General features: G+C 43.8%; 1 protein-coding gene, 1 long non-coding RNA gene and 1 other non-coding gene across 3 annotated transcripts; 2 read left to right on the plus strand and 1 right to left on the minus strand.

Moving 5' to 3' along the window:
- Window positions 1-16,912: 16,912 nt before the first annotated feature.
- On the minus strand, window positions 16,913-24,380 carry LOC117074054. Its single transcript, XR_004433509.1, has 3 exons — window positions 24,283-24,380; window positions 23,719-23,831; window positions 16,913-16,951 (listed from the first exon to the last, which is right to left on the minus strand). It is a non-coding gene; the product is annotated as an uncharacterized LOC117074054 (long non-coding RNA).
- LOC117076961 lies at window positions 22,258-22,364 on the plus strand. The gene has a single exon (XR_004434570.1). It is a non-coding gene; the product is annotated as a U6 spliceosomal RNA (small nuclear RNA).
- A 4,779-nt stretch (window positions 24,381-29,159) lies between the features above and the next one.
- LOC117074057 (eukaryotic translation initiation factor 1-like) lies at window positions 29,160-31,786 on the plus strand. Its single transcript, XM_033195301.1, has 2 exons — window positions 29,160-29,329; window positions 31,171-31,786. Exons 1-2 carry the CDS (start codon window positions 29,160-29,162, stop codon window positions 31,580-31,582), a joined length of 582 nt encoding a protein of 193 aa, XP_033051192.1. The 3' UTR covers window positions 31,583-31,786.
- The last annotated feature ends 40,062 nt before the right edge of the window (window positions 31,787-71,848 follow it).

Genomic DNA, 71,848 nt, shown 5'->3' on the forward strand with positions numbered 1-71,848 from the left:
GATAACTTTTGCATTCACCTGGCAGGGCCCTCTGGAAGCGGCAATAAGTTGACATCTGTTCTTAGCTACTAATGCCAAATAGATTACTTGACAGTAGTTTAATATGCACAACTAGGAACTCTGTGTGTGTGTGTGTGTGTGTGTGTGTGTGTGTGTTGGTGGAGGGAGGGTGGGTGGGTGGAAGGGGAGGGAGAGGGAAGATCTTTTGAGAGGGTAGGAGGACTATCTGCATTCCTCCAAATTTCTGGAGAAAGAACTTGATAACAAATTCAGAAAAGTATATTAAGTCCTGGGGGATTCTGAGCCAATCTTTCCACAGCTGGATATGTCAACATCTGTCCTTCGGTCCTCCTTGTCCTCAATTTCTTTTCTTTGGAAAATTGACCCTGCTTTGATAAGAATGTCTGTGTTTTTGAAAAACATAACCCATCACGTATGATCTCCATGGCAATGATATTTTGCTATAAGAGACAGTAGTAGGATGTGGTGGTAAGAACATGTACCTCAGAACCAGACATCTGGGTAAAAGTCTGACACTGACAGTTACAAGCTGGGTGAGCAGTTTGATCACTTGCAAAGTTGGCTGACACTAGTTCCTTCCTCACACAGTTGTAAGAAATGAATGACAGGTTCTGAGAACACGCAGTAGAATAAAAAAAAAGAAAGAAAGAAATGAGTGGGCATATGCACCGTGCTGAAGCACAGAGCCTGGCATGTGGTCAGCACTTAGCAGGCCAGGGCTGCTGTGATCACTGCATAAGATCAGTACCCTCCGTATGACCCCACCCCAAATCCAGCCACTCCAGGTATGTAGCGATGAACTAAGCATTAGAGCACGGGGCCTAACGATGGCATGGTTGCAGGCCAAATCCTGCCTGCTGCCCACTTAGCCCAAGAGTTAACATTTTTCTACATTTTTTAATCACTGGGGTACAAAAAGTCAAAAACAAGAATAATATTTCATGCCACATGAAAAACATGAAATTCAGACTTCAGTGTCCATAAATGAGTTTTCTGAAGCACAACCACATTCATTTGTTTATGTATCTTCTCTAAGACTGCTTTTCCGCTGCAACGACAGAGCTGAGCAGGTACAACACAGATGTATGACCCACAAAGTGTAGAATATCTACCATCTGGCCTTTTACAAAAAAAGTTTGATCAGCCTTGCATTAGAGGATCAGCAGTCCAATTCCAGCCCTGCTTCCCACCTTCCAAATAGAGATAACACTTTCTCTTCTGTCACTGAAAAACCCTCACCAGCATGCACGTGCACACGTGCGCACATACACACACACACACAAACACACCCCACATGCCATTTGGCTCATTCACCATGATGCTGTTAACACCAGCTGGCCTCCACTTTGGAAAGTGTAAGACTAGATTAGGCTATAAAGCATTACTGTTATTTTCTAAGCAAGCACTTGGGGGTGGTGCAATCCCAGTCAACACTACTGAAACAACTCAATGTGCTCTTTGTTCTCCAAGCCCTTGATCTTTCATTCTTATTACTACTTCTCAGGGCCTGCTGTGTCCATTTGAACTGGCTGAGCTGGAAAAAATATGAGTTGGGTTTTGTTTACACCTTAATCAGCTGACTAGAAAGGGGTTAGAAAGAAGAGAGTGAGGAAGCATTAAAATACATACGAGTGTTCGCTATATGCCAGGCACTCTGGAATTACAGTAATGTATTAATAAGGAAAGGTCCTTGAGAGAGGGAGAGACAAACAAAAAGGCAAGTAGTTATAAAATAACGGAATAATTCCTATATAGAGACATAAACAAAGCGCTGAGGGAATAAAAACTAATTCTACTAGGTTTTGAAGAGGAGCATCAGGAAAAGTCACAGGGGGGTGACAGCTTTGGCCTAGGAGGCTTTGAAGAGTAGGGAAAGTTGGTTAGGTGAGAAGAGAGGGTTTATCCTTGGTGAACAGGAAAACAGCAGCAGCAAAAGCAAAGAGCAAAGAGGGAGGAGGGCATGTATGGCACGTTCAATCAGCAGAGGGTGCAGGAGGAGATTCTGGGAGACAGGCTAGGGCTGGACTGTGGGAGCCTCTGTACCACCCTCAGGGGATGGTACTTTATCCTGGAGGTGATGGAGAGTCTGCAGATTTTTAAAAGAGGGGAGAGAGAAAATCAGATGTGTGCTTTGAAGATGATCATTATCAGAAGCAATGTGGAGGGATGTGCTGACACAAAGAAAACCCCAGGGCATACCAGCATCTAATTGGATGCAAGGCAAGAGAAGCCACCTAAAGATGGGAAAAAGAAGAACCCAGAATGAAAAGTATTGCCAAAGCTTTGAAGAAGGAAGTTTCAGAAGTTTCTCTGCCTCTGGAGAGGGTCAAGAGAATTAAAAACAAAAACAAACAAACAAAACCCCACAAAGCACAAACTCTCTCAAATAATGGATTCCCATAAAGCTCACTTGGAATTCTGTGAAAGGGTAACACCTTGGAGAGTTATAAAAATCAATTGTCCTGCTTCCAGAACTCAGTGCCTAGGGTTAATAAACTGGAAAGCAAAGGTGTTTTCCAAGACAGACAATTGGTTTTGATGGGCACCAAAAAGAAGCTATTGGGTTTGCAAAAAGGGGTCACTGGTGACTCAGCCAGGAAACATTTCAGTAGAGTAATAGGAGCAGAGACAAATTTACGTGGTTTCAGAAGTCAGTGAATTTGAAGAAATAGAAACAAGGAGTAAAGCATGCACTTTCAAAAGTGGCATTTCTACAACTATTTTATGCTTTCCTAGTTTCTTTTTCTCTCTCTCTCTTAAACACCAATTGTCTGTCCTGGAAAACACTTCTGCTTTCAATTCACTGGGTGATGTGTTCCAAAAATAGACCAATCCATTTTCAAAACTCTCCAAGGTCACATTTACCCTTTCACAGAATTCCAAGAGGGTCTTACAGGAATCCATGATTTGTAGGGTTTTTGTTCTTGCCAAAAAAGTGTTTCTAGAGAAAATCAATGAAAAGATTGAAAAGTCCCTGGGGAAGTGGGGGTAGAGCCCACAGGATGGGTTCCCCTGTAAAGGGGTCTGCCATGGTTCTGCGTAGGGAGTCAGTCTTCCTCTCTCTCCAGTGAGCGGCACAGTGCCACTGAAGGAAAAGGGGGTGGCTGCACTCTCAAGCTTCTCTTCTAACACCAAGCTTTCTTTCCTACTTTAGCTTGAGACCAACAAAAAGTGGAGAACTTAGGGGTAGTATGGGACCAGGGAGCTGGGTTCTAGTTCCAACTCTACTTCTTATCCCCAGGTTCTACCAAAGGAGAGAGAGTTTTCCTACTTTAGTTTGATTTTCTTAAAATGCAAATATGATTAATATATTTGCTTAAAACCTTCAGTGATTTCACCTTGCCCTAGAATTAAGCTTAGTATCCTTGGTAGGAACAAACAGCACCTTCCACATCTAATAGCTGCTAGATCTCTCCTCCAATTCTCTTGTCCAAACAAGTGGATTTTTTTTCTTCCAAAGCAACATGCTGTTCTCTATCCTTGTAGCTTTGAAATGTACTAATCCTCTCCCTAGATGCCTCCATTTTCACACTATCTGGCAACCTTGAACTCCTCTCAGTTTTGATGCCAGCTTCTTCAGGGAACTCTTTTCAATTCCCTAGGCTTGGTTAGACTCCTAGATCAGATTATATATTTATTTCCTAGCACTCAAATGCCTTGTGTCAGTTCTTTAAGGTCAGTCTCTCCTACTAGATTAAGCATCCATCAGGGCAGGTAGCTGATCTGCCTTTTTACTACTAAGACCCTAGCACCAAGCATCAAAAAATGAATAACATGTTCTCTTGTTGATTCATTCATTCATTCAATATGTTGTAAGTAGCTGATCATACAACATATGAAAAATCTCTTCAAAAAATATAAGATCCAAATATTTGGAACATTTTCTGAAGAAAAATGCAGTCAATGTAAATCTAGTCAACAGTCCTGGAGCCAAAACTCAAAATGTGCCTTTATAATAAAGAATGATACTATTATGATTACTATCCAGGACTTCAAACTGGTTTTTATATCTCATTACTTTTATAATCAAATTATTATATTAATATGTCACAAATAATATATATTTGATCTCAGACAGGTCATTATATCTTAGTACCAGAAGGGATCTTAGAGAGTTCCTAACTCTACTCCTTGGATTTTTGGGGACTATATCAAATTTAAATATCCTAGATCCCATAAATCATTGACATTTCACAGAAATTCTAATATTCCTACAAATAATATCTGAAAGAGTTAAGTTAGCAAACATCACAATGACTTAGTAAACTGAGTTCATCAAACACGCAAATATGAGTAAAATACTCTACCTACTTCTATTGTAAATAAATGGTGAGAATTACAATTCTCACCATTTTGTTCACTAAAATTTTTTCCCTGAACTTTTTTATTAAATTGCCCAAATCTTTGAATGATACTTGATATATTTTTACAAATATATACAACCATAAAGCTGCCATTCAGATCAATATATACATTATCCATACCTCATACACTGCCCTCTGCCCCATTCTGATCAACCTCTGGCCAATGTGCCCAGTGAATTAAACCTTCTTTAATATAAAACATTACAAACACTGAAGTATTTTTGACTACACTTGTTTCTTTTGTCTATCTTTAATAAAGATAATTCATTCATGCAATTTCAGTGTTTTATATCTTTGTACCACTTCCTATATAAATAAAATCACAAATCAGGATAAAAACAATTCTTTTGAGCCATAGTTTGTCCTCTTTGGAGTTTGGAAAATATACCCACAACAATTACTTCATCTAGTCTAGCTCCCCATTTGCCTGAGCCTTTATCTGACAAAAGAACTCTCTGTTCTCAGGATTTCCAAATGTTCTAATAAAAACATGGAGAGGAATGATTCCCCCCTCTGTCTTCAAGGATAAGGCAGATATTCTTGTTCAGATAAAGCCTCCCAGCCTCCAGGCACCTAGGCAAAATTTTAAAAAACTCATCTTTCTTCATCTCTTCTGGGACTGTCTCAGAAAGTTGGATTTTTTCCCCCATGCAAATTCCTCCTCCCCCACACTACCACATTCTTTGAAAATCAAAAAGTCCAAGAGTAGAGTTAGGCATGGGTGGCACACACTTGTAATCCCAGCTACTTGGAGGCTGAGGAGGGAGGATTACTTAATTAAGAAAAAGCAAAACAAAAAAAGAGTTGAGTTATAGTTTCACCAAGTCTTTGTGAATACAAAATACTTAAAATGGCAAAGCCAGCATGGAAAACATGGGGGAGACATAGACCCAGGTATCTCCTGAATGCTTACCAGATGTCAGGCAGTATACTAGTATACCAGATGTCAGGCAGTAGATTAGATAAATATGTCACTATTCTCAAGGGGCTTACAGTTCAGTATAAATGATCAATAATAACAGCCAGAATAAAATCTTCATTTATGTAGTGCTTACACTGTGCAAGGCATTGTGCAAAGCATTTGAATATATATTTTTAATATATAATATATACACAATATATATGGCTTTAACACATTTTCTTGTATTTTTAATAACTTTAATCTTCACAGCACATTTAGGAAGAAGATAATTGTTTTTAATCCCCTTTTTGAACAGTATATTGAGAGGTTAAGTAACTTGACCAAGGTCAAGTGGTAAGAATTCAGACTAAGAGCTGAAACTAACACAATTAGAAGTGAGTAATAACAACTGCATAGATTAGGTAGCCAGAATGTATATAAAAGCGTGCTAGGAACACAAAAGAGGGACGACCTTTAGCCCAGCCTGGACAAGTCCAAAGCTTCCTGGAGGAGGTGATATTTGAGCCACACTGAATGGTGGGTGGATTAGGAAGTCAGGCAAGCGGAAGGGCATTCCAGGCAGGAATTTCAGCACCCTGGGAGAGGCAGAGGTGTGAGACAACAAACCAGTGTGGCCATGGATACATGTGGGAGACAAAAGCAGAGGGCGACACCACAAAGGGCTTCATAGGCTGGCAAAGGAGTGTGAAGATTTGGGCCTTATCCCGAAGGCAACAAGAGTCCCCAGGAGGATTTTAAGTAGGGAACTGCCAAGGTCAGATTTGGATGATGCTAGAGATGATTTGCAAAGTGGGAGGTGGTGAGGAAGCAGGGTAGGAAGCCTGGAAGCCAGGGGAAAGAACTATTATGGAACTAAAAATGTCTCTACTTACCTCAGAACCATACCCCACCACCATCTGTGGCCAAGGCAGCCTCACCCTAGTTTCTGACCTCACAAACAGCAGAGGCCATTTCCCCTCCCCTCCCAACTCATGGCATGCAGTCTTCTTCACCCTGCACTAAATACTTTTTCCTCCACGGGACTGTTAACTTTAGCCTTTTTAAAAACAGCTTTATTGAAATACGATTCACATGCCATACAATTCACCATTTGAAGTATCAAATTCAATAGCTTTTAGTATATTCACAGAGTTGTGTATCCAGCACCACGACCACTTTTAGAATATTTTCATTATCTCCAAAATAAACTTGTCACCCTTTAGCCACCATCCTCCAACTCCCCCATTCCCTTCAGCCCTAGGCAGCCACTACTTTACTTTCTGCCTCTACAGATTTGTCTATTCCAGACATTTTATATAAATGTAGCTATACAATATGAGGTCCTTAGTGACTGGCTTCTGTCACTTTGCATAATGTTTCCAAGGTTCATCCATGTTATTGCTTGTATCAGTATTTTATTCCTTTTTCTTGTTGAATAATATTCCACTGTATGAATATATCACATTTTATATATCTTTTAATCAGTTGCTAGACTAAGCCTTGGTTTTTAAACCAACCACTGTCAAAAAGGATGGGTATGTCATCGTTGGCTTATTGTAATCCTCCTCCATCCTTATAGCTTCAGTGCCAGTTCCTCCAACTGAAGTAGAGACTCATACAAAAGGATAGACAAGTGGATGCTAATGTTTCCTGTGCTAGATTATAAACTCCATGAGGGAAGGACATTTGAGCGTCACGCAAGTGAGGTGTGGGAGACAGCAAAGAGCCTAGGCTTTGGCTGTGTGTGTATATATGTATATATATATATACACACACACAAAACACACATACATATACATATACACACACATACGTATATGTATATGTATATGTGTGTGTGTATATATACATATATATAGAGAGAGAGAGAGAGAAAGAGGGAGAGAGTCTCACTCTGTCACCCAGGCTGGAGTGCAATGGCACCATCATAGCTCACTGCAGCATTGAACTCCTGAGTTCAAGGGAACCTTCCACCTCAGCCTCCTGAGTAGCTGGGACTACATGTGTGTGCCACAACACTTAGCTAATTTGTTTGTATTGTTTTGTAGAGATGAGGTCTCACTATGTTGCCCAGGCTGGTCTCAAATCCTGAGCTCAAGTGATCCTCCTTCCTTGGCCTCCCAAAGTGCTAGGATTATAAGCATAAGCCAAAGCTCTTGGCCAGAGCCTACAATTTGGAATCAAAGAATCCTGGATGTGGATTTCAACTAAACAACTGTATGGGATATACAGCCTCTTAGGTCCCTTGCTGTAAAGTGTGAATAATAATACAGGGTGATTGAGCACTAGTGGTTCTGTATGTAAAGTGTACTTTGTAAATTTTACCTATTACTATTATTATTTTTCATTTATTTATTTATTTTTTGAGATGGAGTCTCACTCTGTTGCCGGGGTTAGAGTGCAGTGGTGCAATCTCAGCTCACTGTAACCTCCGCCTCCTGGGCTCAAGCAATTTTCCTGCCTCAGTCTCCCAAGTAGCCAGGATTACAGGCAAGAACCACCATGCCTGGCTAATTTTTGTATTTTTAGTAGAGACGGGGTTTTACCATGTTGGCCAGGCTGGTCTCAAACTCCTGGCCTCAAGTGATCTGCCCGCCTCAGCCTCCCAAAGTGCTGGGATTACAGACATGAGCCACTGAGCCCAGCCAATTGTAGCTATTATTGCTCTTATTATTATATAGACCCCTTATGATTTGGCCCCTACCTACTACTTCTGGCTCACCTCCTGTCAAATCTCCCCTTGCCTTAAACTTTATACTCCATCAATATCAAACCACTCATATTTGTTTAGTTAAATGTTATTTGGTTTCACGCACCCATACGTTTTACATGAAGTCTGAAATGCCTAAATTACCGCACCTCCCCCGCTTGTCATGGGAATTCCATTCTCTTTGTTTTGTTTGTTTGTTTTTTATGAGATGGTGTCTTGCTATGTTGCCCACCCTGGAGTACAATGGCCATTTGCGGGCACCATCGTTGCACATTACATGCTCTAACTCTTGGGCTCAAGCAGCCCTCCTACCTCAGCCTCCCAAATAGCTGGGACTATAGGCATGCACCTCTGCACCTGGTCCCATCTGTGTTTCACAACCCATCCTAGGCATCAGCTCCTCAAAGAAGCCTTTTTTCCTATTCCATCTCCTAGTCAGTCCTTCTGCTGTGCTTTCTCTATGTCTTACATCTAGTACGTGCTTCTGTTCATGGACTTATCCCTCTGATTACATCATACAGTGTGTTTCTCTGATTGTTTACCTGTCTCCTGAATTATGAGTCTCTTTGGGGCAGAGGCTGTACCTACAGCACATGGTCCAGTGCCCAGAATATACTAAAAGATCAATATATTTCCACTGAATAAATGATATAACAGAGAGCAGTAGTCTAAATAGCCCTAGGTTTTTGGTAGTACCAGTCTCTAAGACTGGAACAACAGGAAAACTGGTTTAGGAATTAAATTCACCCAATGAAAGTCTAGAAGGCAGTTTAATACATGTGTCTGAAAATCAGATGACAGATAAAGACCTCATACACACTTTGGAGATCTGATCCCACCATTTTGAAATCCATGTCTACACGGATTTCATGTAGAGAGAGACAGATTTTGGTTATCAGTGCCCCAAAACTGTGAATAGAGTGAGCAGAGGAGAAAACTAAGGACTTCCAGGAATACCCATTTTAAAGGGCAGCCAAAGGAGGTGAAGATTAAAAGATAATCAGCCAGAAACACAGGACAAGAACCAAGGAAGAAAGGTGTCCCCAAAAGCCAAAGGAAAACAGAATTTCAAGAGATGTGGATGCTCCATAGTTACAAGTGGATTTGGAGGTCATCAGGAATTTAGTGGAAGCGATTTCAGCAAAATATCAGGGGATTGGGGTGGTTGGGATTGCAAATTGCTATGGAAAAGAGGAAAAAGGGGGAAGAGGAGGATTCACCTACCTGATCACTCTGAAAAAGCCTCTCTCGCTTCCCTGCTAACAGATTTTAAGGCTGTATTTGTAGCTTCCCAAAGGACAGTCAGCTCCTCCAGAAGTCCATGGCAAGAACAACTTCATGGTGGGCTTTTTGCTTCCAGGAGATCAAATAATTTTCCAGGAGAAGAGGATAGATACCTCTCCTCACTTCAACTCAGAAGAATAGTCTTTAGTTTATGTAAACTGAATCCCACAGATGGAGTGGCATCTTCAAAGCATGTAACAGATGGATGGTATCTGAACCCTAATTCCAGACCCTCTCAGAGGTCCCTGAAAAAAAAAAAAAAAAAAAAGGCGATGTGCACATATTTTGCCATAAACTAGATGAAATCCAAAAATGGTTAATGGGGAAGAGCTAAGCCTAATGGATCTTAAAAGCCTCAGTGATCTCTGGGGTAAACAAGTGTCAAAGTGAGAACATAGGAATCACCACAGGTGCTGGTTTCTACAATCTTAATATTTCATACATGTAAGCCTTTTCTCTACAGTTAGGCTATGAGAGCCTTGGAGAGAATGGGCATCCCCAAAGTACCAGACATGCAGTAGGAACTTGTTAGACAATAGAATATTTAGACAAAGGAATGATGTTAGAGACCATCTGGCTCAGCTATGCCAAATTATCCTTCGTAAGTGTTTTCTTGTTGACTTGTCAGGCTTTGCCACTCAATTATAAATTCTTCTAGGGCAGATCCCTGACTTATCTATCTTTTCTTTGGCCGTGCCCAGCAAGCAAAGGGTTTGGCCGTAAAAGGTGCTCACTAGATTTTGTTTTTTAATTATTTCATCTGTATGCTACCACTAGATATTTGATGAATGGAGAAATGCACTCATAAAATCTCCAAAGCATGAAAAGAAGCAATGAGGAAGCCTTCCTTCCAGATACTGGACTTAATGTCACTTTCTGCAAGAGGTCTTTACTCAGTGGGTATGCCCTTTAATTGTTCCACAGAACTTCTCAGTTTACCTGTGCTTCACTTGTTTTGTTTTATTTATTGATCGATTGATTGATTGATTGATTGTAGAGACTGAGTCTCGCTGTGTTGCCCAAGCTGGTCTTAAACTCCTGGGTTCAAGTGATCCTCCCACCTCAGCCTCCCAAGTAGCTGTGACTACAGGCACCCACCACCATGCCTGGCTCTTACTTTTCAAATGTCTGCCCTTCTACTAGAATGTAAATTTCCAGAAGTTGGGGATCTTGCATATCTTATTTAACACTGTAGTAAATTTACAGCCCTAGCAAGCCTAGGGCATAGTAGGAACCTAACATTTGTGGAATGAATGCATGGCTGAATGAATAAGTGGAGCTGAAAGCAGGTTAGAATGGAAGACTCAGATCAGTGAAGGGAGCAAAGCCAGCTCCTCCTGCCTAGGGCTCTTTTGTCCCCAGAACTAGTCAGCTCCAAGCCTTATCTCCTTCTCCCCCCACCCACTCTCCTATCCCATAGCAATGGGGGCAGGGCCTCTGGCTTCAGAACTCATTAAAGTCTCCAGAGGTAAGTAAATTCTGTTGCGTTGAATTGTGCCCCAGGCTACCAAGATTAATTAGGTGAGCCCAGCTAATGAGTTAACTGAGTTTTTACTTTTCCCTAATTTGAAGTTTAATCCCCTTCTTTCTCCAGAAGCCCTTAAAATCATTAGGGTGTTTCAAGTCCCCACAGTGATTTCCCTTCCACCACCATGCTTTGACTACAAGTTCTGCAACTCCTCCACCACACAAGCAGAAAGGTTTGTTTTTAGGCGGACTGGTGGATGAGAAGACTTCCCCTCCAGCTTCCTGGTCCATGTGATGCCAGACAGTCGCATCAGGACTAGGTGAGACCAGGTTCTGGCGACCTTCTGCCTTGTTTACTTAATTTACTGCTTGTGTCAAGACGGTTCTGGGAAAGTTGCTTATGTCACCTCCTAAGACTAAGGGAAAATCTTTGGCTGCTGAAGCTGCTTATCCCTCCTGTGGCCGCTCCGCTCCGGGTTACCCACTTGTTCCCAAATCCCAGCTTGCCTTCCTTGGCTAACTGCTAGGGGCTACATGGCTCAAGGGATTTCTTTTGTTGATATTGCTGTTGGTGAGATTGCATTTTGCTTTGTCTTTCTCCTAACTCAGAACAGATGGAACAGGGAAGTAAAGAATGGTTGCTAATCCTAGTCACTTATCTTTGGTAAATTTCAAAGGGTAAGTGGGGGCAAATAAACAATCATTCAGTAAACAAATACAGTTGTTTTTTTTTTTTTTGAGACAGAGTTTGGCTCTGTCACCCACACTGGAGTGCAGTGGTGCCATCTCGGTTCACTGCAACCTCCACCTCCCAGGCTCAAAACATCCTCCCAAGTAGGTGGGACTACAGGTGCACGCCACCATGCCTGGCTTTTTTTTTTTTTTGGTAGATACTGGGTTTCACCATGTTGCCTAGGCTGGTCTCAAACTCCTGGCTCAAGCAATCTGCCTCGACCTCCCAAAGTGCTGGGATTACAGGTATGAACCACCATGCCTGAACACAAGTACAGTATTTAATGCACATTGAGGAGGGCTTAAAATGATCCATATTAGGCTGGGCATAGTAGCTCATGCCTGTAATCCCAGAAGTTTGGGAGGCCCAGGCAGGTGGATTGCTTGAACTTAGGAGTTCAAAACCAGCCTGGGTGACATGGTGAAACCCTGTCTCTAGAAAAAATTTTAAAATTAGCCGGGTGTGGTGGTACGCACCTGTGGTCCCAGCTACTCAGGAGGCTGAGGTGGCAGGATCTCTTGAGCCTGGGAGGTTGAGGCTGCAATGAGCTGTGATCAGGACACTATACTGCACTCCAGCCTAGGCAACAAAGTGACTCCCTGTTTAAAAAAAAAGGAAGAAGAAGAGGAAGAAAAGGAAGAAGAGGAAGAAGAAGGAAGAAGAGGAAGAGGAGGAAGAGGAGGAGGAGGAGGAGGAGGAGGAGGAGGAGGAGGAGGAGGAGGAGGAGAAATAATACAGAAAACCATAGAAAACCAAAATGCTTGGCCAGGAATAGAGTGCAGGCCGTGTGACTGGAGCACCATGGCTGTGGGAGAGAGGAACGAGAAGACTTAGAAGAGGTGAGCAGCAGCCAGAACACTGGGGACTCTGTAGGCCATGGTAGGTGGCTTGATGGAACTCCAGGAACAAAGGAGAGTAGCCCAAGGGATGCCAGCAGGAAAGCCTTGTGATCTAATTTGCAATTGCAAAAGATTTCCCTGTCTTCTGCATGGAGAATGAATTAGAATGCAGCAAGAGAAGATACACAGAAACTAGTCAGAGGAGGTATTTCGGTTGACCAGGTGAGAGATGGCAGAGGCTTAGCTAGGTGGTGATAGTGAAGAAGATGTGAATGACATCAAGGACATGATTTGAAGGTGGGACTGGCAGGACCTGCTAACAGATTGATTATGAAGGATAAGAAGGAGAGAGAAATCAAGGGTGCTGTCTTTGATTCTGTCCTAAACACATGGATTTCTACTCCATTCTCTATCCCTAGCCCCTTCCTCTGTCATCCACATCCCAAGAGTTTCCAGTCTCCCTGAGTCTTTGGTCAGAAAACCAGTTTTCCTGGGCACTGGACAAGAATTTGTCTCCAGTATTTCAAACCAGCAGATGTTTTCTCCTTCTGCCTGAGACTGTGGACTCCTGAAATCTGTAAGTATTTTACAAGTTCCCTTACCAGGACCACATTCTTGAGAAGGGTGTTCCTGTGACTCTGGGCCAAAGAAGTGCTGAGAAGGTGGTCCTCTTCAAATCACTCACAGCACTGAACAGGTGAATCAGCCTCGACTGGCATGTGAATTTGTCCCACTGATGGAAACAGTAGAAATTTATGCTAGTGGTGGGTGCCAACCAACAGTAGATTCAACATAAGAATTCAGAAAGGCAAACCTACGTGCATGTCATTATAAAAACAACTGTGACAACAAAAGGCACCAGTCCAATTTAAGACATAAGATCCTAAGGAACGAATTTCCTAGCAAGACTTCCTTGTTTGCTCTAGACAAATGTTGAGCCTTATTGCACACTTGACATAAAGATTAGACTGTATGTGAAAATTCACACAAACATTTCAATTGTGTAGTGGCTTGAGAACTAAAGGAGAGGTCTAGTGTGTATGTGTGGGGCGAAGGTGTGGCAGTGAACTGGGGCAACAGGTAGAATGTACAAAAAAGAAGGTGGATTTAATGGTGGTAAATGCCTGATCCTAACCCTTTCTCCCTGCCCCCAGAGTGAAGGGTAATATGAGCCTTGCCATACAGCAACTACACTAGAATAGAATTAATAGCACTTTTGCTGCCCAGAAATCCATTCTCCTAACAGATGGCATTTCCCAGAAGAACTAAAGCCTAACAAGCCTAAGCTTAAATCCTGGAATTGGCTGGCTCACAATAACTATGAAGGAAGAAAAGTCCCCTGTTTGGTTTGGCTTTCAGTTTCTCCTAGGCCAGGAACCAACGCTTCATGAACTGAGGAGATGGAAAGATAGAGCCTCTAATGTATACCAGATTGGACCACAAAACCTTCTCAGCAATGGGCATACATTCTAAGCCTGGCTCTCTATAAATATCCGATGGCTCCTTGGGAAAGAAGCTGGACTGTCTCTCCAGTTGAGGCCCATTTCATTTTCTGACACTTTCCCCTGCCTTCACTGGGGGGCTGTCGTGCAGCCTAAATGCTGGAATACCATGACCTGAAGCCTGTCTCCAAAGAGACTCTCAGAGGAAGGGAATTCATCTCCTCACCAAATCCAATATATTAAGGAATGGGAGGGAGAAACTAAGTGAAGATGGATGTAGGAAGAAAGGCTATGAAAAAGAGAAGTCAACAGTTGAGTTCAAACCAATTCAGACCCTCTTTGGACAGCCAATGGGACTTCAGACACTCACCTGGGAATCTGATGGTATCTCATTGTTAACCTTACATGACTCAGTTTCCAAGTGATGTCCATGGCCTTCACCAACATCTTTTTTTTTTTTTTAAGTGTAATTTACTTGTATTTTTGGTCCAAAGTGTTACAACTACATCTTCGTATTTAATTGAAAAGGTTTATTTTTTTCTAAATCAGAACTGGCCTTTCAGTCGATGGTATGACACTTTCCCTACAACTAGTCAGGACAAGAAAAAAAATTTTTTTAAGAGACAGGGTTGACAGAGAGACTCTGTCTCAAAAGAAAACAACAATAAACCAAAGACACAGGATCTCACTCTGTCGCCCAGGCTAGAGTAAAGTGGCGTGATCACAACTCACTGTAGCCTCGAACTCCCAGACTCAAGCGATCCTCCCTCCCTCCTCAGCCTCTTAAGTAGCTGGGACTACAGGTACACATTCCCATGCCCAGCAAATATTTTATTTTTGGTGGGGAGAGATGGGGTCTCACTATGCTGCCCAGGCTTGTCTGGTACTCCTGGGCTCAAGCAATCCTCCCACTGTGGCCTCCCAAAGTGCTGGGATTACAAGCGTGAGCAACCACAGCACCAGGCAGAAAATTCGTTTTTTAAATTTAATTTTTTTTTTTTTTTTAGAGACTGGGTCCCATTCTGTCACCCTAACTGGAGTATAGTGGCACTGTCATACAGTTCACTGCACCCTGGATGGCCTAGGCTCGAGATCCTCCCACCTCAGCCTCAAAAATGCTCAGGGGCGTGAGTCTCCACTCCCAGCTAAAACAGGAAATTCTAACAGGCTGGAGCCCCACAGCATTCTGATAATATTGTATGCACATAACAGGTGTAATCGGAGTCAGGCTGTCGGATCTAATCTCGTGCCTGGAGAGCAGAGATCTAGAAATCATATGTCTTAGATTTGAATTTCACCTTTGCCTTTGAGTTGTAGGACTTTATTTTTTGTTTTCTTTGAGTTGTAAGACTTTCGACAGGTCACCCCTTCTTTTTATTGCCCACTCACATAGATGAATTTAGAACAACCAGTTCAAAAATAGGTATGATGGCCAGGTGCAGTTTCTCACACCTGTAATCCCAACACTTTGGGAGGCTGAGGCAAATGGATCACTTGAGGTCATGAGTTCGAGACCAGCCTGCCAACATGGTGAAACACCATCTCTACTAAAAATACAAAAATTAGCCAGGCGTGGTGGTGTGCGCCTGTAGTTCCAGCTACTCGGGAGGCTGAGGCAGGAGAACTGCTAGCACCTGGGTGGCAGGGGCTGCAGTGAGCCGAGATTGCACCACTGCACTCCAACCTGGTGACAGAGACTCCATCTCAAAAAAAAACCATAAAAAACAGGTATGGCGGGGAGGCAACAACAACAACAAAATAGATACAATTCTAGTTACCTAACACTGCATCATTCTGTGTCTTAAGGATTGCAGATGGGCGTTTGTGTAAGTCACTTGCATTTGAATAAAACAGATATGCACATATGAAAAATTCACTTAGCAATAAGCAAAGATTTAATCTGATACAATTTTGAACAATATCCTGATGGTTCACAAATCTTAAAAATTCACTGGTACATCTTGGTGGTCTGTTTTTGTGAGTCTTTCAGATCATTCAATCTTGCACAAGCAGCAGCTGCAATCTACAGGGAGGTTCTGCAATGGGAAACCACATTGCTCATGCTGGGCAAACAGACCTGTCATTTCTAGAGACCTGGAATGATCCTGCCTGCCTGTGAGGCAGGGAGGAAAGCAGCATTCATCTATTCAATAGCCTGGTGGATAAAACCACCCCACTGCCAGGTGTGGTGGCTCACGCCTGTCATCCCAGCACTTTGGGAGGCCGAGGTGGGCAGATCACCTGAGGTCAGGAGTTCAAGACCAGCCTGGCCAACATGGTGAACCCCACGTCTCTACTAAAAATATAATTAGCTGGGCATGGTGGTGGGTGCCTGTAATCCCAGCTACTCGGGAGGCTGAGGCAGGAGAATTGCTTGAACCCAGGAGATGGAGGTTGCAGTGAGCCGACACAGTGCCACTGTACTCCAGCCTGGGCAACAGAATGAGACTCTGTCTCAGAACAAACAAACAAAACCACTGAAGTGGAGGTTTGGAGGACTTAGAGATGTAACTATCCTTTAAATTACAACTGAGAAGTTAAATTGGGTGTGTTTTTAGAGAAATTTGAATTTCTCAGAAGGAAAGTGAAAATATAAAATCCAGAGAGAAATACAAAGTATAGTCAGATCAGTAATTCTTAGCTTTTTTTTTTTTGCAGTCTGTCCTAAGGTGACATTTTGTGTGTTATTTGTTTATTGTTTGTCATTCAGTTCTCTCACTAGAATGAAAGTGCTACAAGGGTAGGAACATGTGTATTTTATTTCCATATTTCCATTAACATTCTCTGGCCCTAGTAGAGTGCCTTACATAAAATAAGCATTCAAAAAAAAATTGTTGAATGAATGAATAATGAATGAATGATTCAGACTTTTTCAAGCCCTAGACCCCTTTTTAAAAAAATCAGTGGAAGTGGCTGGACACAGTGGCTCACGCCTGTTATCCCAACACTTTGGGAGGCTGAGGCGGGTGGATTACCTGAGGTCAGCAGTTCAAGGCCCGCCTGACCAACATGGTGAAACCCTGTCTCTATTAAAAATACAAAAATTAGCTGAGTGTGGTGGCGGGCGCCTGTAATTCCAGCTACTTGAGAGGCTGAGGCAGGAGAATCGCTTGAACCCGGGAGGTGGAGGTTGCAGTCAGCTGAGATTGTGCCACTGTACTCCAACCTGAGTGACAGAGGGAGACTCCATCTTGAAAACAAAAACAAAAACAAAAAAAAATGGTGGAAGTTATGATTCTTACCTTACCCCCAAAATACATATATTCAAAAATAAAATGTGTTATATTACATAACTTATACATATATAATATATAATTATATTTTTATATCTGTCTATCTATCTATCTATCTATCTATCTCTAATTGAATCTTCTCATGCAAAGGCCCCAGTTTGCAAAAGACATTCCTGCTTCACCAATGGTATCTGGTATCCCTAAAAAGCACATAAATAAAAGCTCTGTTGTCATTCTCCTGCATTCTCCTTGGGAGAAATCCTTTTTTTTTTTCTTTTTTTGTTTTGGTAGAGACTGGGTTTCCCTCTGTTGCCCAGGCTTGTCTCGAACTTCTGGCTTCAAGCAATCCTCCAGCCTTGACTTAACCAAAATAGGATTACAGGCATGAGCCACCATGCCCAGCCCAGAGGAGCAATTCTGAAGAGGCTTAAGACTGGGACTCCTGGATCTTCCGACTCCCAGGATAAAACATCTGACATTGGCTCTTAGAGATGTATGAAAGGGCCTGGGTCACTTCCAGACATGTGACCAGTAAAAGGAGCCCTTCAGTGAAAGGGAAGAGAAAAAAACTCTAGATTTGGGACTCAGAAAACTTGAGTTCTAACTCAGCTCTTGTGCCTTACTGGCTGTAGAATCACAGCTAGGTAATGGACTTCTCTGAGCCTCAGTTTCCTCATGTGAATGAAGAGGTCTGGCTTAGGCCCAGCATTCCATAATACAGTATCATAACTTGTAAACCAGGCAAATGAAGGAGCAACAGAGCTTCAGATGAAACAGGATGTTGCTATGTAGTTAAAATGTCCATTTTATAGCAGTACTCCCTTGCTATGAGAAGAGAGCATGACTTATGCTGAAGTACAAGAAACTTTAAGTAAGATAACAGAAAGGACTCTCAGTAATATAAGGACTGTGAGACAAAGTCAGACATGCGGGTACTTGCAGAATATCCCTCAGAAGGTGTAGTGGGATGATGGTCAATATTCATCTCTCAGATGATCTTTTCTAGTATTTGCTGGAAAAAGATCCTCAAGTCCAGTTGCCTCCAGAATCCACCCACTCTTTGGGTCAGGCATAGTGGCTCACGCCTGTAATCCCAGCACTTTGGGAGGCCAAAGTGGGAGAATCACCTGAGGCCAGGAGTTTGAGACCAGCCTGGGCAACATAGTGAGATTCTCTCTATATAAAATATTAAAGCTTTTTAAAAAAAAAAAAAATTTTAATCTATCCACTCTCTGACCCTAAGAATATCCCTAGGCTTACATTTTCCACAAAAAAGATTTTATTTTATTGTATTTTTATTATTTGAGATGGAGTCACACTCTGTTGCCCAGGCTAGAGTGCAGTGGTGCAATCTTGGCTCATGGCAACGTCTGCCTCTCGGGTTCAAGTGATTCCTCTGCCTCTGCATCCTCAGTAGCTGGGATTATAGGTGTGCATCACCACACCTGGCTAATTCTTGTATTTTTGGTAGACACGGGTTGCACCATGTTGGCCAGGCTAGTCTTGAACTCATGACCTCAAGTGATCTGCCCACATCAGCCTCCCAAAGTGCTGGGATTACAGGCATGAGCCATTGCGCCTGGCCACCACAAAGAAGATTTTAAGTGCAAATTTTCTAAATTTATTCTAATACTTTGGGAAAAAGTATCGATTGCTTTGGGGTATTTTCTTCTAGTCAGTTCCTTCACACAAAGAAATCTAGACAAAAGTGACATTTATTGGGCACCTCCCTGGCAGTTCTTTCCATGGGCCATCCTGTTTAATCCTAGAGCAACCCTGAAGGGCACTTATTTCCTACCAATTTTACAGATAAGAAAACTAAGACTCAGACAAGGAAAGTCACTTTCTGTGGAGAAGCTAGGAAGTGGGGCCAGAATTTAACTCCAGGTCTTTCTGGTGTGGAAGCTCTTTCCACACACCTGGTTGCTACCAAGGAGGAGCTCAGTGGTGTTTAGGCAGCCAGGGGTTTCTGGGCCTCAAGTGGTGCTGTGGACCATGCACAGTTCACTCACTCTGCTCCGTGCAGGCCAGTGTGCACTTCAGATGCTGGGTCTGGAGCCTTCTCCACTCCTTTCCTGAGTTACTGTCTCCGAGAGTTTGCCTTACAATGAACTTTTAGACCCCAGCACATAATTAGAATTAAAACAGAAGTCAAGACGGGGCACAGTGGCTCATGCCTGTAATCCTAGCACTTTGGGAGGCTAAGGTGGGCAGATCACCTGAGGTCAGGAGTTCAAGACCAGCCTGGCCAACACAGGAAAACCCCAACTCTACTAAAACTACAAAAATTAGCCAGGCGTGGTGGCATACGCCTGTAGTCCCAGCTACTCAGGAGGCTGAGGCAGAATCGCTTGAACCCAAGAGGTGGAGGCTGGAGTGAGCCAAGGTCACGTCACTGTACTCCAGCCAGGGTGACACAGCAAGACTCAGTTTAAAAAAAGAAAGAAAGAAAGAAATTAGTAATAAATAAAATAAAATAGAGGTCAAGAAATAAATGACTTTCTGGAGATAGGTAAGAATTATAGATAATGGGAGAACTCCAAGGCTTTCTATCCAGGGAAAAGATTGGGAAAAGTCCCAGGGAGAAGGCAAAGGGGAAAAGCTGAGGAACAGGGAAGCAGTCTATGCTGAGATTCAGAGATACTCATTGGTTCTGTATTTTTTTTTTCTTTTTTTTCGAGACCGAGTTTCGCTCTCATTGCCCAGGCTGGAGTGCAGTGGTACTATCTTGGCCCACTGCAACCTCTGCCTCTCAGGTTCAAGTGATTCTCCTGCGTTAGCCTCCTGAATAGCTGGGATTACAGGCGCCCATCACCACGCCTGGCTTATTTTTGTATTTTTAGTAGAAACAGGGTTTCACCATGTTGGCCAGGCTGATCTCGAACTCATGACCTTGGGTCATCTGCCCACCTCAGTCTCTCAAAGCGCTGGGATTACAGGCATGAGCCGCTGCGTCCGGCCACTACTCTTTGGTTCTTAGAGTGGCATGGGTTCTCCACCACCCCCAGCCACATCACTATGGACTTTCTTTGCCTGACTTAAATCTCCTCATTCTTCAAGAGTCATTCATCTCAAAAGGCATCTTTTCCAGACATCGTCCTGTTAGGACCAGGGCCCTTCTCTGGGATCCTACAGGAGACAGTGCACATCTTAACATTTACCAGATTATAATAAAATCATGTTAATGAATCTTTCTGCCTCAGTGACCATCCTGAGGATAACTCTCTTTTATCCATGTCTGCACCCCTGGCACCTGGTACAGTACCTGACAAATAGAGGGGTTCAAGCAATGTTTATTGAATATTCAGACCCCAAGATACAGAAGTTCTGAGAGAAATGGGGACCTCAGGACAATGGGAGAATGGAGACCTGGAAATGAGATCTGTGGAGAGTGGGTACTACTCTATCAGGACCTGTTCCAGTGATTGGTGCATGTCACACAGTACAGCTGGATGGTGCAAAGCTTCTAGCACTGCTGGGAATGGTTCCACTTCAAACAATTCTAGTTTAGAAAGTTTCTTCTGGAGTTGGGCCAAAATGTAAGCCCCCCTAACTTTTACATGTAGACTCTCACCTAGGGTCCCTTTTGGTTATAGAGACTACAGGTCCTGTATAGAAATGTCCTAGCTGGAAAGCTGTGCCCTATTTCTAGGCATCTGGTTTAGCACCTTGTGATGCTGAAGTGGCAGAATGAGGTCAAGTTTGTGTTAGAGGCTTTCTGAGCTGTCATTACAGAGCTGCACATAGTCCCAGCCTGCATCCTGCTCTGTGTGACCTCCAGCACACCAGGTCACCCTAAGCCATAGCTTCTTCCTCTGCAAATAGTGATGATGACATTTTCTTCCTGACCATGCCGTGTGAGGATGAAAAGTGAGGATGTGAGTAAAGATTCACCTGGCCTTGGTCAAATCTCAGTGAAAGGTATCTATTGAATTATTATTGAAATATTATTATTGATATGGTTTGAATCTGTGTTCCCACCCAAATCTCATGTTCAATTGTAATCCCCAGTGTTGGAGACGGGGCCTGGTGGGAGGTGACTGGGACATGGAGGCAGTTTTCATGAATGGTTTAGCACCATCTCCTTGGAGCTGTTCTCATGAGTGAGTGAGTTATTCCACAATTCTGGTTGTTTAGAGGTGTGTGGCATCTCCGGCCTACTCTCTCTTCCTCCTGCTCTGGCTATGTAAGACATGGCTGCTTTCCCTTTGCCTTCCGCCATGATTGTAAGTTCCCTGAAGCAGCCCCTATACTTCCTGTACAGCAAGCAGAACCCTGAGCCAACTAAACCTCTTTTCTTTATAAATTACCCAGTCTCAGTTTTTTGTTTTTTGTGAGTTTCTTTTTTTTTTTTTTTTGGCACCAAGTATTGCTCTGTCACCCACGCTGGAGTGCAATGGCATGATCTTGGCTCACTGCAACCTCTGTCTCGCAGGATCAAACAATTCTCCTGCCTCAGCCTCCCGAGTAGTTGGGATTACAGGCGCCTGCCACCATGCCTGGCTAACTTTGTATTTTTAGTAGAGATGGGGTTTTGCCATGTTGGTGAGGCTGGTCTCGAACTCCTGACCTCAGGTGATCCACCCACCTTGGCCTCCCAAAGTGCTGGGATTACAGGTGTGAGCCACCACATCCGGCCCAGTCTCAGGTATTTCTTTATAGCATTCAAGAACTGACTAATACTATTATTATTCCAATAACGAGACTCAGCAACTCATTTAGTAAATTCAACAGTTACTTGAGATAAAATTCCTCATTAGCAGAAATCTTCCTTTGCTTAAGCCCCTACTTAACTGATATTAACAGATTTTTGCCAGATGGTGCCCAGGATTAAGAACATAGTTCAGGCCAGGTACAGTGGCTTACACCTGTAATACCAGCACTTTTGCAGGTTTGAGCACCTGAGGCCAGGAGCTCAAGACCAGCCTGGTCAACATGGTGAAACTCCATCTCTGCTAAAAAAACAAAAATTAGCCAGGTGTGGTGGTGCATGCCTGTAATCCTAGCTACTCTGAAGGCTGAGGCACAAGAATCACTTGAACCTGGGAGGCAGAGGTTTCAGTGAGCCAAGATTGCACCACTGCACTCCAGCCTGGGTGACAGAACAAGATTCCATCTCAAAAAAAAAAAGAACACAGTTCAACAATTATTTAGCCCACTCTCAGAGACAAATCCTATATGCTAGACTCTAGTAATATAGAGATAAAAGTAGCTCATAGTCCAGCAGTGGGAACAGTCACAGAAATACTAAACTTGTTGATTAGCACTCACTTCGGCAGCACATATACTAAAATTGGAACTATGCAGAGAAGATCAGCATGGCCCCTTCACCAGGATGGCACACTAATTCATGAAGAGTTATTTTTCTTTTTTTTTTTTTAAAGAGACGGTCTCGCTCTGTTGTTCAGGCCGGAGTGCAGTGTCACAATCATAGTTCACTGTAAGCTCAGCATTCCATAATTTTAAAGATTTTTTTTAAAATTGTTGATCATCAAGGAAAGATGGATCACTCATAAATAGTGCTGGGACAATGGAGGACCGAACAGCATACTGCACACAAGCAGAAATACTGGCAGATTACACCTAAATATGGCCAGGCGCGGTGGCTCACGCCTGTAATTCCAGCACTTTGGGTGGCGGAGGTGGGTGGATCACCTGAGGTCAGGAATTCGAAACCAGCCCCGCCAACATGGTGAAACCCCGCCTTCACTAAAAATACAAAAAAATCAGCTGAGTGTGATGGTGGGTACCTGTAATCCCAGCTACCCAGGAGGGAATCACTTGAACCTGGGAGGCAGAGGTTGCAATGAGCCAAGATCATGCCACTGCACTCCAGCCTGGACGATAGAGTAAGACTCTGTCTCAAAAAAAAAAAAAAAAAAAAAAAACAAGACTTAAATACAAAAAGTAGAACAAAACAAAATCATAATGAAATAAGAGAACACGTCTATATTCACAGAGTAGGGAAGATTTTTTTTTTTTTTTTTGAGATAGGGTCTCACTCTGTCACCCAGGCTGCAGTGCAGTGGCGTGATCTTGGCTCACTATCGCTTCTGCCTCCCAGATGCAATCGATTATCATGCCTCAGCCTCCCGAGTAGCTGGGATTACAGGCGTGTGCCACCAGGCCCAGCTAATTTTTTTGTGTTTTTAGTAGAGACAGGGTTTCACTATGTTGGCCAGGCTGGTCTTTAACTCTTGGCCTCAAGTGATCTGCCCACCTCGGCCTCCCAAAGTGCTGGGATTACAGGGCATGAGCCACCATGCCCTGCCAAATTTCTTAAATAAGACACAAAAGTACTAACTATGAAGGAAAACATTTGCTTGAGGCCACGAGTTCAAGACAAACCTGGGCAATGTAGGAAGACCCCGTATCTACAAAACACACAAAAATGAGCGGGGTGTGGTGATGCGTACCTATGGTCCCAGATACTCAGAAGGCTGAGGTGGAAGGATTGTTTGAACCTGGGAGGTGGAGGCTGGAGTGAGCTGACATCGTGCCCCTGGATTCCAGGCTGGGCAACAGAGCCAGAGCCTGTCTCAAAATAAATCAATAGATAATAAAGGAAAACACTGATAAAATGTGTTTATCAAAGATCCCGTAAAGAAAGTGAAATGGCTCCTTCCCGGCCTGGTGGAGCAGGAGGCGCCATCGTGGGAGTCGACATCCACCACAGCAAGGACAGAAAGGCTGGGCGCAGGGAGCCCAAGCGCTGGACATCTACCTACGGCTGTTGGTCAAGCTGTCCACCTTCAGCCAGGTTATACTGAAGAGGCTTTTTGTGAATCGCACCAACCGGCCACCTCTGATCCTGATCGGAAGATGAAGCTTCCAGGCCTGGAAAACAAAATGGTTAATGGTTTCAGGCCCACAGCTGCGGTTGTGCGGGTTCAGGAGGTGCCCAGAGTAAAGATTCGCACTGTGTGTGAGCGGCCAGGGCCCAGCCGCATCCCCAAGGCTGGGGCAAGATCCGCACCTTTGAGCAGCTGGCCTGGATTCCCCCAAGGGCTGTGGCACCATCCTGCTTTCTGGTTCTCAAAAGGGCCCATAGCCACACTGGCATTTCCCCTGGCAACCCCGCACAGCCACACCAAACCCTATGTGTTCCAAGGGCCGAAATTTTCAGTGTGCCAGGGCCCCATGCGCCAGCCGAGCTAGAAAAACGAACCCTGATCCTATTCTCTTATTAAAAACATTTTGGGTGCTGTATTAGTCCGTTTTCACCCTGCTAATAAAGACATACCCAGGACTGGGCAATTTACTAAAGAAAGAGGTTTATTGGACTTACAGTTCCACATGGCTGGGGAAGCCTCACAATCATGGTAGAAGGTGGAAGACATATCTCCCACGGCGGTAGACAAGAGAAGCACGCTTGTGCACCTACACTCCCCATCTTAAAACCATCAGATCTCGTGAGATTTATTCACTATCACGAGAACAGCACGGGAAAGACCCGCCCCCATGATTCAATTATCTACCACCGGGTCGCTCCCTCAACACGTGGGAATTCAAGATTAGAGTTAGGTGAGGACACAGCCAAACCATATCAGAGGCTGAATGAAACGAAACGAAATAGGAGGCGAGGGGAGGCGAGGCGAAGCGAGGGGAGGGGAGGCGAGGCGAGGGGAGGGGAGGCGAGGCAAGGGGAGGGGAGAAGGCTAGACACACACTGGGAGAAGATGCTTGCCACACACATAGCCAGTGAAGTAGTAGAATCTGGAATACACAAAGGGCTCAGAACAAAAAAAAAAGAAAAAAAAAAAAGACACAAGGGATGGGACTGAAGGGTTTACAGAAGGCCGTAGATGAAGAGGTTCCCACTAGAGAATCATCAGCCATGGAACAGAGCAACAACACTGTGGCCTACAAAGGGACTAAATTTAGCAACTTGGTCTCATTCATTGTGAATACAGATAAGATACAGGATGACCAGGAAATTTGAATATCAAACAAATAATTTTTGTTTTAGTTTTAAGTATGTCCCATGTAATATTTTGGACATAGTTAGGCTAAAAATATTTAAAACACACAAACTAAAAAATTATTTGTTGTCTGTCTGAAATTTGACTGTACTGGGTACCCTGTATTTTTATTTGCTAAGCCCGGCAACCCTAATTATGAACTTCTTGTTATTTTCAAAGAAAATGTCTTTTGGCTTGTAAGTCAAAACCAATTATACAGCACATAAAAAGAACCATTTTATATAGTAAGGCTTTCTTGCAAATGGCAGGGCATAAAAATACCAGAAAAGTTAGAGATACAGGAGCTTGGAATGGTGGTGTGCACCTATAGTTCCAGCTACTGGGGAGGCTGAGGCAGGAGGACCACTTGAACCCAGGAGTTCAAGACCAGCCAGGGCAATATAAAGAGACTCCCATCTCAAAAAAAAAGGTTGAGGTGTGAAATCAGTCAAACTTTAGTTTGAACCCCAGCTCTGCCACTTGCTAAATCTAGAGTAACTTACCTTTTTCTGTGTTGCTCTCTTTATAAATGAAGGGCCTACCCTCACGGAGCTGTTGTAGTAAATGAGGTAAGATGTGTTGTAAGTGCTTGGCATGGTGCCAGGCACAACATGTTGTGCTCCTGATAATATCAATCACTCTTATCCTTGCTCTGGGGTTTCTTAAAACTAAAAACTAGAATAAGATAGATAGCATTTTGGTGACCAAGAATGCATCCTCATTTCTGGGATATTTGAGGCAAAGTCAGAGGCAGAGGCTCCCCGCCTCTGTCCCCTCCCATCCCTCACTGCTCCAGATTCCCTTATTGCTCAAGAGCTAGAAGGCATAAAAGGGACAAGATAACCTCCAAGATCCTCCCAACCCTAGGATTTGATGGTCCTTGTTTTCTGAGTAACATTAGGTTCCCGATGGCGGTAGCTCTTAGTGGCTGTGACTGAGGGAGGTGTCAAATTACATTCTACAGTGTGAGTTCAGTTATGGGGATTCACTATGAGGCTGTAAAACATGTATTTATATTTCTACTCTGGAAAATACAGTGTCCTATTCTTTCTAACTCTTATTCATAGCTCAGATTGTCACTGAGGATCCAGAGAAAACAACACACATAATTAGTTGCGGGCCTGGCCAAGATCTCAGAGACTCCAAGAGCAACATATTGTTTAGCATACAGAACTCTTTCTCTCTATCCTTTTCCTTTTTTCTTCCCGCCCTCCCTATCACTCTAACCCCATATGCTACATGAAAGATATTTTTGTTAATGTAGTCACAGGTCCAACTAACAGGCAATTACTGTCAACACATTAATTTTAAGAATGTGAGGCCAGGTGTGGTGGCTCACACCTCTAATCCCAGCACTTTGGAAAGCCAAGGGGTGCAGATCACTTGAGCCCAGGAGTTCAAGACCAGCCTCGGCATCATGGCTAAACTCCACTCTACAAAAAATTATCTGGGTATGGTGGCACAAACCTGTAGTCCCAGCTACTCGGGAGGCTGAGGCACAAGAATCACTTGAGCCTGGGAGGCAAAGGTTGCAGTGCAGAGAACACATCACTGCACTCTAGCCTGGGCAACAGAGCGAGACTCTGTCTCAAAAACAAAAACAAACAAAAAGAATGTGATTGACAAATATTGATGATATTGCCAATCAGGGGGGAAAAAAGGTTTACATAAAAAAAAAAAAAAAACCTGTCACCAGAATAAGAAATAAAGTATCCAGAACAGACATTATCATACTCTGCATCAGTGGCTCTATAGCACCAAATGATCTGAAACTCCTTGAAGGAGGAACTAGATGGGTAGGTGTTGGTGCAACCACAGGCCTGACTTACATGGTGGCCATCCTTTAGAAGACAATTTTTCACAGCAAGGCAGAGAGACCCAGAATTTAAACTCAGCCGTCACTCAGGAGGAGTAAAGAAGTGACAGAATTGAGAGCTGGAGCTACACAGGGGCTTCCAGTGATGTCAGCATCTGGTGGGTTTTCACCAGGGGGTTTATGGCACTCCTTGCTCAGTTTCACTCTTTCTCCATTATGGAAGCCTCAGACATTTCCAAACTAATTCGGTTGAGTGCTCAGAAAAACATCAAGCCAGCTGGGCGCCGTGGCACACGCCTGTAATCCCAGCACTCTGGGAGGCCAAGGTGGGTGGATCACCTGAGGTCAGCCTGGCCAACATGGTGAAACCCCATCTCTACTAAAAATACAAAAGAATTAGCCAGGCGTGGTGGCGCGTGCCTGTAATCCCAGCTACTCCGGAGGCAAGGGCAGGAGAATCGCTGGAACCCGGGAGGCAGAGGTTACAGTCAGCCGAGATCGCGCCATTGCACTCCAGCCTGGGCAATAAGGGCAAAACTCCTTCTCAAAGTAAAAATAAAAAAGAAAAGCATCAAGCCTGTTTTAGAATAGATAAGCAGCCTTTCTTTGCAGGCTGAAGTCATCTCATTCTTACTCGGCCAGTCAGCCCACAAATGGAAGCAAGCTGGCCAGATCCTCAGCACACCAGAAGGTACCCCAGCTTAACAGCACACCGGAAGATATGCCAGCTTAATGGTTCCAAATAGTGTCTTGTCAAGTCATGCTGCAGAGACTCCGTCAGAGCTCCAGCGGAACTCGTGAAATTATATAACAAATAATGCTCTCCCTTCCAGACTGGAGTAGCAGAAAGAGGTGGCGCTGCGATTAAGAGTCCTGTGCAAGAGCTTAACTTTGGGCCTCTACCTTCTTATAAGAGGTCGGCAGGATAATCCCTGCGGTCCCTCATTGTTTGGACATTCTATGGCATGCACTGTGTCATGGAAAATAAAGCCCTCTCTTCACTCCCAGATGCAGATTCTGATGGCTTACTCAAATACAGTAATATTTTGTTATCGTTTCCTTTTTCCTTGAGAGAAAAGAAGAGAGGAAAGAAAGGAAGGGCAGAGAGAGAAAAGGCTTTAGAAATCAACAAAATTAACACCATAAAACACAAAGCCGTGCTTTTTAGAGTTGCTCAGCTGCTGGGACAGGAATAAAGCAGCTCCCCTGCAATGCAAGAGGCTGTATAAAAGGCATTCTAAGGCCACGCGCGGTGGCTCACGCCTGTAATCCCAGCATTTTGGGAGGCCAAGGTGGGCAGATCACAAGGTCAAGACTTAGAGACCCGCCTGGGTAATATGGTGAAACCTTGTGTCTACCAAAAACACAAAAATTAGCCAGGTGTGGTGGCACGTGCCTGTAGTCCCAGCTACTCAGGAGACTGAGGCAGAAGAATCTCTTGAATCCGGGAGGTGGAGGTTGCAGTAGCCGAGATTGCACCGCTGCACTCCGGCCTGGGTAACAGCAAGACTCCATCTCAAAAAAAAAAAAAAAAAAAAAAAGGCATTCTGTCACGTGGCCATGATTCTGATCTCACCTCGTTGTCAAATCCAACTTGTATATTCAAAGTGAAATGCAGGATGCCACCGACAACATGCCTGGAGGCTCAGAGGTCTCCAGTGAGCTGGAAAATAAGACATCACATTCTTCCCTGCCCCTGCCCCAGAAAGATTTTCTGGCTTCTCAGCCTCTGTTTCCTAATCTAAAACCACCTCTGGAGTGTCACTTGGATAGTTAATGAAAACATCATTCATTTACCCAAAATGAGTGTTTTGCTAAAAGAATATAAGATCCTGAAAACTTTTTTTTTTTTTTTTGAGACGGAGTCTCACTCTATTGCCCAGACTGGAGTGCAGTGGCAGGATCTCAGCTCACTGCAACCTCCACTTTCCTGGTTCAGGCAATTCTCCTGCCTCCACCTCCCGAGTAGTGGGACTTACAGATGTGCACCACCATGCCCAGCTGATTTTTGTATTTTTAGTAGAGATGGTGTTTCACCATGTTGGTCAGGCTGGTCTTGAACTCTTGACTTCAGGTGATCCACTCACCTTGGCCTCCCAAAGTGGTGGGATTACCAGCGTGAGCCACTACTCCAGGCTGAAAAGTATTTAATTTAACAAAAGGTGGAACAATCCTTGCCAATGCAGGAATGTTTCAGTGTGCCCCTTTTCCCACCAACTGAGAGAAGAGAAAAGAAAGTTTCCCTGAGGGTTTGGGGAGGAGTTTCCTTCTTGTTTCCATCACTACAGCCAGACAACTGCCTGCAAACTTCCTGTGATCACTACAGCAATGTTAATTATTACTGGAAAATGAAGAGAAAAATCATTTAGCCCTGGGATCTAGGTGACCATGGGTGCAACATTCAAATCCACTTCAGTTCAAAAGGATTTCCAGGGGAAAATTCCACTCTGTGCTCCCCAAGCCATCACTTTCCTGGCTGCCTATCACTCACCCCCAGAGCTTCCTCCTCCACTCACCCTAACTGCCCAATCAAAGAGCAGCCTCAGGTCCCCACCCAGGTACAGACAACATCCCATGTCACAGACCTCAGGGCAGCTTCACATCTGGAAGGGACGAGAACTGGAAAGGTCATTCCGGATATTTTCTTTCCTGCCTACCTGGGGACTAAGGCTGTGTGTGTGTGTGTGTGTGTCTATCAGAGTGTTTTTCATGTTTATATGAAGTTAAGGCTGTGTGTGTATGTGTGTGTATCAGAATGTTTTTCATGTTTACATGAAGTTTCCATCCAGAACAAAACAAAATTTCTCCCATTAAAGAGAAAAGGTCCCCAAAGGCAGTGCTTCTCTAAACATGTGCCTCAGGATATGTTATGAGCAAAAATGCTCTTTGGTTTTATATCAAAAGACAGTTTAGGGCTCACGCCTGTAATCCCAACCCTTTGGGAGGCCAAGGTAGTGGATCGCTTGAGTCCAGCAGTTCGAGACCAGCCTGGGCAGCATGGCAAGACCCTGTTTCTACAAAAAATAAAAAAAAAATCTCAACTACTCAGAGGCTGAGGTGGAAGGATCACCTGAGCCTGGGGAGGTTGAAGTTGCAGTGAGCTGTGATCGTGCCACTGCACTCCAGCCTGGGTGACAGAGTGAGACCTTGTCTCAAAAAAGAAAGAAAAAAGAAAGAGAACGAGAGAGAGAGAGAGACAGAGGAAGGAAGGAAGGGAGGGAGGGAAGGAAGAAAGGAAGGAGGGAAGGAGGAGCTTAACATTTTTCTTTTTGAGGGACTCACTCTGTTGCCCAAGCTGAGTGCTGTGGCACGATCATGGCTCACTGAAGCCTCGACTTCCTGGACTCAAGCAATCTTCATGCCTCAGCCTCCCAAGTAGCTGGAAGGTGCTCACCACTATATCCAGCTAATTTTTTTGTTTGTTTGTTTTTTGTTTTTTGTTTTTTGTTTTTGAGACGGAGTCTCGCTCTGTCGCCCAGGCTGGAGTGCAGTGGCCGGATCTCAGCTCACTGCAAACTCTGCCTCCCGAGTTCACGCCATTCCCCTGCCTCAGCCTCCCGAGTAACTGGGACTACAGGCGCCCGCCACCTCGTCTGGCTAGTTTTTTGTATTTTTTAGTAGAGATGGGGTTTCACTGTGTTAGCCAGGATGGTCTTGATCTCCTGACCTCGTGATCCGCCCATCTCGGCCTCCCAAAGTGCTGGGATTACAGGCTTGAGCCACCGCGCCCGGCCCCCAGCTAATTTTTTATTATGTGTAGAGACAGGGTCTCGCTATGTTGCCCAGGATGAAAGTTAACTGTCTTAAACTGATTTCTGGACTATGAGACTTTGCAGGTATGTACCTCTAAGTAATGGATATGGCTTTCAGTGTCACTGAATTTCATTGGACCGTGGAACACTTTCATCTTGCTGTTAACTATGGAGCTAATATTCTTCAGAATATACTCTGGGAAAAGTTGTCTTTGGATGAAGATAATTTCTTCTTTTCCCATTTCCTAATCTCTGATTTAGTAATTACTCTTTTGGAATTGTGGAAGCAGGACTTGATTTAGAAACACAGGTCACCACAGCAACTTGAGATCTGTTGGATGTTCAGTTTGGGAGCCTAAGAATCATTTTCTTATTCTGGTAGCTGAAGAAGAATAGACTGATTTGTCCACCACAACTTCCTCATCAGAAAAGCAGTCTTTGGGCTGGATGTGGTGGCTCATACCTATAATCTCAACATGTTAGGAGGCCCAGGCAGAAGGATTGCTTGAGGCCAGGAGTCCAAGACAAGTCCGGGCAACATAATGAGGTCTCATCTCTACAAAAAAAAAAAAAAAAAAAAAAAAAAAAGTGGGCGGGTCCAGTCAGCAGCCTCCCCTTTTGAGCCCCCTCGCTTCCTGATGTTCTGTCCCCGCTGCCTGCCTTCTCCCGCCACCTCTGCCTTCCACAGCCATTTCCATTGAGGAAAAGGAATCGAATCGTAAGTTTGCTATCCAGAACCTCCACTCGTTCAACTCCTTTGCTGATGCAAGGAAGGGTGAGGACCTGCTTCCTGCTTGCACTGAGGATTATATCCATATAGAAATTCAACAGAGAAATGGCAGGAAGACCCTTACTACTGTCCAAGGGATTGCTGATGATTATGATAAAAAGAAACTAGTGAAGGCATTTAAGAAGTTTGCCTGCAATGGTACTGTAATTGAGCATCCAGAATATGGAGAAGCAATTCAGCTACAGGATGACCAATGCAAGAACATATGCCAGCTCCTTGTAGAGCTTGGACTGGCTAAGGACAATCAGCTGAAGGTTCATGGGTTTTAAGTGCTTGTGGCTCACTGAAGCTTAAGTGAGGATTTCCTTGCACTGAGTAGAATTTCCCTTCTGTCCCTTGTCACAAGTTTAAAAACCTCCACAGCTTGTATAATGTAACCATTTGGGGTCTGCTTTTAACTTGGCCTAGTGTAACTCCTTCATGCAATAAACTGAAAAGAGCCAAAAAAAGAAGAAAAAAAAAAAGAAAAAAAAGGTGAGGGGGAGCAGTCTTTTATCTCAGAAACCCAAGATCTCCAAGAGGAAAGAGACCTTAGCATGGTCCTGGAGCCCCTTACTTTTTCCAAGTACCTTTGAGACCAGCTCATTTGAACTTCCTCCTCTTGGGCTCCTCTCTACAACTTACCAGTGGATTTACTTTAATGGGATACAGATGGGGTTTTAATTTTATGCAGTGGCTCTCAAAGTGCAGTTCCCGGACAAGAAGCATCAGCAGCACCCGGAAACTTGTTAGAACTGCCCCTACTCCCAGATAATAAGAATCCGAAACTCTGGGAATAAAGATTGAGCAATCCTGTTTTAAAAAGCCTTCCAGGTGATTCTGTTGCATGTTAAAGCTTGAGAGCCCCTGACCTTGAGAAATCCTCTTTTACATTTTCATTTATTCATTCTGCAAATATTTGCTGAATACTAGGGCTACAGCGGTGTTCAAGACAAACAAGGTCTTTAACCAAAGGAACTAAACAATAAACAATCAAAAAACACCGAAATGAAATTGCTAAAGTTAGGGTGGTAGACAAAATGAATGAGGGAGGACAATTTAAATAGAGAAGTCCATGAGATCTTCTCAGAGGAGGTGATATCTGAGCTGAGACCTGAAGAAGCAGAATGAGCCGGAGAAAAAGCATTCAGACAGGTAGGACAGCCATGTCAAAGCCTCTGAGATGAGAAAGGGTTGAGGGTATTAGAGGATGAGAGAGGCCAGAGAGTAGGAATAAATTAGACTGGAAGATGCAGATTCCCACACACCCCATCCAATGAGCTGTTTATTCAGCAGGTTCAAGAATCTGCATTTTCACAAGCTCTTAAGAAATTCTGATACCCACTGAAGTTTGAAAGCCACTGTCCTGGCTGGGCACCGTGGCTCACGCCTGTAATCCCAGCACTTTGGGAGGCCAAGGCGGGCGGATGGTCTGAGGTCAGAAATTCGAGACCAGCCTGGCCAACATGGTGAAAGCCCATCTTTACAGAAATACAAAAATTAGCTTGGCGTGGTGGCAGATGTCTGTAATCCCAGCTACTCAGGAGGTTGAGACAGGAGACTCGTTTGAACCCAGGAGGCGGAAGTTACAGTGAGCGGAGATAGCTCCACTGCACTCCAGCCTGGGCAATAGAGCAAAACTCAGTCTCAAAAAAAAAAAAAAAAGAAAGGAAAACCACTGTCCCCCTAAAGTCACACAGCTATAGAATGTCAGAGCCGAAGGGGCAGCACAACTAAGAGATATAAAACTGCAGATCAGGCTCCATGCTTAGCAAGTGGAAACCTGATATTGTGGCCTCTGTCCAGTGCCCTTGTCTCTAAGAAAAGGTGCCCAGAGATCAGCACTGGGCCCAACCTTGCTGATTTCCTCAGCTGGTCAGTCAGTGAAGTTTGCTACTAGGATTTCCTGAGGGAGATTCGCGGCGTGCCCACTCCACACACGCCTCTGGACATTTGTCCAGGGAGAAAACAAGCGTGCTAAACATTGTGATCCCTAGATGACCCCTCTGACTCCCCAAAGAGATCTAGCTGGAGAGCAAAACAGCAAGCAAAGTGGACCGACCATAGCCAACATGGATCCAAATTTGAACAAGCTGGGGGAGTGGCCTCTGCCGGGACTGTGACATGGGGAGGAGGGTATCACTTCCTGAGTTCCTGCTCAGAGGAAGGGAGGATCCCTATCTCTTGGCAGGTGCTCCATAAATGGCAGTTGGATGTTGAAAGAAGGATTAACAAAGGACTAAAGCAGTTGGGGATGCGGGACTGTGAGAGGTAAAGGGTTTCTCTATATAGATTGGATCGTCAGGTCCTCAAAGAGAACAGAACACTTAGTCCACCCACCTTTCCACCACATGTGCCCAGCAAGAACCTTAGCGTTGGCCTCTTGTGTGATTTCATGGTCCCTAACACTGTTTTCCAGGTGCTAGGCAGCTGTGCCCATTCCAGGCTCTAATCAAAGAATGAGGCAACGCTGCAGAGAATGAAGGCACTTTTACTTAGATTAAGCTTGCTATCTGTGTTGTACTGTATAATTTTTCAAGCATTTTTGCTTCTATTAGCTCATAATTCTGCCTGGAAAGCTCTTCCCTGTTTGATGGGCTTGTGCTTTCTCAGCTTGCAGAAGGAGGCTTTTATTATTATTACTATTGTTTTTTTTTTTTGAGATGCGGTCTCACTCTGTTGCCCAGGCTGGAGTGCAGTGATACAATCTCGGCTCACTGCCTCCCAGGTTCAAGTGATTATCCTGCCTCAACCTCCCAAGTAGCTGGGATTACAGATTCCCACCACCACGCCAGGCTAATTTCTGTATTTTTAGTAGAGACGGGGTTCACCATGTCAGCCAGGCTGGTGTCGAACTCCTGACCTCAGATGATCTGCCCGCCTCGGCATCCCAAAGTGCTGAGATTACAGGCGTAAGCCACTGCACCCAGCCTAAGGAGTCTTTTAAATAATTACCACCTCCTCCAAGTTAATCTGTTTCATCATTCTGCTTATCTCCCTCAGAGCATGCATCATCGTTGGTAGCTATCTTATTTAACCATTTCCTCATTGACTATCTCCCCACTCTGGAATGCAGGCTCCACAGGGGCAGGGATTACTGCCACCTTGTTTAGCACCATACCCCACCACTAGGAAGAGCTGGTTCCATTAATGAATGGAATAAGTAACAATTCAAAAGCAGATGACAGGCGAGTCCCTGAGGCACAGAGAGAAAGAGTGAGCTGCCTAACCCCTAATGCCAGGTTAGTGGCAGAACCTGCGCTAGAATTTGGGGCCTTCTGGCTCCTAGTCCCATAGTCAGGAGGATGCTAGCACCTGCCCCCGTCCTGGAAGGGAGAGGAGAAACAATCACATACCTGCAGGGGAGGGAAATGAGAGACAGCAAGAGACCAAAATCAGCTGGTCTGTCCTCTCTATAGACAATGTCCCCAGTCCATGGATTTCCTACTCTGTGATGAGAACCTCAAGCCGAGGAGACAGAATTTGTGTTCACATTGAGTTAAAACCTTTGAGCACATCCTCTTACACCAGCACCACTTACTGCCTGAGCCTCGCCGGAGCCTAGAGGTGAGGATTCGGGTCAGTGGGACTGTCTTAGTCTGCTCAGGCTGCTACAACAAAATATGGGATGGGCAGCTTGAACAACAGACATTTATTTCCCACAGTTCTGGAGGTGAGAAGTCCAAGATCAGGGGCCAGCATGGTCAGGTACCGGTGAGGGCTCTCTTCCTGACTTGCAGATGGCTGCCTTGTCACCATAGATCTTCCTCTTTGGCTGTGTCTCTTGTCCTTGTAGAGGGCACTAATCCCATCATAGGGCCTCACCTTCATAACCTTATCTAAACCTAATCACCTCCCAAAGGTCCCGCCATCCAGCACCATCACATTGAGGGTTGGGGCTTTAACTTACAAATTTGGAGGGGGACACAAATATTCATTCAGTCCATAACAGGGACCCAGAAGGTGGCAGCCCCAGAGCAAAGGGTTGCTGAACGTGAACCTTCTGTGATCTTCAGCCAAAGCTGAGAAGGGGAGGTAAAAGGAAATGAGCAAGGAAGATGGAGAATTCCACCCATGGGTTATTTTGCAACAGCTCCAGGACGGTTCCCATGGGCTTGCTGGGCTCACCAGGCTCCACTGGGAAATGAAAGCCACTCAGCTGGACCCCATTAGCAGGCCTAGATTTCCATTCCAGTGTGCTCCTGACCTGGCTAGGGCTAGCATGCTGCCCGAGGCTGAGAAAGAGTGAGGGACCATCTCAACACTGAGTCACCCATCTCAGCGACCAGGAAGCTTACATAACAAGATGGATTCCACGTGTTTGTACATCAGCCTCAGGCTACAGGGGCAGGGAGGAAAGGGGCGAGTCTGGAGGCCGCAGGAGGGGATAGGAGGTGGTTTTGAGGACCCTGATGCTGCATCTGTCCGTGCCAGGAAGTCGCTGTGGACTCAGGAGACTGAGAGGGCACCTGATGTGGCAGAGCTCCTAGAGATTACAGATATAGATTAAAGAGAACAACATAGAGCATTAGCTTTAAATCAGTATTACACAAGGCTCATGCACCCTGTCCTCAAGGCTTGGGAATGTTAAATAGCCAAGTAAAAAGAAACATGGAAGGCAAATGAGTAAGAGACTTAGTAAAAACCTGAACGCCTGGACTAAGATTTGTCTTCAGGGTATTGTTACTGCCACAAAGATAGCAGTCGCAGTGACATTGGAATGATGTTTGTTGGGTAGGGAAACAACAGTCTGTGGGCTAGAAAAATGTGAGTGGGCAGCTGTTTGAACTTCACTGCAAAGCTCTTTTCAGACATGACCCTTTACAGATGAAAATGAGGAGATGGGCCATGTTAGGAGACTTTCCTGGGATTTGGTGGAAAGGGGACATCCTTATTTTTAAGTCTTTTTCCACCCTAGCTTTTTTTGTCTGCAACCTCTGCCTCCTGGGGTTCCAGTGATCCAATCACTTCCAAGAAAGCACCCTCTGAATGCCCCCACCCCACACATACTTCGGTAACATGGCCCAAAGAGAAGTTGTCTACAAATAAAACAAGCCCTCCTTTCCCATCCAAAAACTGTTTATTTCATGGATTTTTTTTTTTTAATGTGCATACAATTTCTTGGCCTCTTGGCACAAAGAAAGTGACAGGCTGTTGTACTATCTCTGCTCTCGAAGAGTGAAAAGTGCTCTCTTCTCTAGAGGGAGAGATTTAAGTCAGAATTCTAGATCACCCTGGGGCATCTACTTGCCTCCTTTTTTTTTTTTTTTTTTTTTTTTGAGACAGAGTCTCACCCTGTGGAGTGAGGTGGCACAATCTTGGCTCATTGCAACCCCTACCTCCCAGGTTCAAGTGATTCTTCTGCCTCAGCCTCCTGAGCAGGGACTACAGGTGTGCATCATGACACCTGGCTGATTTTTGTATTTTTAATAGAGACAGGGTTCGTCATGTTGGTCAGGTTGGTCTCAAACTCCTGACCTCAAGTGATCTGTCCACCTCAGCCTCCCAAAATGCTGGGATTATAAGCATGAGCCACCGCACCAGCCCTACCTGCCTCCTTGAGCCTATATCCTTCTCTGTGAAATGGGGTGATGGTAGTATGTAAATTCACAGGCTCTCTGAAAGCTAAAGGAGATTGAGATCTTTGGATACTTAAAAGCCCTGGACAAATATTTGTAAGTTTACAAGGGTTTTTGTTTGTGTGCTTGTTTTTGTTTTTGAGACAGGGTCTTACTCTGTTGCCCAGGCTGGAGTGCAGTGGTGCTATCATGGCTCACTACAGCCTTGACCTCCCAGGCTCAAGTGATCCTCCTGCCTCAGCCTCCAGAGTAGCTGGGACTCTAGGCACACACACCATGCCTGGCTGGGCTATTTTAACAGCTGGAAATGTTAAAATTATTTCTGAATAAAACAGTGAAGAAGGTAGCAGTAAGTAAAAAGGAGATTATGTTTTATCTTGTAGGGATAATAAAAGGACATTGTTGTTGTTTTTACTGACTTTTTTTTTTTTTTTTTTTGGTCTCACAAACACAAAAAGAATCTGATTAAAGCCATAGCCAAACTCTCCAATGGGGAAAGAAAAAGATATTTTTCAAATGCCCATACAATTTCAGAGGGATCATGGATACTCTGAGGGTCACTAGGGATCTGAAAATAAAAGTCCTATTATGTAAAGGGTTTGTGCCCATAATAAATCCATGCCTGCCTCTTGGGCATCTTCAGGGAACAAGGAGGAAGAGAAGAAGCCATCACTGAAAATCTTGTGACACAAATAGGTCACCCCTAGGGGACAAATAGTCTAACACGCTTTTTTTTTTTTTTTTTTTCCTTTACAGAGGCCGAAGATGACTTTTGGGGACTGAAAGTGGGTTGTTTGCTTAGTGTAAGGCTGGAGTTGGAATGGGAGTGTTCACTGCTCCCAGCTTGGGGCTCCCTGGCTGGACATGCCTTCTAGCCCATTGACAGGAGGATCTGTCAGGACCCGTGGGTGCTGAGGAGCCAAGCTCCATGCACAGTGGGGCTGAGAGAACTAAGGCTGAATGCCAAAGAGGGAGTGGAGAAAATACAGGCTGGGTATGGTGGCTCACGCCTGTAATCCCAGCACTTTGGGAGGCCAAGGCAGGCAAATCACCTGAGGTCAGGAGTTCAAGACCAGCCTGGCCAACATGGCAAAACCCTGTCTGTACTAAAAATACAAAAAAATTAGCCAGGCATGGTGGCAGGCACCTGTAATCCCAGCTACTTGTGAAGATGAGGCACAAGAATCACTGGAACCCAGGAGGCAGAGGTTGCAGTGAGCCGAGATCATGCCACTACACTCCAGCCTGGGCAACAGAACAGGATTCCATCTCAAAAAACAAGAAAAGAAAAGAAAAAGAAAATACAGGCCATTTTTCCATCACCAGATGCCCAGATGCCTTTGCTCTCCTTTGTTTGAAGTGCAATACAGAAATTGTGGAGCACAATGAATTCTCCTCATACAACCATGACTTTGAACCCTGGGCCCAGATTGGCCTTGAGTGAAGTGATGAGACCCACTGTGTTAATAAGCAGATTCAAAACTTAGGACTCAGAGCCTCTATCCTGAAAAATCCTTCAGAAGGTGGACTCCATGTCCCTCTCCCCTTCACCCTGGGCTCAGTGGCTAACATGTGACTGTAAGCTCTTAGGTAACTGAGCTCAACCTCCAGAGGCTAAGAGAAACTGAGAGAGGTGTAGGTAAGATCCAACTAGAGCAAGTACTCTGCACCCAGCAGGATGATCATCAGGACCTCATTCTTAGGGCAAGAACCAAGAGAGGCCTCTTTTTTGTCAGAGCATTGAGCTTCCTGCATAACAGCGAGGTCCACCATGTCTGCTGAGTGTCAGCTATTGCTTCGTGATTTCCTTCTCCCAGTCATAGCTTAAAATACATTTGTGAAAATGTAAGTGAACCATGTCTAAACAGCTCCTGTTCAACCATTGCCAACATTAATGGATTTGATATCATCTATCAGATAAACTAGCAGGAAACAGGGGTTTAAGAAAACGAGACACAGGATAGGTAAATCAGGATGGTGGGCACAATCTGGGCCATGGAATGCTGCCCAGGAGAGGTGAGCTGGGTGAGCTTCCTTTCTTGACTTGACCCTAGCAGTCAGTACTAAGTTGAATAGGATTTCCCAAGACTCCTGTTCATCCGGAGCCTGTGACTGATCTTATTTGGAAATAGGGTCTTTGCAGATGTAATGAAATTAAGAAGAGGTCATATTGGATTCACATGGGCCCTAAATCCAATATGACTGGTGTACTTAAAAGAAGAGGGGCTGGGCACAGTGGTTTATGCCTGTAATCCCAGCACTTTGGGAGACCATGGTGGGAGGATCACCTGAGGTCAGGCATTTGAGATCACTCTGGCCAAGATGACAAAACCCCCATCTCTACTAAAACACAAAAATTAGCCGGGCACGGAGGCATGCTAATCCCAGCTACTCAGGTGGCTGAGGCTGGAGAATCGCTTGAACCCAGGAGGCAGAGGTTGCAGTGAGCCAAGACTATGCCACTGCACTCCAGCCTGGGTGATAGAGCAAGAGTCCATCTCAAAAAAAACAAAGAAGAGGGACATTTGTCATGTAACAATGGAGGGAACGATTAGGGTGGTGAATCTACAAGCTGAATCCAAGGATTGCCAACAACCCCCAAAAGCTAGGAGGGGGGCATGAAACAGAGTCTTCTTTAGAGCTTCCAGAGGGGATAATCTTGCCAATACCTTGATTTTACATTCCAGATTTCTAGTCTCCAGGCCTGAAGGGGAAGACATTTCTGTTTTGTTTTGTTTTTTGTTTGGTTGTTTGTTTTTTAGGTGGAGTCTCACTCTTGCCTAGGCTGGAGTGTAATGGCATGATCTTGGCTCACTGCAACCTCTATTTCCTGGTTCAAGCAATTCTCTTGCCTCAGCCTCTCGAGTAGCTGGGACTACAGATGCGCATCACCATGCCTGACTTATTTTTGTATTTTTAGTAAAGACAGGGTTTCGCCATGTTGGCCAGGCTGACCTCAAACTTCTGACCTCTGGTGATACACCCGCCTTGGCCTCCCAAAGTGCTGGGATTACAGGCGTGAGCCACTGCGCCTGGCCTAATTTCTGCTGTTTGAAACACCAGGTTTGTGGCACTTATAACAGCCCTAGAAAACCAATTCATAATCTTTGATAACTTTTTAACTAAGTGGTATGAAAACGTGTTTCAGGCTCATCTTGAATATTCTGTGACCCAGGCCTGCAGTGTTTCTTGACTGATTTTAATAGAGTAGGGAGAAAAAATATATACATATATGTGAAGATGAAATACTTAATGAGTTCATAGTGATGGTTCCCATTTGAATTCAGGGCTGGTATTTCTGATTCAAATTCTGAAAATCCTGTTTCTCAAGGACCTAAGGGCAATAGAATATTCTACAGTTACTCATGTGCTTTATCTTGCATTATAAATACAATAGTCTCAGAATGACCATATTAATACTATCACAAGTCATTATGATTATTGAAAACAGCTTTAAAAATTTTGCTGATCCTATACCCATTCTCTGGTTATACTAAATTTGCATTGTCAGAGCATATAACTATTACATATACTATACCCTCTGCCTTTTCACCTTCAGTTAATCTAATTCTACAAGTGACTATGTATTTAATTATCACCAATCATCTCTATGCTGATTGTTCTCAAGTCATTTTGGTTGTCTAATGCATATTGTTTAATAAATTCCTTAACAAGGGCTCATGGGAACAATATTCCTTGAGTTCTTACATGTTGATAAATTTGTCAATGTCCTTTCTGCTCTAAGGTTAAGTTTGGCCGGATTTAAAATCTTTAGTTTACATTTTCCTTCTTTGAGTACCTTAAATATGTTACTCCATTTGCTCATTAAGCATTATTGTTGAAAAGTCTGATGATAAACTAATTTTCTTTCCCTCACAAGTAACATGCTCTTTTTACTGAGATGCCAAATGGATTCCTTCGTTTCCTTTAAAGTCTAAAAATTTTACTAATATGTTTTTGACTTTTTTTTGTTCATGATCCTAAATTTTCTAGAACTGTTAGAACACGTCAAAAACTTTACTAATACATGTTTATTCTCAAGCACATTACATACTCTTGCAATATGCAGTTTCAAATCTTTTCCTTGAGACAAGAGAATTGCTTGAACCTGGAAGGCAGTTGCAGTGAGCCAAGATCATGCCACTGCACTCCAGTCTGGGCGACAAGAGCGAGACTCTGTCTCAAAAAAATATATTTTTTCTTATCGTTTTCTGCAAGTTTAGAAAGTTTTCTTTTTTGCTTTTTGCTTTTTGTTTTCTAACACAGAGTCTCACCCTGTCACCCAGGCTACGGTGCCATCACAGCTCACTGCAGCCTTGACTTCTTGCACTCAAGTTTTCCTCCCCTCTCAGCCTCCCGAGTAGCTGGGACGGGAAAGTTTTCTTGAGTTATAGTGTTGAGTATTCATTCTGTTTCTTTGGTTTGGTTTCTTCTTCAGAACTCTCATTATCTTTGTATCATATCTTTTTGCCTGTCTTAAATATTAGTCATTTTCTCTCAAATCCTTTTTAATCTTGCTGCATTCTTTTTTGATTCTTATAATTCTCTGCCTTTTGACTTTCTATTTCTGTTAAGTTATATTTGTTATGTTGGTTTGGTTTTGTATTCATTCTAGTTTGATCTTTATTTTAATTTTTTTTCTTTTCTTTCCATTTCCTAAGTTTTGTCACCTCCTTTCTGAGCTTATTTAATTCTGATTTATGTTATCTAATTTTGATATGACATTATTTATTTATTTTTAATTTTTAATTTTTTAAAATTTTATTTTAAAACCAGAGATGGTATCTCACTATGTTGCCCAAGCTGGTCTCAAACTCCTGGGCTCAGATGATCCTCCTTGGCCTCCCAAAGTGCTATGATTACAGGAGTGCCACTGTGTCCAGCCTCTATTTTTTTAATATGTAATTTTTTTAAAAAGATGGGGTCTCGTTTTGTTGCCCCGGCTAGAGTACAGTGTTGTGATCATAGCTTACTGTGCCCTAGAACTCCGGGGCTCAAATGACCCCCCTGCCTCAGCCCCACTCCTGAGTAGCGAGGACTACGGGTGCACCAACATGCCCAGCTAATTTAAGACATTTTCTCCGTGTCTTTTACTTCATTTTGAAAAAAGAATACTATTATTTTGATCAGGTATTTTGGATATTTCTGTTTTTTTTTTTTATTTTTAGCATATCTTCCTGTCATGATTTCATGATATGTGGGGACATTATTATTACTGTTTTCCTTATAAACATTCTGTTTGAATTTGAATTTGACACATTTCTGTTGCTCATTTTTATGGAAATTAAATTTTCTACAACTGTTAGAAGGAGCCCTGATTCAGGTAGCTTCTCTACTTTCACAGAGCTTCCTCCTCTATTGTTTTTGGGTCATATTGAAAAAACAAAACCAAACAAAAGCCCATAGGGCTTGCTTTCTGAGATTTCCAGATTCTGTTCTCTTCCACCACTTTGCTCTGACTTTCTCTTTCTGTTTCTTTATTGTGCTGTCCTGTTTGTTCTTCAATCCACACCCAGCAGTTCCTCCTCACATAGGACAGTGTCCAGGATTCCTGCAATGATCAGCTCCCCAGGTCCAGGGACTGCACTCCAGCCCCTACCTGCAGGCCTTGCTGCAGGCCGTTGCACCACCTGCCAGTAGAATGTGTCTCAAACTACCCTCCTGTGCTTTCCATACAATAACTAGTGGCTATTTTGTGGCTCTCCTGTTCTCAGGCCCACCAAATACTCTGTCCCTTTCCTCTGCCTTGATGCTGATACCAGTCCAGGTCTGTGGCTATAAGTAATTTGTTTCTATCCACTTCTATTTTGGGGTTCATAAGGATACTTCATCACCTAGTTTTGAGCTAAATGTTGTCCAAGGGTTTTCATTCTCATTCTTTTTTTTTTGTGGGGATGAGATGGGAGCACACAGTGGTGCCTTCTTGACTCACAGCATCCTTGAGCCCCCAGGCTTAAGCAATCCTCCTGCTTCAACCTCCCAAGTAGTTGGGACTACAGGCACATGCCATCACACTTGGCTAATTTTTGTAGAGATAAGGCTTCACCATGTTTCCCAGGCTGGTCTCAAGATCGTGGACTCAAATGATCCTTCTGCCACAACTTCCCGAAGTACTGGGATTACAGGCGTGAGCCACGGATCCCAGCCTTGGTTTTCATTCTAGTTTCTGTTTTTATGTGAGGATTCAGAAATATCCAAAAACTAGGCTAACACTGCCGTTGCCATCTTTCCAGAGTGATTCTTTCCAAAAATGTCAGATCATGCTGCTTCTCTGTTCAAAAATCTTGAAATGAATCCCCATTTCACCCAAAGTAGAAGCCAAAGTCCTTACAAAGGACTTACAAGGCACCATAGGATCAGTTATTTCCTCAATGCACATCATCTCTCTGAAGCTTCTCCTACTTTTCTTCTCTTTGCTTTCTCTGCTGTAGCTACACTGGCTTCTGTGCTGTTCCTTAATGTAGCACACATCTTTCCATCCCTAGGCCTTTCCTTTAGCATTTTCCTCTACCCTGATCACTCTTCTCCCAGCTGTGAACCTGGCTAAGTTAACCACTTTCTTCACGTCTTTGCAGCTCTCTAAGTCAATGACGTCCAGCCTGATCACCCTATCTAAAGATGCAACCTCCCCATCCAGCAGATTTTCGTTTACTCTACTCTGCTTTCTCTTGTTTCCTTAACATTTAATGCCATTTAACATAATAAACATTTTAGGCCGGGTGTGGTGGCTCATGCCTGTAATCCAAGAACTTTGGGATGCTGAGGCTGGTGGATCACTTGAGGTCAGGTGTTCGAGACCAGCCTGGCCAATATGGTGAAACCCCGTCTCTACTAAAAATACAAAAATTAGTCAGGTGCAGTGCCATGTGCCTGTAATCCCAGTTACTTGGGAGGTTGAGGCAGGAGAATCACTTTAACCCAGGAGGCAGAGGTTATGGTGAGCCGAGATCACACCACTGCACTCCAGCCTGGGTGACAGAGCGAGATTCTGTCTCAAAAAAACAAACAAACAAACAAAATTTTACTTATTTGTTATGTTCATTTTTAATTATCTGCCTTCCCCTTGCTAGAATGTAAAATCTTTGAAAGCAGAAGTGTTGTCTGTTTTGTTCTCTTGTGTATATCAAGCACCTAGAAGAACCTCTGATAGGTACAACTGCTTAATAAATGCATGAATGAATAAAAGAAGCAGCCAAGGGTGCAGTGTGCTCTCAGCCAGCCACTGGGAGCTCTTTCCATGCAGTGTCACTGTTTTCATCACCCTCCTGCTCCAGCCCCTCTGGATGCCATGGTTGGCAAGTCCATGGGTCTGAGTGAGTACAGAGCCAGGCAGTGTTTGTCCCTGGGCTTCATAGATTCTCGGAAGGCAAACAGTGTCAGAAACATTCTTTCTAGGACTTGTGAGTTCAGCCCAGGCCAGAAATAGCACCCAGCCATGTGCCTTCTAGTATTTCTGCACATCAGCTTCTCCTCCCACTGGAATGGCAAAGAGGAGCGTGAAAGACTGAAAACAACAACTCCAGGCCTTGGAAAGAGCCTCTAAGGTAGGGCAGAAGATGAAAATGCACCGCTTTGCATGTCAATCTCCCTGCCTGGCGCCAGCCCAGGCCCAGCTGTGTGCTTACCTCACGGGAGCAGTGTAACCTGAGTCAACTATGTCTTTGCCCCTCTGGAAGGCCTGCCTATTACTTACTTGGTGTTCCCAATGAGGTCTCAGGGAACAGATGTCATATTGCCCATCTTCTAGCTGTTCCAGCATAACTAACCAAGACTGACTAAGCAAGCACAGGGCTCAACAGTCTTACCTTCTGAGCAAACCTAGTAGATTGCAGGCAGGCAGGCCCCCTTCTACCCTTCCCTCAGGACAAGGAAGGCTAAGGTGGAGGCTACTTTAAGAGGGGGCCTTGCACCAGACATTTTCTCCTAGACTCTAATGAGTCTTGGAAAATGCTCCCTGAGCTTGGATGCCCAAATAATCATTGTCCAGTCAGGAGGTTGAAAGCGTATTGCCAGCCCCTGCCCCTCACCCTGCCCCCCAAAAAAAGGTAAAAATTGAGGGTTTTTCCGGCCCTGAACTTAAGGTGCTTAGCTCTTTCCTTCGGTTCCCTTTTTTTGGGGGTGGAAATTGCAAACACAGTAACCAAGATTAGCTCCCATATTCTCCCAGGTTGTCACTGGGCAGGACTATGTCAGGGCCTTCTCCCCCACCACCCGTCTTCAGGGTAGTCCAAGAAGCACATTTCAAAGCCCTTTCTCCTCTTCTTCCCACCTCTCCCCCTACCCCTTATTGACATCTGGTGGATAGATATTCCTTAGCCCGTGAGAATGAGTGGGGTCCATGTTGATCAACTGAGAGTAAGCCAAGAATCCTCAAATAAGAGGAATCTAAAACTCAAATCATCTCTCAGGGTTTTCAGAGTTTTCCTGAACCTGGACCAATATCCAGTGATCCCCATCACCTCCAGTAGCTGCTGGGGTCCCCCAATCCAGCTAAGAAAGGGATTGCTATGTACTAGACATGGTATATATTATATTTCATTTGCTCCATGTGAGCCCCTGAAATAAATACCACTGTACCCATTTTATAGGTGAGGAAACTGAACGCAGAGAGGTTGCATGGCTTATCCAAAGCTATCCAGCCTGGGAAAGGCCCCATCAATTTGTACTGCCTTGTGAGGTCTCCCAGCCTGTTCAAAGGGTCTCAGCAGGCTGGTGGTGGTTCACGCCTATAATCTCCACACTTTGGGAGGCCAAGGCAGCCAGATTGCTTGAGGTCAGGAGTTCGAGACTAGCCTCACCAACATGGCAAAACCCTGTCTCTACTAGAAATACAAAAATTAGCTGGGCATGGTGGCACATGCCTGTAGTCCCAGCTACTCGAGAGGCTGAGGCATGAGAATCACTTGAACGCAGGAGGTGGAGGTTGCAGTGAGCTGAGATGGTGCCACTGCATTCCAGCCTGAGCAACGGAGTGACACTCCATCTCAAAACAAACAAAACCCAAAGTGTCTCAGAGACATCTGTACTCTGGGCTTTTGAGAAGCCATGAAAACAGGACTTCCAAATAGGGAGAACATACATCCTGGTCTCCCCAGGAAAGTTCTAGTTGCAATCTGATATCCCAGTGCAATTATTGGTAGTGCCCTCTTCTCGAAATTGTCTTAGTCACTATCCAATATAGACTGTGAGCAAAAGAGTGGGAAAAAACTACACAATGAATTGCTCAAGAGGTCACTCAGCAGTCAGCATGAGAAAGGTCTGGTTAGAGCTTTGATGTTCTCCAGGCTTGCCCCACTCCACATTCTCCTGCTGGCCTTGCCTCAAATGTTCCCTTCCTTGCACAATCCTGGAGATATGACCTACTGAACAGGAGGAAATGAGGTTGGACCATGCCAGAGAGTTCTTACTACCCTGGGCGACCCTTCTAGGGGATCCCTGCATTACCACAAACACACTAATTTTCCAGGTGTGTCCTTCCAATCCTAACAGGTAAAGCGTTCTCTTCTGTATAGGAGAAATCTAAGCAACCACTAGGGGTTCGAATGCCTGTCAGGGCAGAAAATAAAAATGTCTTTGACCAAAGCTTTTACTCCACATTGGAGCTTCCCCTGAGACTCCCATGTATGACATACTGGAATGACACAGTGGAAAGAGTAAATATTTAGACATTAGAGATCTGATTTTATATTCTAGTTTGCTTATGAGTTGGTGACCCAAGGTAAGTTACTCAACGTCTCTGAGCTTCAGCGTTCTAACGCATCTGAGAAGTGGGTATAAGAATGCCTGCTTTGCAATGTAATTGCAAAATATTGGATAAGATTATATTAAAGTGTCTGGCACATAAAAGATACTTATTAATAGTGATCATGATGATGATGATCATGATGATGAAATTTATCTTTCACTGAATGTAACAAAGCAACGCTGATCTCTGAGCATGGAAGGAATATTCCGAAGACATGAACTCCAAAAAGAAGAAACAATAAATACTTCTAAAGCAGTCATAAGGTTTGAGAGGAAAAGTTTCAATGATTTAAACAATCCAAACTAAACGACATTTGTTTAGCAATTAGTATGTGCCAAGTGCCATCATGGGCACTGGAGATTCCAGGGATACATATAAAAAAGTTCATGTCCATAAAGTGCTCACAGCCAAATGGAGGGGCCAGGTTAAAGGGGAACGTGTGTCCCCACTTCAGCATGATATCAGGCAGTGTTGAAACATTACCAGAAAGAAAGGCAGGTTCAGGAACCACATAGAAGAGTAGGCAAGTTAACTGTTCTTTGACAGCCAAGCAGGATTTCTAGGCATCTGACAGCATATTTATGTTCTAGCCTGGGAAATTCTGTTCTATTCTTCCCTCTGAAAAGAAGAACAAGTTGTGTCTCAAGAAGGAGGACAAAGGACACTCTTTCATACTCCTCTTCCACTTTCTCATCCAAAGCCAGTGGCCAACTCTAAAACTGAATGCACATTTTGAGAAACACTGAAAAGGAAACAGAACTTTTGATGCAGAAATTAATCAAGACTTGGGTATAAATTTGTCACATATAAAAAAAGTTTCAACTTCATCAAGGTAACTTTGAGACATTTAATGAAAAGCAAGACATTGACTCACAACATACATATATAAAAAATGATTTCTCAAAAGTAAAAAGACAAATAGTACTTGAGATACGTGACTGCGAAGAAATATCAACCAAAGTCACTGGCTGGAAAGACAAAGTAACAAATTTATTCATTATCCTTTGGCTTCCACCTCTATTCTCAAATCTTCTTTAAACTGGTAAGTTAGAGCTTCTTGGTTAAATAAACAAGTACTTGGCTCTGGAAGGGAAAATGAAACAGAAACATACTTCAGCCTAATAGTTCTTCCTGTTTGGATATTAGCTAGTAGACTATGAGTTTTCCTCCTTTTGCTCTAAGGCTGCAGCAGTATTTCTCAAGGTGGAGATATTGCTTCCTAGAAAACACTTGGCAATGTCTGCAGACATATTTATTAAAATGGAAGTTGGGGAGGCCTGGAGCAGTGGCTCACATCTGTAATTCTAGCACTTTGGGAGGCTGAGGCAGAAGGACTGCTTGAGCCTAGGAGTTCCAGGCCAACCTGGGCAACAAAGTGAGACCCCATCTCTACAAACAATCAAATAATTAGTCGACCTTACCAAGCAGAGTCCTATATTTAGAATTAAACTTAAAAAGAGAAAAAGAAAATGTAAAAAGGTAAATACATTTTTTAAAAATTAGCTGACTTGAGCCCAGGAATCTAAGACCAGCTGGGCAACTTAGTGGGACCCTGTCCCTACAAAAAAGAAAATTAAAAAACAAAAATAGCTGAGTATGGTGGCATGCACCTGTGGTCCCAGCTACACAGGAAGCCAAGGCAGGAGGGTCACTTGAACCCAGGAGGTCAAGGCTGTAGTGAGCCATGTCCATGTCTTCATGTGGCAAGGGGAATGCTGCTGGCTTCTAGTGGGTAAAGGCCAAGGATGCTGCTGAACATCTTACCATGCACAGGACAATCCCAGAGCCAAAAGTTATTCCCCAGTATGCCAATAGTGCTGGGGGTGAAACCCCTGGAGTGAAGTCTGGGTAAGGTAAGAAACACCTTGTAAAGTGAAAACTGAGGATAGGATTCCGAAAATTAATAGCTTTCTTAATCATGAAAAGTCAGAATATTATATAAGCAGGTATTTAAAATCAAGAAAGTATATATTCAGGGAAACTTGAATCTATGCTCCCAGGAAAAAAACAATATTACAAAATAGATACATAAATAAAATCTACAGCAATTTGAGAAGAGCTGAAGGAAAGAGGCCACCACTGCTTCCCAGAGGGCAGCCTTTACCATACTGCTCAGGCCCTGCCTGCAGTGATTAGATTTTATGAACTCCAAATTAAAACCATGGGGACTGGGCATGGTGGCTCATGCCTGTAATCCCAGCACTTTGGGAGGCCGAGGCTGGCTGAACGTTTGAGGTCAGGAGTTTGAGACCAGCCTGGCTGATATAGTGAAACTCCATCTCTACTAAAAAAAAATAATAATACAAAAGTTAGCTGGATGTGGTGGTGGACACCTGTAATCCCAGCTACTTGAGAGGCTGAGGCAGGATAATTGCTTAAACCCAGGAAGCGGAGGTTGCAGTGAGCAGAGATCATGCCACTGCACCCCAGCCTGGGCTGCAGAGTGAGACTCCATCTCACAAAAATTTTAAAAATTTAAAATTAAAAAAATTAAAACCATGGGTTGTTTTTCTGATTAATGGATTTATTTCTATAAAATTTTTAAATAACAAAAAGGTAACATATGTATGTCTATCTATATTTATATCTTTATCTACATATACATACACATATAGCAATTCCCACTTATCAAAATGTTCCCACTTATCAAATTATACATATTATTCCCACTTATCAAATTATATATTATATATAATTTAATATGTATTATTTTTAATATACATTAAAAATAATGGTGGGTGCTGTAGCTCATGCCTGTAATCCCAGCACTTTTGGAGGCTGAGGTAGGCGGGTAGCCTGAGCGCAGTAATTCAAGCTAACAAAAAAATTAGTCGTGCACGGTGGCACACGTCTGTGGTCCCAGCTACTTGGGAGGCTGAGGTGGGAGGATCACTTAAGCCTGGGAGGTGGAGGTTGCAGTGAGCCTGGATCGCAATGCTGCACGCCAGACTGAATGACAGAGATTCTGTCTCAAAAAAAAAAACAGAAGAAAATTTCTATGGAAATATTTATTGTTGAAATGATATGCTGTCAGTAATTTCCTTTAATAGAGAAGCCCTCTGTGTTTTCATGTGGAAATATCTTTGAGATATAATGTGAATTGAAAGAACCAAGGGGTAGAATGGAGGTGGGGCTCAGTGGGGCTCAGAGAGGAGAAAGAAACGTGTCTTTTCATATATATCAGTACTTGAATAAATTCTCAAATAACACTCAAGAAATTGATTAAAGTGGTTACCTGGGACATGGATAGAGGAGTTGGGAACCAAAAGGATGAAGGGTAATCATGGGAGTAAGACTTTTTGACATATACTTTTTGGTGTTTTTAACCATGTAATTGTACTGCATATCCAAAAACCTCAAATAAGTAAAAGTGCATTCCATAAAATGTAATCTGTCCTTGGGCTGGGTGCGGTGGCTCACACCTGTAATCCCAGCACTTTGGGAGGCTGAGGTGGGTGGATCACTTGAGGTCAGAAGTTCAAGACCAGCCTGGCCAACATGCTGAAACCCTGTCTCTACTAAAAATACAAAAAATTAGCTGGGTATGGTGGCGTGCGCCTGTAATCCCAGTTACTCAGGAGGCTGGGACAGGAGAATCGCTTGAACCTGGGAGGCAGAGGTTGCAGTGAGCTGAGATCACGCCACTGCATTCCAGTCTGGGCAACAAGCGTGAAACTTTGTCTCAAAAAAAAAAAAGAAAGAAAAAAGAAAGAAAGAGGGAAGGAAGGAAGGAAGGAAGGAAGGAAGGAAGGAAGGAAGGAGGAAGGAAGGAAGGAAGGAGAAAGAAAGAAAGAAATCTGTCTTAAAAAATTGGGACATACTGGTGCTATACTTACATTCCAGCCTTGAATAGAACTGGATACTGCTTTCACAAAGATTATCTCCTTTATCTTCACAAAAACCTTGAAAAATTAAAAATTTTAGGGGAAGAGGTAGGAATTTCAGTCTGTTACAGACTGGGCACATCACATGAAACATGAATTAGATTTCTTCTCCCTGACCTAAGGGGCAGAAAAGGACCAGAGTATACTGTTAGAGGGAGACAACATTAGACTCAACTGAATTTTCAAACACAGAAAACAGCCTAAGGAGACCTCAGGATGTATTATAGCAAATTCCTTATGTAATCTCCAGACAAAATCTTGGTGGGGCATGCAATTTAACAAACATTTATTGAGCTTAGACTGCTAGACCCAAAGGTATTCCCCAGTTAAAGATGAAAAAAACACTTTCTTAGACACAGCTATCTCTGGGTGAGAGGAGAAGATTATTTGGCAATATCTTTAAATATATAAGATGCTCACATTCTGAAACCCAGACATTTCATTTTATGGTATCTACATGGGCATCAGAGCCATATGTATACAGATATTCTTTGTGCAGTTATTTCACAATAGCATAAGTTGAAAATAATCTATTTGTCGATTAACAGGGAATTGGCTAAATAACCTATAGTATTATCCATACTAGGAAATACCAGAAAGCAGTCTGGGAAAAGTAAAGAAAACTTGGGAAACCACGTGTTTTTTACTTTTGCCATGGTTGCCAAGCTATATGGTTGAATTTTTTTTTTAATAGGGAGTTAAAGGATGATTCAAATAATGTGATACAAGTGACATTTTCTAAAACCTTCATGTCCACAGAGGTGGTAAAAAAAAAAAAAAAACTTATTTTCTGTAGGTATATATATGCATATTAAATACATAGGAAGCGGTCAGAAGGAAAACAATAAATTGGTAACAATGTGTACTTCCAGGAGTTGGGAAAAGGGATGGTGAGGGTAGGATTGTCAAAGAGAACTTTAGCTTTTCTGTAATGTTTTAAATTTTTACAAGGCAGGTGAATTTATGTCTCACTTGTGTAGTTAAAAATATTTGCTTTCGCCGGGCGCGGTGGCTCAAGCCTGTAATCCCAGCACTTTGGGAGGCCGAGACGGGCGGATCACGAGGTCAGGAGATCGAGACCATCCTGGCGAACACTGTGAAACCCCGTCTCTACTAAAAAATACAAAAAAAAAAAAAAAAAAAACTAGCCGGGCGAGGTGGCGGGCGTCTGTAGTCCCAGCTACTCGGGAGGCTGAGGCAGGAGAATGGCGTGAACCCGGGAGGCGGAGCTTGCAGTGAGCTGAGATCCGGCCACTGCACTCCAGCCCCGGCGACAGAGCAAGACTCCGTCTCAAAAAAAAAAAAAAAAAAAAAAAATATTTGCTTTCAATACGTAAAAGTAGAGGAGGAGAGAAGTAGCAAGCTTGCTCAAGGAGCTCACAATCTTTTAAATGAGATACATTAAAATATAATTCAGTATGCTCTGTACAGCAGTTGAATAATAGCTAATATTTGTTGAGTTCTTATTATATAGCATGTGCTATATATCTATTACATTGTTTAATCTTGACCACAACCATAGGAGGTAGGAACAATTATTATCTCCACTTTGCAGGTATGAAAACTGAGGCCTTGAGTGACTTGACCAAGCCCACAAAGCTAATGGGTGTTAGAATAGGGATTGGAACACATTTCCAACTCCAGAGTCTAGACTTAACTATTACGCTGTATTGCCCAGATATAGAGAGAGCATGGATGATGTACAGTGGTAGAGTCAGGGCTTGGAAATATTTGTGAACTTATTGTGGGTACTGTGGAAAAAGTTCTATTTGGCCAGGCACAGTGGCTCACGCCTGTAATCTCAGCACTTTGGGAGACCAAGGCAGGTGGATCACTTGAGGTCAGGAGTTCGAGACCAGCCTGGTCAACATGGTGAAACTCCATCTCTACCAAAAATATAAAAAATTAGCCAGGTGTGGTGGCAGGTGCCTGTAATCCCATGTACTCGGGAGGCTGAGGCAGGAGAATCACCTGAACCCGGGAGGTGGAGGTTGCAGTGAGCAGAGATTGTGCCGCTGCATTCCAACCTGCGTGACAAAGCGAGACTCTGTCTCAAAAAAACAAAACAAAACAAAAAAGCAAGAAAGAAAGAAAAAAGAAAAAGTCCTATTTATGGCAGACAGGGCTAAATACCCACAAAATATCAATTTTCCACTTCCTTTTCTCTAAGAGAACCCTGACTTGGTGTTCAGTGGCAAAGTCCCTAAGTCAAAACCCTCAGCCTTATTTGTATGTTAGAGGCAACCAGGAAACAGTTCTGGCCAATGAGATGCAAACAGGGGCTGCATCCAGGAAAGGGCTTGTTAAAGGGGCAGACCCTTTCTGTAATTATAGAGGCAGAAGAACAAAAGCAACAGGGGTCAGGGGCAACCTCAGCTAGTAAGTGCCACCTGGCCTTTTGCCCTTTACCACTCATGACTTTTTCTTGACTAGAATACAGAAATGATGCTGGGAGATTCAAAAGGCCATCTGTAGACCATAAGGAGAAGACCCACTTACTAAGGATGGTGAAGCAAAAACATATAAAGAGTTTGGAAAAAAAAAAAAAAGTTCTGCTGAGCAATCTGCGGGGGAAAGATTTTAAAAATTTAAAAAAAAGAAAAAAGTTTGGACATCACGACATCTGGGTGCTGCTGCACAGCCCTGGCAGCTACTCCTAACCTTGTTACATGAGAAAAACAAACCTATTTTTTGGTAAGCGCATAGTCTTTTCATTCCATACCCACAAATGTAATTTAGTGAACTCACTGGGGTCTGGAGAGCTTCATCCTTAGGAAGGAATAGAGATACCTGAAAGGAGTAAGCCTGCCTAGCCTGGCTTTGAAAATAGGAAGGAATTGCTGCTCCACCCTGACTTACCCTAGGATCCCCTGAGGCCCAGGACATGTGCCAGCCACCAGAAGGAGCCACAGCCCCCAAAGACACAGGGAATCATGAAACGGAGCCAGGGGATTCATGGGGCTTCAGACTCCCCTAAGATCCCCCTAAGCAAGAGTAGGGCAGCAGAACTGCCTGCTAGAGGGTTGAGCATGGACAACTTGGCTCCAGTGTTTGGAGGCATAGATCCCATTCTATTTATAGCACCAGCAGGTGGGCCAGGAGGAGGGGGTGGTGCTCTCTCCGGGCAGCTGTTTGTTTTGAATCTGCCTAGGCAGCTCCCTGAACATTGCTTAAAATCAGAACAGGGAAGAGTAGAGTTGGGATGGGGATACAGGAACAGAGCTTGGAAGAAAGAAGAAAAATGGCACACACCTTCAAAATGGAATTGTGAGGTCTAAACTCTATGAGCGTCACATTTCCCCAAGGCAATCTTGATGTTTTTGGATGGGCCAAATATCCCCCGACAGCCTCACCACCTTTGGGCCTGGGCTTGGCTAGACTAGAGTTAGAGGCTGTTTGAAAGTCAAAAGCAGCCAGAAGAGACGAGAGTGCCAGGTCACTGACACTAAGGGGAAGAAGATCTTGAGAAGACAACTGGACCAAGGTTTTCAGAGAGGCCGGGAGGCTGGGGGTGTGACCAGCTGGCTGGCCAGTGCAGGTGGCTGGGGTTGATCATTCTTTCTTAAAATCTAGTAGTGAACAGAAGAAAAAAATATGGTAATAGCTTGATAAGTGATGGAGTCAAGGAAAAAAGGAAGATAAGCCTGTCTAGGCCAAAGAAGTATCTGGTAAGACTGAAGGAACAAGCTGAGTGAGAATTTTAGATTGTGACAGGCTACAGTCATGCCCCTCGCCCACCTCTCAGGGGACCTATTGTCTCTTTTTTGCTGTTAGTGTCCTTCCATCTTTTTTACTTTTAGGATCTCCCAGAGGATATAAACTTCACTGGACACTGTTTATGTTTTGCTGCTGCTGTTGCTGTTGTTGTTATTTATTTATTTATGTTATTTATTTTCTTTCTGTGAGACAAGGTCTCACTCTGTCACCCAGGCTGGAGTGCAGTGGCGCTATCATGGCTACTGCAGCCTCGAACTTCTGGGCTCAAGGGATCCTCCTGCTTCATCCACCTGAGGAGTTAGGACTTCAGGTGCACATCGCCACACGCGGATAATTTTTTTATTTTAGTAGAGATAGGATTTCACTAGGCTCGCCCAGGCTGATCTTGAACCCCCGGCCTTAAAGTGATCTGCCTGCCTTAGACTCCCAAAGTGCTGGGATTACAGGCGTAAGCCACCATGCCTGGCCTGGACACTCTTAAAAATGTGAAGCACATATAATATCCAAAAGCATACAGTTATAATGGTAGATGCCAAGTGGCAAGGACAATGTGACCATTTAAACTACAGTCCATAGGCAGCTGTCTATTCATACAGCCAGCACTTGGATAGAAACTTGGGTGTATTCTCCAATGACTAAAAGGAGGTCAGAAGACTTGAACTTGAAAGTGAAAAAGAACTTGTGTCCAAACCCCTTACTTTATCAATGAGAAAACTGAAGGTCAGAGAGAGGAAGTAAGTTGCCCCAGTCACGCAGCTAGTTTAGGGATTATAAAAATAAACATGGACTGCATATACCAGGAAATTTACTTTTTATATCTTTAATTCATTTGATTTTTACATCAGCCCTGTGAGGTAGATATTCTGACAGGCTAAGTCATTCACCTGTGGTCATATAGAGACTCAGGGGCAGAGCTGAGATTTGAACTCACATAATCCTGCCTTCAGAGAGTCTGTGCTCTTCACCACCGCTTTTTCATCCTTAGTGCTTTGTCACCATTTTCCCAAACTACTTCCTCCCACCAACCCCTGACTCTCCTCTATCCCCGCCTCCTCCTCTCAGGGTCAACAGGTCATCCTTGCCTTGCTCCTGCGCTCTGATGGGGGCAGATGAGAAGTTTAGCTTTTTTGGGTGTGAAAATCACGGCAGAGGAAGAATAAAAGAGAGATGCAGATTTCCGTGTGGGAACCAGGAAGGGGCTGAGCATGGGCCAAAGAGGGTCAGAGTCTACAGTGTCCGCTGAGTGCAAGGAAGAGGGGGAGGGGATGAAGTGGCCACATCTCCCTTTCTCTTAGTCTAAGCAGGAAGTATAATTGGGGTTCGCAGATACTTGGTAAGGTGGGGACGATGAGCCCCAAGAAATGGTATGCAAAATTTTCATCATGTGCACCCCTGTTGTCTCAGTTGCTAGGGAGGCTGAAGCAGGACTGCTTGAGCCCAGGAGTCCGAGGCTTTAGCGTACAATGATCATGCTCGTGAATAATCACTGCACTGCACTCCAGTCTGAGCAACAATGAGACCCCATATCTAAAACAACCAACCAACCAAACAAACAAAACCATTTCTCTTTTTTGGAGAAATAAAAAAAAAAAAATGTTTTTAGGAAAATAATTTTAAACGTGCATTTTTCTCCATCTTTCTCTGTCCAATATAAAAGCTAGTCTAGAAAGAACCATACCCTTGATGCCGCCGTCTCTCAGGTCTAGGATTCCATAAAAGGCAGCCATTATGTAGAGGCAAGAGCACTGAGGCTGGAGTTAGGAAACCAGCACTGAAATCCTGTCTCTGCCTCTTACCTGGTTGTGTGGCCTTAAGCAAATCACACTACTTCCTGGAGACTCAGTTCCTTGTTACTTAATTGAGGATAATCTACCTCTCATGCAGAGGAGTTGTGGGAATCAAATGAAATCCAGCTGAGGGTGAGTGCGCCTTTAAATGTTTTCATTATAAAGTAATACATTCTCAGCTGGGCATGGTGGCTGATGCCTGTAATCCCAACACTTTAGGAAGCCAAGGCTGGAGGACCTACTGAACCCAGGAGTTTGACACAAGTTTGGGCAACATTGTGCGACCCTGTCTCTACAGAAAATTTAAAAATCAGACAGCTGTGGTGGTGCGTGCCTGTAGTCCCAGCTACTCAGAAGGCTGAGGCAGGAGGATCGCTTGAGCCCAGGAGGTCAAGGCTGCAGTGAGCTGAGACTGCACCATTGCACTCATGCCTGGGCGGCAGAGTAAGACCCTGTCTCTGTAAAAAAGTAAATTCTCAGCCGGGTGTGGTGGCTCATGCCTGTAATCCCAGCACTTTGGGAGGCTGAGGTGGTTGGATCACGAGGTCAGGAGTTCAAGACCAGCCTGGCCAAGATGGTGAAACCCCATCTCTACTAAAAATACAAAAAATTAGCTGGGCGTGGTGACGGGCACCTGTGATCCCAGCTACTCAGGAGGCTGAGGCAGAGAATTGCTTGAACCTGGGAGTTGCAGGTTGCAGTGAGCCAAGATCGCGCCACTGCACTCCAGCCTTGGCAACAGATCAAGACTCTGTCTCAAGAAAAAAAAAAAAAAGTAAATTCTCATTACTAAACATTTAGAAAATGTAAGAGACTTCCTTTTTCTGGGAAGAAAAAAATGGAAATTCAGCTATAGTTCCACCATTTAATTTTAACATTTAATATATTTTTGCCAGCTTTTTCAATGCATGCTTCTTCTTTATTTTTACTTTGGTAAGATAATTGATAAAGATAATCTAATTAGGTTTTATTTGATCATAGGACAAAATTATACTCCCTGTATTAGTCAGGGTCCTTCTGAGAAACAGTACCAACAAGAGATTATCTATATATATATATATCTGCATAAATAGGTAAAATGAAAGGAAGAAAAAGAGAAAGAAAGAAATTTATTTTAAGGCATTGGTTCATGCAGTCATGGAAGTTTGAGGAGTCCAAAATCTGATGGGGTAGGCCAACAGGCTGGAGACTCAGGGAAGAGTTGCAGTTTGAGTCCAAAAGCATTCTGCAGGTAGTTTCTTCTTGCTCAAGGGAGCAAATCCTTTGTTCTAAGTCTTTATTGTAAGTCTTTTGTTCTAAGACTTTCAACTGATTTTATGAGGCCCACTCACATTAGGGAGGGTAAATGCTTTGCTCAGAGTTCACTTATTTAAATGTTAATCTCATCTAAGACTACTTCTCAGAAATATCCAGGGTAGGCTGTCAAGGTGGCTCACGCCTATAATCCCAGCAGTTTTGGAGGCCGAGGCAGGTGGATCACCTGAGGTCAGGAGTTCGAGGCCAGCCTGGCCAACATGGCAAAACCCATCCCTACTGAAAATATAAAAATTAGCTGGGCGTGGTGGCAGGTCCCTGTAATTCCAGCTACTCGGGCTAAGGCAGGAGAATCGCTTGAACCTGGGAGGGGGATGTTGCAGTGAGCTGAGATCATGCCTTTGCACTCTAGCCTGGGCAACAAGGGTGAAACTCCATTTCAGAAAAAAAGAAAAGGAAGGAAGGAAGGAAGGAAGACCCAGAGTAAAATTTGATCAAATGTCTAAGCACCATGGCCCAGCCAAGCTGACCCATCACACTTTGTGAAAGCTTTTTATAAACAAAAGCTATGAGTTCTGTGTGAGTTTTCTCATACCAGAACAATATTTGCATAAAGCTTCGTAAAAAGCAGCTCAGATGTTCAACCTTGAGCAGGTTGAGCTTAACTCTAGGAGGTACTTGTTTCCCAGTAAGCCGTGGTAGTCTGTGTGGCATGGATTTATTGTCTGAGCTGCCAAGCACACTGTGTTGTTTAGATTGTATGATGGGGATGGGGGTGAGTGGAGCCGATGAGGATCATGATGGGGGTTAAAGTTCCCTAGACCTCCCCTTGGTGGTATCACTGGGCTTGAAGAAACCAGGTGGGAAAATGATACACTGTCAGTGCCTCTTAAGGAGATATGTTATTCTTCTTTTTTTTTTGAGACAGAGTCTCACTCTGTCACCCAGGCTGGAGTGCAATGGGGTGATCTTGGCTCACTGCAACCTCCACCTCCTGAGTAGCTGGGACTACAGACGTGCACCACCACGCCCGGCTTATTTTTGCTTTATTAGTAGAGACGGGGTTTTGCCATGTTGGCCAGGCTGATCTTGAACTCCCGACCTCTGGTGATCTGCCTGCCTCGGCCTCCCAAAGTGCTGGGATTACAGGCGTGAGCCACCACACCCAGCAATGAAACATTCTTATCAATTTCCCTTTCCTGTCCTCTGGAAGGCCTGTCAGCCCAACCCTGCTCCTCTGACAAAGCTCTAGGCAATAAAGTAGAAGAAAGCTCCGACAGCCTGTTGGAGAGACTTCAGGCTGAGAAGAGGCGGGACTTACAGCCAAGAGCCCTGCTATTTCTATCTTCTCTGAGATTACCAGTCTCCAGGCAGGCATCTCTATCAAGAGAAAGTTGCAGAGCCTGTGAGCCAGTGGGTCATACATATCTGATGAATGCACAGTCCCACCCCTGCCCCACCTCCCAACACACCCCCAGCAACCTCTGTCATCAGTAACCTTAGTCACCACCAGCCTAAGATAGAGGTGTCCTGGAGCCCTAGAAGGAAAGGTCAGTCGATTTAAATAGCTACAGCATCTACAGCAACTTTCCTGGCCTCAGAAAGGAAACCCAAGCCATGAGAGATGACGCTCCACTGACTCTACCCCCAGTGGGGGGGACAAAAAGGGAGATGTGTGCTATGTTCCCTACAGTGTGCTTTGTCACGTAAATGTGGCAGCCTTACTTCATCCTGAGGGCTGTACATCACTGTAACCATTTTATAGATGATGAAACTGAATCTCAGATTAAGTGACTTGCCCAAAGGCAATAAGATCAGATAGCGCTCCTTCACCGGTGCATGGTTTTTAAAAAAAAACAAAAAACTTTAAGCCTGGAGAAAAACAACAACACACAATTCTCTCCTAACCCTGCCTCCAGGTTCCCTTCCTAGAATAAGTCACTGATATCAGTAATTGTAGACTTTCCAGGGATAGTATATGCATCTGGAGTGTGTGTGTGTGTGTGTGCGTGTGCTTTTATATATGTGCATATATACACACACACAAATGGTGAGATGCAATATGCTGTTTTGCACCTGTTTTTTTTCACTGAACGATATAGCTTCAGTTTCCTTACCAATGCACATAGATCTGTTTCATTCTTGTTAACAACTGCATAATATTTACATGTAGATGGGCCATATTATCCAATCAGTTATTTCTTCCAGTAGTTTGCTAATATAAACAATGGGGCAATGAACTTTCCTGTACATACGCCTTTGTGCACATATGCAAGTACATCTATGGATAAATTCCTGGAAGGAGAGTTCCTGGGTCAAAATGACATGTCCGTTGGAAATAACGATTAAGATTGTAAAACTATGCGCCCCAAAAGATGTCCCAATTTACATTAACCATATTCGAGAGGCTGCCAGTGATTTCAACCTGCCAGAAAGGTTTGGAGCCTCCTCTACCTAAATTGTGTCTAGCAGAACCAGTGCTCAGACCCAAAACTTGTTTTTAAATCTAGTGTTTGTTTATTTTTCCTTTTATGCAAAAGTTCCCTTCCACATATACATGCCTTAAAGGAGCCGGGAGAAAGTCAGAATTTGAATGAAATAGAAGGAGTAGCGTCTTTACTCTTGGAGCTTAACTTCTAGGAGTAAAGAAAGCAAACTCTTAGGCCAGGCACTGTGGCTCACACCTGTAATCTCAGCACTTTGGGAGGCCAAAGCAGACAGATTGCTTGAGTCCAGCAGTTTGAGACCAGCCTGGGCAACAAAATGAGATGCTCATCTCTACAAAAAAATTGAAAATTAGCCAGGCATGGTGGTGCACATCTGTGGTCCCAGCTACTCGGGAGGCTGAGATGGGAGGATCACTTGAGCTCAGGAGGTTGAGGCTGCAGTGGGCCATGATTGTGCCACTGCACTCCAGCCTGGATGACAGAGTGAGACCCTGTCTCAAAAAATAAAATTAAATTAAAAATAAAATTTAAAAGAAGAGAGAAAAGAAAAGCACATTTTTGAACAAAAGTCACTAAGGAACCAAAATTCCAATGGCCAGTCTTATTTTGAACCTCCCAAGTCAGGAGTTTGCATGGAGCTGCTTTAAAATGCTACTTCAACTGCACTGGATCTCCTAATGCTCTCCCTGAGCCTCACTGGGTTTTCACTATGTGGGTCAAGAAAGCTTTTTCAAGGCCGGGCACAGTGGCTCACACTTGTAATCCCAGCACTTTGGGAGCCTGAGGTGGGTAGATCACTTGAGGTCAGGAGTTTGAGACCAGCCTGGCCAACATGGTGAAACCGGTCTCTGCTGAAAATACAAAAATTAGCCGGGAGTGGTGGCAGGTTCCTGTAATCCCAGCTACCAGGGAGGCTGAGGCAGGAGAATCACTTGAATCCAGGAGGCAGAGGTTGCCGTGAGCCAAGATCACATCACTGCACTCCACCCTGGGCGACAGAGTGAGACCCTGTCAAAAAAAAAAAAAAGAAAGAAAGAAAGCTTTTTCTTTCTTTCCTGTCCATTCTACTAGTTTGCCCAGAACATTGAAGGTGCCCAGAGCATTTCTTCATTCATGCCATTACGTTGGGAAGGAAACTATAGAAAAAATCATTTCATAAAGGCTTCTTAAATCATTCTTAAAATAACCTTATTTGGATGTAATTTTGTGAATGTGAACATCTTTAGAAATGCCACACCCAGTGTTCAGTAGTAGGAAAAATTCTCTTTAGCAATATTTTATAGATGTTGTGTCATCAGTCCTAACAACGACCTTACAATTCTACATTAACCTCATTCTACTGATGAGAAAAGCAAGGCACAGAAAGACTAAATTGCCAAGATCATGTAATAGATAATGACATCTACAATTAATCTAGATTCCAAGCCCCAAACTCTTTCTAGTATATCATATTGGAAATAACAATTATTCTAAGGAATACAGACAACAAACACAGAAATGAATAAGAAGGATGATAACTTTGTGCTAATTATAATACTTGTCCTAAAAGAAATCCTAAAGTTGATGTGATAGAACCTAACAGAGGAAAGAGTAGAGGTGTTAGGTGATGTGATGATAGAAGTCTTCTCTGAGACCTGTGAGAATCAGACAGCTCTTCTTGAAACTTCAAGAGGATCCTCTTGGGCCTGAAGAAGCAGCAAACTCAAAGGTGATTGTCTTGGAGTGACCTGAGAACTGAAAGCAAGACAGTGGAGCTGAACACAAGGAGCAAGTGCACCCTGCTCTGACATGAAGCTGGAGAAGCGAGGAAGGTCCAGATCAGTACAGGGTCTAAGAGGTAACAGAATGGAGTTTGCACTTCATTACAACAATGGCAGAGAGCCATTAGAAAGCTTGAGGAGGCTGGGCATGGTGGCTCACACCTGTAATCCCAGGAATTTGGGAGCCCAAGGCGGGTGGATCACTTGAGGCCAGGAGTTCAAGACCAGCCTGAAGCAACATGGCGAAACCTTATCTTTACTAAAAATACAAAAATTAGCCAGGAGTAGTAGTGCATGCCTGTAATCTCAGCTACTCGGATGGCTGAGGCACGAGAATCGCTTCAACCTGGGAGGGGGAGGTTGCAGTGAGCCAAGATCACACCACTATGCTCCAGCCTGGGCAATAGAGCAAGACTGTATCAAAAAAAAAAAAAAAAATTGAGCAAAGATGGAACACAATCTGATTTAGGTTTCTAAAAGATTACTCTGGTTGGTTGCTGTTGGGAAATTAATTAAAGATTAGAGTTGAAGAAGAAAGACCATTTATGAGGTACAATATAAGTACGACTGAGAGATGATGGTGACTTGGACTAGAAATGTGATGATAGAGAGGATAAAAATGGAAGGACTCAAAATATAATTGTCAATAAGATGTGCACTATTTGCTGATGGACAAGATGGGGAGAAAGCATGCCATGAGTAGAAAGGAGAAATCAAGGTTCATCACCAGATTTAGGGTAACAATGGAAGGTGCCAGAGAGATAAGGATGAAGAGTGTTAGAAAGAGGCTCTGAGGCCAAGTGTGGTGGCTGACACCTGTAATCCCAAGACTGTGGGAGACTGAGGCTGGAGGATTGCTTGAGTCCAGGAGTTTGAGATCAGCCTGGTCACACAGTGAGACTCTGTTGCTACAAAAATTTAAAAATTGGCAGGGCATGGTGATACATGCCTGTGGTCCCAGCTACTCAAGAGGTTGAGGTGAGAGAATAGCTTAAGCCCAGGAGGTCAAGACTGGAGTGAGGCATGATCGCATCACCGCATGCACTCTAGCCTAGGTGACAAAACAAGATCTTGCCTCAGAAAGAAAGAGAGAGAGAGAGAGAAAGGGAGGAAGGGAGGGAGGGAGGGAGGGAGGAGGGAAGGAAGAAATGAAGGAAGGAAGGAAGGAAGGAAGGGAGGGAGGGAGGAGGGAAGGAAGAAATGAAGGAAGGAAGGAAGGAAGGAGGGAGGGAGGGAGGGAGGGAGGGAGGGAAGGAAGGAAAGGGCTCTGAAATGAAGAGTTCCGTATTGGACATATTCAAGTTTTAGATTCTTATTAGAAATCCATTCAATGGTATGGTGTCATAGAAAAGGAAAAAAGGGAGAAATCCAAGTGGGGTTATCCAGTAGGTAGTGGGATGTACAAGTTGGAGCCCAAGAGAGAGATATGGACTGAAACTAAAGATTGGGACATGTAAACAAAGTGAGATTACTTATGGAGAGAAGCGTATTAAAAAGAATTTAGAACAGAGCTCTGGAAAATCTCAAAAATTTAGAGGTTGGAGCCAGTCAAAGGAGGAGAAGCCAGGTAAAGAATTTGAAAAGGAAAGGTCAGATGCGGTATGGAGGGTGAGAAAGAGTCAAGAACTCATGGAGATATCTGGGAAGCCAAGAGCTCTGGACTTATATGTCCAGCTGGCCATGAAAGAAAGCCTTGTCTGTTAAGGCAATGAGATGTGGTGAATGTGTGGTGAATAAGTTAGGACTTTAAACAGAGCCACAAACCAGGGGCCCCAGGGAGCACAGTTAGAAGGGTGTGATATGGGGAAGAGAAGAGTACATTGGTTCACATTAAAGACTGTGTGGAGCAGTTTAGGTGTGAAGACTCTGTGATAAAGGTTGAGGTTTGAAACTCTGGCTGGATTCAGAAAAACAGGGAAGGCCAGGTGCAGTGGCTCATGTCTGTAATCCTAGCATTTTGGGAGGCTGAGGCAGTCGGATCACAAGGTCAGGAGTTCGAGACCAGCCTGTCCAATATGGTGAAACCCGGTCTCTATTAAAAAATAGGGTGTGGTGGTGCGCACCTGTAGTCCCAGCTCCTTGGGAGGCTGAGGCAGGAGAATCACTTGAACCTGGGAGGCAGAGGTGGCAGTGAGCCGAGATCACGCCACTGCACTCCATCCTGGGCGACAAAGCGAGACTCCATCTCAAAAACAAAAAACACAAAACAAAACAAAGCAGAAAAACAGGGAAGGGGGCTTGATGGAATTGGTCTTGGGTAATCAGCTCAAAGTATGGTCCAGAATAGTCTTAATGTCTGGAGGAGGGGACTAGGCTTTGTAGCAACAAGCTCTCCCCTGCAGGTTGGAGTATTATAATTCCCACTCTACGAGTATAAAAAAAAATCTGGATGAATTTAAGTAAATCAGTGCCAGATGGAGAGTCATCATAGGTCCCTGGAGTCCAAAATCAAGGCTTTGCTCAGCACTCTAAAGCTGGGTGTTAGGTATTTCCTGAACTGAACTAGTAAGAACCATTTGAGATGGTTCATAAAAATACATAGTCCCTCTCTCTCTCCTCTGGAGTTAGGTCTGGAGTGATTTTGAAAGTTTACAATTATCTCATACTGCAGGTATAGAAAGGAGATGGTGCTAAGAATGCAAAAGTCCTTGGCTCGGGTAGTTTGGAATTTCAGAGGACTGACTCTTCTATGGTTGTGATGTTTGAGAAAAAGGTGGAAGGAAGGTGAAAGTTTATTTCTAGCTTAGTCTAATGTCTCCCAGTCCTCTAGTTTGGAATTTCAGAGGACTGACTCTTCTATGGTTGTGATGTTTGAGAAAAAGGTGGAAGGAAGGTGAAAGTTTATTTCTAGCTTAGTCTAATGTCTCCCTGACGGTTAAAAACAAAGAGCATACAAATAAGTGCTTTGCCTTTTGAAAAGCAAAACGTATATGGCCAAAGAATATACTCGCTGCATAGTAATTGCCACTTTTATATTTAGAAAGCACTTTAGAGACTTAAATGCGATGTTCCTTTCTTTACTCAAACCTCCCCTCTACCTGCCTTTTAGGGATATCCTAAAGCTACGGCAGGTTTGCCTGCTATCTCCTAGTACTTATATGGAGAGAGCCCAGTGAACAATGAGAATCATAGGGGAAAATTCAAGCTATTTGTGTTCCCTCCCATCTATTTATTTTATCTCCCATTGCAGTTCTTTAAAAATATACTAGAGATATCTCTGTTACACTTAAGTCTTTTCAGATCACAAAGGAAAGGAAAAAGGATATGACGTATTTCCTTCAGGATCTTCTCTTGTTCTCTCCCTTCCCTATCCCAACAGAAAGTCGCCTCCCAGTCAGTGTTCATTAAAAATTGGATGGTTTGGCCAGGCGCGGTGGCTCACGCCTGTAATTCCTGCACTTTGGGAGGCCGAGGCAGGCGGATCACGAGGTCAGAAGATCGAGACCATCCTGGCTAACACGGTGAAACCCCGTCTCTACTAAAAATACAAAAAAAAAATAGCCGGGTGCAGTGGTGGGCGCCTGTAGTCCCAGCTACACGGGAGGCTGAGGCAGGAGAATGGCATGAACCCCAGGAGGTGGAGCTTGCAGTGAGCTGAGACTGCGCCACTGCACTCCAGCCTGGGCAACAGAGCGAGCCTCCATCTCAAAAAACAAAAAACAAAAAACTGGACGGTTCTACTGTGCAATGGAGAAGACAGAACAGGGAGGCAACAAGAAGTCAAACTTCCCTGAGTTATAAATGTGCCTTTTCTGAGACATGAAAGCAAAGGAGCATGCACCAAGAATATAGCTTCTTTTTGTTCTTCTTCTTTTTGAGTCACAGTCTCACTCTTGCTTAGGCTGTGACATGATCATAGCTCACTGCAGCCCAAACTGCTGTGCTCAAGTGATTCTCCCACCTCAGCCTCCTGAGTAGCTGGGATGACAAACATGCACCACCATACCTGGCTATTTATTTATTTATTTATTAGACATGGGGTCTTGCTATGTTGGCCAGGCTGGTCTCAAACTCCTGGGCTCAAGGGATCCTCCCACTTCAGCCTCCCAAAGTGCTGAAATTACAGACATGAGTTGCTGTGTCTGGCAGAAGAATATGGTTTCTAAGATAAAACTGTGTCATGTCACAAAAAGTTAAGACACAAAGGGATCCGTAACTCTGGTAACTAAAATAAACACACATTGTTGTCGCATTCATACAATGGTATACATAGAGAAATTCTCACTGCCATCTCAAGGATGAGAAAAAAAGACTCTGAGTCCTAGCAAACTGTGGGGCTACACTACCTGGGATCAGATCCTGACTGCTTCTTACCAGTGTTTGGTCATTGGCAAATCATTCAACCTTTAAGTACCTCAATTTTCTTCTCTATAAAATAAGGATAGTAAGGCCGAATACGGTGGCTCACGCCTGTAATCCCAGCACTTTGGGAGGCCAAGGCAGGCGGATCACTTGAGGTCAGGAGTCCGTGACCAGCCTGACCAACATGGCAAAACCCCGTCTCTACCAAAAATACAAAAATTAGCCCAGTGTGGTGGCAGGCACCTGTAATCCCAGCTACTCAGGAGGCTGAGGCAGGAGAATCACTTGAACCTGGGAGGCAGAAGTTGCAGTGAGCAGATATGGTGCCACTGCACTCAAGGGCAATAGAGTGGGACTCAGTCTCAAAAAAAAAAAAAAATGCCACAAATAATAATAATAATAAAATGGGGATAGTAATAGTAACACTACCTCATAGAGTTACTGTGCAATTAAATGAGTCAACACAACTTAGCATGCAGCAACTACAATGCAGGGGGAAAAAAAAAAACAGACCTTTTTCTTGGGTGTGGGGAGGAGGACAGGATCTCACTCCAATTGCCCAGGCTGGAGTACAGTGGCACAATTTTGCCTCACTGTAGCTTCAACCTCCTGGATTCAGGTGATTGTCCCACCTCAGCCTCCCCAGTAGCTGGGACCACAGGCTCATGCCACCACACCTGGCTAATTTTTGTACCCACTTTGGCCTCCTAAAGTGCTGGGATTACAAGCGTGAAACACCATGCCCAGCCAACAATAGACTTTTACAGATAAAGTCTTTTATCATATAGATTTTTGTGGAGCTTATAATTTTTTAAAGCTCAAAAGATGGAGGAATACAAGCAAATAGCTCAGATCCCTAAGAATTCATCCACTCCTTCAACAACATTTACTGATTATCTTCTAGGAAGTTGGCTAGACATCAGGAGCAGATGCCAGTAACAGGTTAGAGGGTTCTGAATTTACACCCACACCATGTCACTTTATTTCATTTGTTTTAATCAAATTAAATCTGAAGCCAATAATGGTGGTGCTGAGACATGGCCTGATGGCTTTAGTAATAGCATTAGAATCCCTACTCAGCCATTCCAAATAGATTTACAAACTAAGTAAAAATAGTGTCCCTGCTATGCAAATGCAGCTCCCTGATATATCTTCTAGCTGCCCTCACACCCAAAGGGCTGCCCTGTGTCTCTCTTTTTAAAAATGAAGCTCTCACTTAACTCTGAGCCTTCACCCTGTCAGCCTGGCAGGAAATTCTGCAGTGTTGCTGGGGTCTCTATCCCTGCCCAGACTTGGAAATAAATTCAAGAGGATTACCTAGTGGCCAGAAAGCAAGGGAAAGGGGGCAAGTGGCTGCAGCTATGTGGTTAAAGGTCCTGTGGTCTCTTAGAAGCAGGTGGCCTGCTCAGTTCTTTGATCCAGCCTCTTCAGGTCCTATAGTCCATCCCATTTTCTAAAAAGTCCTCTCACCTTCCCAGCATCCCCTCATCTCCCACAAGCAATGTCAATGTCTTTTCTGTCTTGGGGAATATTTCCTTCAAGGATTCTCAGGGGGTCTCTTGCTTGGGTAGCCCCTCTCCCATTCCCCGTTAAGATTCAGCGTTTGAGCTTTCACTAGGGACTATTGGAGAGGTGGCCTTGCAGCAGCTTTGCCTTTCCACCCACTAACCCAATCCTCCCTTGAGGCAAAGAAGCAAAAATCCTGCTAATCTCTGATCCAGGGAGTGAGGCCCTCCAGGACTAGGGAAAAGGAGAAATACCTGCTAATGAGATCCTGGAACCATTCTCAGTAAATATGCAGAAACGTTCAGAACAGAAGTGCACTGTACACTGGGTGAATGTTGCCCACATTTCTTTCTTTTTTTTTGAGACTGAGTCTCACTCTGTCACCCAGGCTGGAATTCCATGGCACGATCTTGGCTCACTGCAGCCTCCGCCTCCTGGGTTCAAGTGATCCTCATGCCTCAGTCTCCTAAGTAGCTGGGACTACAGGTGCACCACCATGCCCAGCTAATTTTTGTATTTTTTAGTAGAGTTGGGGTTTCACCATGTTACCCAGGCTGGTCTCGAGCTCCTGGGCTCAAGTGACCCACCTGCCTCAGCCCCCCAAAGTACTAGGATTACAGATGTGAGCCACTATGCCCAGCCTACATTTCTTAAAATACAATTTTGATAATGAGACTGACAAGTTTTATAATACTGGTAAAATTATAGAAAACTTATTAGAGCAAAGTTTCAAGTGGTAATCAGAAACAAAAATTGTCATCAGGATTAATAAAGAGGCTAATGAAGAGAAAGTTATGACAACTCAGATTTTCTTTTTGTTTTTTCAAATAGTGTCTCTAGACTAACAGATAAGGACAATATTTTATTTTGACATAATGCATCCATTTCAGTAAGACATTTGAAAAAAAACCTCTTATGAGTAAACTAAACAAGCTAAAACAATGAACTGGATAAAGGAATGTTACATACATGGTATCCGGTGAAACAATCAGTACTCACAGAGCATTGATTCCCACCTGAACGGAAGACTTTTGCAACAGAATGTTCTACTGACTTGTGCTCCCATTCAGCTTCTTGTCATTTACTTGATTGAATAATTTATAATAATGCAGTTAAATACTCTATCAGTAATTCAAAGAGAGAGAACCAAGGTAAATTCAGAAAGATCACAATGGCCTGGAAAAGTTGTACCAAATTAGCAGGATGAAATTTAATGAGGATAAACTTTAGATTCTATGATGTCCCAAAAATCAAGAGTGCAAGTAGATAGATGCTGGGTTTAAGAGCAATGTATCCTTTCTTTCAGGATTTTAATAGGACTGCAAAGGAACAGATGTGATAAGACTTCCAATAAGTCGGTGACATTTTTATGTTAATTAGAAATTTGGAGTCTTCTGAATAGGCATCTGCTTCTTCTGATGCCTATTCAGAAAAGACTCTGTCTCAACAACAACAAAAAAGACCTTGCACCAGCCAGCTCAGCTCTCATTCCTCTGGATATTTCTTGGATTATCAATCCAGAGAATAGTTCTCTAAGACTGGTCTTACGGGTGTAGCTTCTGAATAGACATCTGCTTAGGCTTAGAGAACTTGCCTTTTAAATAACTGAGTTGACAATCTGGAGAATATCTAGAGGAATGAGAGCTGAACTGGCTGGTGAAAGATCTTTGTCTCACTCTGTCACCCAGGCTGGTGTAATCAGGGCTCGCCGCAACCTCAATCTCCTGGGCTCAAGCAATCCTCCCACCTCAGCTTCCAAGTAGCTGAGACTACAGGTGTGCACCACCTCACCTGGTTAATATTTTTGGTTTTTTTTAATGGAGATGAGGTCTTACTATGTTGCTCAGGCTGGTCTCCTGCCTCAGTCTCCCAAAATGCTGGAATTACAAGCATGAGCCACTGTTCCCAGTGAAGGAGAACGATCTTGAAGTCATGATGAAACAGAAGTAACTAAGAATGTTTAATCTGAAAAAACAAAAAGGACTCAATGGAGATGTGAGTCCTGTCTTCAACTCTCTCAAGGATTGTCATGTGAAAGAAGCATAAGCCTGGGTCTGTATACTTTCAGAGGGGAAAATAAGGACAAAGGCAAATGCCACATAGAGACACATATGACCTCATCATAAAGAAAATCATAAAGCAGTTCATAAATGGAAAGGGCTTCCTTACTATATAGTGACCTCCCTGCCTTAAAGGGTTTGAGCATATATTGAATGACCACCTAATAGTGCAGCACTGTACAGCAAAAGATTCTTACAAAAGATTCCTAAACGAACGGAGTGACCTGGGGACAAGGGATTCTTAACCCAATCCCTGGTTGAACTTCAGGGAGACTTTAAACTCACTGAAATTATATTTAAAGCATATTTTCGAGACAGAATATTTGTGACTGTTTCATGTCTTAACCAGAGTATCAAAGAGGAGAATAACCCAAAATAAGTTTAGGGTGACTGACCTAGCATGATTTTCAATTCTGAGATTCTAGGATTAAAATTTATACACCAGTCCGGGCGCAGTGGCTCACGCCTGTAATCCCAGCACTTTGGGAGGCTGGGGCAGGTGGATCACCTGAGGTCAGGAGTTTGAGACCAGCCTGACCAATGTGGTGAAATCCCATCTCTACTAAAAATACAAAAATTAGCCAGATGTGGTGGCAGGCACCTGTAATCCCAGCTACTCAGGAGGCTGAGGCAGGAGAATCGCTTGAACCCGGGAAGTGGAGGTTGCAGTGAGCCGAGATCGTGCCACTGCACTCCGGCCTGGGTAACAGAGAGAGACTCTGCCTCACAAAAAAAAAAAAAAAAAAAAAAAAGGAAATGCTCCCAAATCTGGGTGAGTTAGTCTCAAGAGAGATCTGAAGTTTGGTGCACATGGAACATCTAAGCCCTCTTCAGCTGATCCTCCTCATAGCCCAAAAAAGCCCAGAGGTGCCACGAAGAAGTATTTTCTTTTCATGCTGGGCTTCACCTGGCATGGCAGGCAGCATGTTATTTTGCTTTTGCTATCATAAGCCATGTTATGTAACTAACATCTTGAACAATGACGCTGAGCCAACTTAGAGGTCACAGCAGAAGGGGAGGGGAATGGGGAGGAGAACAAAGAAACAGAGAATTAGGAAGGAGAGAGAAAGACCAGAGAAATGGAAGGGAGAGAGAAAAAAAATGGAGGTGAGACTGGAGACAGTGAGACTATGTAATTTCTACTGCCGATTCTTATGTTCCTGGGTTCTAGTGGACAGGATATGCTACCTGAAAAGTTATTCTTCCCTCATTTTAACTGGGCATCAGGTCTTCAGCTCTCGCTATTGGGGGGAGCTAGCTGAGTGCCAGCATCCTGCAGGAATCCCAATTGGAGGCAGCAGCTGCCTAGCATCGTGTGGCACTGATTGTTCTTGGTGGAAGGCAAACAGGCATGAATGACATTGCCTCCATCCACCCAGCCTTCATCACAACTCCATGCTGACTATATGAGTCTGGAGGCTGGTGAATGGGGAAGCATGAAAGAGCCTGGAGACCTGAGACCTTTCTCTTATTCTGTATTTCAGAAGAACATAACCCACTATTTAATGTTCCAAGCATATAAAAAATCTTCTTTTCCCACCAGTGCATGCTCAATGGAAATTTCATTGACTGTTGGTGCTCAAAGATGTTGGTGTGTTAATTTTTTTTTTTTTTGACAGAGTTTCACTCTTATCGCCCAGGCTGGAGTGCAGGGGCGTGATCTCGGCTCACTACAACCTCCACCTCCCAGGTTCAAGTGATTCTCCTGCCTCAACCTCCCAAGTAACTGGGATTACAGGCATGGGCCACCACGCCCGGCAAATTTTTGTATTTTTAGTAGAGATTAGGTTTCACCATGTTGGCCAGGCTGGTCTCAAACTCCTGACCTAAGGTGATCCATCTGCCTCCGCCTGCCAAAGTGCTGGGATTACAGGTGTGAGCTACCACGCCCAGCCATTTTTTTTTCTTTTTTTGAGACAGTCTCACTCTGTTGCCCAGACTGGAGTACAGTGGTAGGATTACAGCTCAGCAAAGCCTCCATCCCCCAGGCTGAAGCCATCCTCCTGCCTCAGCTCCTAAGTAGCTGGGACTATCATACTCGGCCCATTTTTAATTTTTGTAGAGATGGGGTCCCACTATATTGCCCAGGCTGGTCTCAAACTCCTGGGCTCAAGTGATCCTCTCACCCTGGCCTCCCAAAGTGCTGGGATTACAGACATAAACTACCACACTCAGCCAAGAGGATATTATTAAAGGACTTATGATATTAAAGGAATCAAAGGAAACCAAAACCTTTCTCTCTAGGATAACACTTTAACTTTGACTATTTTCTCAGGGCCAAACTGCTCATTGTGGAAGATTTAAAGATAGTTCCACAAATTCTTTGATACTTCTTCCTTTGATAATGGAGCTTTCCCTTCCCCTTGAATTGGATGAAACTTAGTGATTCACTTTTAGCAAATGAAGTGTGGTAAACGCAATGGGATGTCCCTTCCAAGATTAGCTTATAAAGGAACTGTGGCTTCTCTCTCTCAGTTTCTTCTTTGGATCACTCACTCTGGAAAAAGACATGGCA

Source organism: Trachypithecus francoisi, unplaced genomic scaffold, assembly GCF_009764315.1.
Source record: "Trachypithecus francoisi isolate TF-2019V2 unplaced genomic scaffold, Tfra_2.0 Lachesis_group5, whole genome shotgun sequence".
Taxonomy (NCBI): domain Eukaryota; kingdom Metazoa; phylum Chordata; class Mammalia; order Primates; family Cercopithecidae; genus Trachypithecus; species Trachypithecus francoisi.

What these genes read in the sequence shown, in the direction of transcription:
- LOC117074057 (XM_033195301.1), top strand. Translation starts at nt 29,160, where the DNA reads ATGGGTGCAACATTCAAATCCACTTCAGTTCAAAAGGATTTCCAGGGG. An exon ending in AGCCTCAGGTCCCCACCCAG is followed by an intron (nt 29,330 to 31,170) that starts GTACAGACAACA and finishes CTGATGTTCTGT; the next exon opens with CCCCGCTGCCTGCCTTCTCC.